Below are 72,089 nucleotides of genomic sequence, written 5' to 3'. Positions count from 1 at the left end.
AAAAAAAAAGGCAAGTAAACAGAGTGTCCCCTAGAATCTCCAGAAGGAAGTAGCTCTGTCAACACTTTGACTTCAGCTTAGTTAAACTAATTTTAGACTTCTGGCCTCCAGAATTGTAAGAGAATAAATTTGCATTGTCTGTACCTACCGAGTACCTAGGAATTCATTACAGGAGTCATAGGAAACTGATACAGGGTCAATTATTATTTTTTTATTCCACATGGTTAGCCAAATGATCTGGATTATTTATTAACAATCCATATTTTATCCCCTGTACTACAGTATCATCTTGTCATAAATCAGGTGGCCATATATTTATAAATCCATTTCTAGATTCTCTTCAATTCCCTGGTAGATTTGTTTGTCCCTGCATCAATACCACACCATTTGAGTTTCTACAGGTAAATAATAAATCATGATTTATGGTAGAATAAATCCACCAGCTTTATTTTTCTATTTAGGTTTGTCTTGGTGATTTTTCATATTTTACATTTCCAAAAAACCTTTAAAATTAGGTTCGCATTTTAGATAAAGTATTTACTAGATTTTGGGGGGGAATTGCTTTACATCTATAGATCAGTTGGGGAAGAACTAACACAACACTGAGCCTTTCAATCTATGAAGATTTTATATCTCTCAATGTATTTAGGGTTTATTTAATTTTTCCTTCTAAATTTTTTCTGTATTGAGGTTGGACACATCTTTCTTTTTTAAAAAAATATATTTCATGCTTTTAAAGCTACCTGGAGTCTGTTTTTAACATTTTAATTTACTGTTTGTTGCTGGCATAGAGTCTAATTTTGTGTGTTATGTGTATGATGATTTGTATCCAGTGGCCTTGATAAATTTTCTTATTAATTGTAATAGTTTGTAGAGTCTTTGTTTTGTCTATGTACATTATATTTTTATTTGGAAATAAGAATGCTTTTATTTCTTTCCAATATTTTTGGTTTTTTTTCAATTATGTTACTTTCTAAGATGTCCAGTTCAATGCTGAATAGAAATGGTGGTGAGAATCTTTGTGTCATTTTTAGTCACCAAGGACAAAGATTTTAATATTTCATCATTAATTATAGTGTTTTATATATTCAGTTCTATGGATAGTATTTTCTTTCTTTTTTTTTTTTTTGCGGTACGCGGGCCTCTCACTATTGTGGCCTCTCCCGTTGTGGAGCACAGGCTTCGGACGCGCAGGCTCAGCGGCCATGGCTCACGGGCCCAGCCGCTCCTCGGCATGTGGGATCTTCCTGGACCGGGGCATGAACCCGTGTCCCCTGCATCGGCAGGTGGACTCTCAACCACTGCACCACCAGGGAAGCCCTATGGATAGTATTTTTAAGATGAAAGGACTTTCCTTCTATTTCTAATTGGCTGAGAGTTGTTTATCAGGAATTATATTGAATATTTTCTGCATAATTTATTGCTGAGGTGTTTTTTGTAAACCTCTTATAAGAATAGGAATTTTCCTTCTATTTCTAATTTCCAGAAATTATTTAACAAGAATGGATGAGCTATTTTTAAATCCTGTTTTTAAAATCTATTATCATGATACTATGGTTTTTAATTCCTGTTTAAAAATTTTTTCCTATTCCATCTTTTCTTTATCCTTTGCTTCTTTTTTCATGACTTTCAGTGGATAATGTATTGTTGTTTTACCAATTTTTACTATAGCACTTAGTATTCTCTTCAGTGTTTACAATTTGCATTCTTAACATTACAATCCATTCTGAGTTACTGTTCTATGACATCAAACAAGCTATAAAACATCACATTATAATTCTATTTAACACCATCTGCATGTAGTCATTATATATTTTATCTTTACATTTAAGACCTATAATACATTATTATTGTTGTTTCAAAAAATCAGTAGTCTTTACATATAAAAATAATTTTCAACATGTGTCTTAGGGATGGGAGATGGGGGTTGGGGATGAAGTTTTAGACGTTTCCCCTTGGCTTTTCCCAACAGAGAAATTTGAGGAAATAATAAAAATCTCATTAAAATAGAACCAGACCGGGCAGGGTAAAAATTGATGCTAGAACGTAATTAAATACTGAGAGTACAGGGAAAACTAGGAGATTAAAGGTCAAATTGGGAGCAAAGAAGGTAGGTAAGGAAATTCTAATTTCACTGGAAGTGAGGATATTCTCTGATTATTTTATTGATTAGTTCATTTATTTAACATAAGTGACGTGTTACTTAGAGGCATAAAATTGTTAACTATACTAAAAACCAGATATAAATAAGCAAATTCCAAACTAAATAAGTACATAAATAAGAATGTGACAGATGCTATCATTGAGTAAGTATAGGGATTCTCCCAGCACATAGCAACAGGACATATGTTTGTCCAGTAAGGTTTAAGAAAAATCCCACAGGTTTTACATTTGAGATGCTACTTGAAATATAAATATAATATTGGCTGGAAAAGGGAGAGGAATAAGAAAAAGCACATAAGAGTTAGTATGGTCGTGGAGGCAAGGCATGGAGACTGGAGCAATTCTGGGCACCCTATGTAACTGATTCTGAAAATTATCCAGGATTTATTTAGTTATAGACACCAGAATTTCTAATTTTCAACACTCAGAATTGGTTTCTTGGAAATATACATTGTAAAAGGTCCACAAGTTTTCTGATTAGTCTCCCAAGCAGTGCATAGAACCATACTCTGGAAGTTCCACCATACAGAGAGTAACAATTTAGGGTCAGTTTACCAAGCATAAACTGAGTCAAGTTGAGATAAACAGGAGGAGATATAAAGACATTCAGTCTAGAACTTTGAGCTGCCAAAGCATAGGAAGGTGAACAGAGCAGAAGTAAGGAAGAAAGGCCTAGAAGAATCTTCAATACTGAGTTTCAGCCTTGGGCAGCTTTGTGTAAAGTGCTTGCTCTCACTGGTTTCAAGAGTATGGCCTGCCTAATAGATTAAATAGATTTTTGGGAAAAGACTTTCAATTATGGCCTGCCTAATAGACTAAATAGATTTTTGGGAAAATACTTTCAATTTGTGTGTCTTAAGTGAATATATCTAGAGACTATTTCAAATAAACAGAGTCATATATGAAGTAAAAATAGAAAAATTCACAATGGGCAAGGATGAAGTTTAGACTTTGAAGTTTTGAGCTGATATGGATAAGATTGGATTTGTTCATGATGAAAACAGTGGAGAGGCAAATGTGACCTACCCAGATGAATGAAGTAAAAGTCTGTTTGAAATTAGTAAGAGGGGATAGGGGAATTGAATTGATTAAATTGATACTGCCACTGGAATGTTGGTGTAAGTGTAGTTTTAACAATCTCACATGTGGTGGAATTAACCTGATGTGATTCTGAAGATGGGTTATGTTGACCCTTGACCCAGATCCACCTCTACTTGGAGTTTTTCAATAGTAGATGGTATAGTACAACACAGGGATATATAATCATGAAAGTGGAAGAACTGCGGATACTGACTATAAATTATACGTGGATTTGCCACTGCGTGGAGGGTTGTCTCCCCCAACCCCTTTGTTGTTGAAGGGTCAACTGTATTTCAGTCTTTTCATTTACACACTAAAAAATTCTTCATCAAAGCAAGTTCATGTTAGGAAAAACCTTCTTAGTCCTCAGCTGCAAGAGTAAATTGCTTTAGGGCTCAGTTTGCAAGTGAAGACTCTTACAGGTATTTTACCATTCGTCTACAGCAACTATTTTTACCAGGAATTTTCTTTTGGGTGGTTTAAATGTGTCTAAATACTGATAGAGCAACTTAAAATATTCTCATATGAAATAACACTAAAATATCAATTCAGAGTTCTATATTTTGTTCTAAAAGTTTTATATTAAATTTATGATCCATTTTGAGTTATTGTATAAGTTATGAGGTTTAAGAAAAATTGTGGGTTTTTTGGCCTAAGGATATTCAGAATTATTTGGTGAAAGAAGTATTGTTTCTCATTTTGATTTGCTTTTGAACCTTTGTCAAATATCAGTTGCCTATATTTATGTGAACCTATTTCTGGGGTCTCTAATCTGTTACTTTGATCTATGTGTCTATCCCTCCAGGATAACCAAATAGTCTTGACTACTGTAGTTATGTAATACATAAGTTATGGAATCAGGTAGACTGATTCTTCCTGTTTTATTCTGCTTTAAAATTGTTTTAGCCATTCTAATTCCTTTGCATTTCCATATAAATTTTACACTAATTTTGGCTATACTTACCAAAATCCGTAATATTTTTTGTAGGAATTGCTTTGTACCTGTATATGAATTTGGAGAAAATTAATATCTTTACTGCCCTGAGTTTCAAATCTATGAGTGCCATATGTCTCCAGTACTTATGTCTTCTTTGAATTCTTTCCTGAACATTCTCTAGTTTTCAGTATAAAAGTCATGTAAAGTTTTTTTTAGATTGCATCTAAGTATTTCATCTTTGGATGATTGTAAATGGTATTTGCTATTATATATAAATAAAATTGATTTTTTGCATATTGATTTGTATCTTGTAAACTCGCTTAATGCATATATAATTTCAGAAGGGTTTCTTGTAGATTTCTTGGACTTTTCTAGAAGTAGGTATAGTTATCTGCAAGTAGGTGTAGTCTTATTTCTTCCTTTCTGATCTCTTTGCCTTTTATTTCCTTTTTTTTTCTTATATTACTGGCACTTATTCTTTCCATTAAGTATGCTGTTAACTGTAGGTTTATTGTAGATCTTTTTAATCAAGTTGAAGAAATTCCTCCTATTCTCATTTTCTAGGTTTTAAAAAATTTATGAATAGATATTGAATATTGTCAAATACTTTATCTGCATCAATTAACATGATCTTTTCCTCTTTACACTGATAATACAGTGTATTACAATAATTATTTTCCAAATATTGAACTATTCTTGCATCTCTGGATCCCTGGAATAAGCCTCACTTGATATTGTATATAATTATTTTTAGAGATTGCTGAAATCTATTTGATAATATTTTGTTGAAGACTTTTGCATCTATATTCAAGAGGAATAGTGGTCGGTAGTTTTCTTTCATAAATGAGTTGGGAAGTGTTCTCCATTTTATTATTTGGAAAAAATTGTATAGAAGTATTAATTCTTGTTTAAATATATTGATAGAATTCTCTAGGGAAACTACCTGGACCTGGAAGTTTACTTTTCAGAAATTTTTAAATTATTAATTCAATTTCTTTAATAGTTATGCAGTAGTTCAAAATATGTTTCATATTGGGTTACTTGATACAGTTTTATTTTTTAGGAGTTAATTTCATCTAATTTGTCAAATATATGTGTGTAGGGTTTTTTGTATTAATTCTGTATTATGTTTCTGATATATGCAAGTTGTATAGTGATATCTGCTATTTCATTCTTGGTATTGTTCATTTCTATCTTCTTTTTTAATTTGTCAGTCTTGCTAGAGGTATATTTTATTGATCTTTACAAAGAACAAACTCTTTTTTTCATTGATTTTATTACTTTTTGGTTTTCAATTTCATTGATTTAGGCTTTTATCATTATTATTCCCTTACTTCCTATTGTTTGAGGTTTATGCTGCTCTTCTTTTATTTGGTTTTTTAGACAAAAGTTCAGATTATGAATTAGAGACTTCTTTTTTTTATAACAAGAACAGTTTACATTTGGTGCTATGTTTCCATTGAAGTACTGTTTTTCTTGTGTTCTGCATATTTTGATAGCTGTATTTTCAATTTCATTCAGTTGAACACATTTAAAAAGTTTCCTTGGAGATTTCCTCTTTGTCCAATGAGTTATTTAGAAGTGTGTTAATTTCCAAGTGTTTGAGGGTTTTCCTGTTACATTTCTTTTATTGATTTCTAGTCTGATTTTGTTGTAATTAAACATACTCTGAATTATTTAATTATTTTGGATATATTAAGATTTGTTTATGATCCAGGATATGATATATTTTGGTATTTGTTGCACAGAAACTAGTAAATAATGTACATTCTGATGTTGTTGGGTGGAGTTTTCTATAATGTTCATTATATCCTGTTGGTTGATGATATTGTTGAGTTCTTCCATATCCTTACTGATTCTTCTAACAGTTCTTGTGAGAGGAGTGTTGAAATCTCCAGCTATAATTGTAGATTTTCTATTTCTCATTTCTGTTTATCAGCTAATGTGTCACATATTTTGCAACACCTTTGTTTGATGCATACATGTTTAGGGTTGCTATATCTTCTTGGTGAATTGATTATTTTTTCATTATGTAATGTCCCTCTCTGTCTCTAGAAATTTTCTTTGCTCTGAAGTGTACTTAATGTGATAATAGAGCCATCCCTCCTTCCTTTTGTTAATATTTTCGTGATCTATCTTTTCCCATATTTTTTACATGCAATCTCCTGTATAATTGTATTTGAAGTGAACGTGTGATATAGACAACATTTAGTTGGGTCATGTTATTAACCACTCTGCATTCTCTCTTTCAGCCTGTGTATTTAAACCATCTACATTTAATGTAATTGCTGATAATTTTAGGAGTGGTCTACTATTTTATTATCTGTTTTGTTTCTTCTCTCTGTTTTTTCTTTCTCTGTTTTCTAATTCCTGCCTTCCTGTGGGTTCCTTGAACAAATTTAGAATTGTATTTTTACTTATCAATGCTGTTTTTGAGTGTATTTCTTTGTATAGCTTTTTTGGCGGTTGGTCTAGGTATTACACATACATATTTTACATATACAGTTATACCTATTTTTCCATTTTTTTTAGTTTTTGAATTTTATTATATTTTTTTATACAGCAAGTCTTTATTAGTCATCAATTTTTTTTTTTTTTTTTTTTTTTTTTTTTTTGTGGTACACAGGCCTCTCACTGTTGTGGCCTCTCCCATTACAGAGCACAGGCTCTGGACGTGCAGGCTTGGCAGCCATGGCTCATGGGCACAGCCGCTCCATGGCATGTGGGGTCTTCCCAGACTGGGGCACGAACCCGGGTCCCCTGCATCGGCAGGTGGACTCTCAACCATTGCGCCACCAGGGAAGCCCCCTGTAATTGATTTCTAATCTCTTAGCGTTGTGGTTGGAAAAGATGCTTGATATGATTTCAATATTCTTAAATTTACTGTGGCTTGATTGGTGACCTAAGATGTGATCTACCCTGGAGAATGTTCCATGCGTACTTGAGAAGAAAGTGTAATCTGCACTTTCTGGATGGAATGTCCTATAAATATTAATTAAATATGTCTGGTCTATGGTGTCATTTAAAGCTTCTGTTTCCTTATTTATTTTCATTATGGATGATCTGTCCATTGGTGTTAGTGAGGTGTTAAAGTCCCCCAGTGTTGTGTTACTGTCGATTTCCTCTTTTATAGATGTTAGCAGTTGCCTTATGTATTGAGGTGCTCCTATGTTGGGTGCATATTTATTTATAATTGTTATACCTTCTTCTTGGGTTGATCCCTTGATCATTATGTAGTGTCCTTCCTTGTCTCTTGGAACATTCTTTATTTTAAAGTCTTTTTTATCTGATATGAGTATTGCTACTCCAGCTTTCTTTTGATTTCCATTTGCATGGAATATCGTTTTCCATCCCCTCACTTTCAGCCTGTATGTGTCCCTAGATCTGATGTGGTTCTCTTGTAGACAGCATATATATGGATCTTGTTTTTGGATCCATTCAGCCAGTCTCTGTCTTTTTGTTGGAGCATTTAATCTATTTACATTTAAGGTAATTATCAATATGTATGTTCCTATGACCATTTTCTTAATTGTTTTGGGTTTGTTTTTGTAGGTCCTTTCCTTCTCTTGTGTTTCCCACTTCGAGAAGTTCCTTTAGCATTTGTTGTAGAGCTGGCTTGGTGGTGTTGAATTCTCTTAGCTTTTGCTTGTCTGTAAAGCTTTTGATTTCTCCATCGAATCTGAATGAGATCCTTGCTGGGTAGAGTAATCTTGGTTGTTGGTTCTTCCCTTTCATCACTTTAATTATATCATGCCACTCCCTTCTGTCTTTTAGTGTTTCTGCCGAGAAGTCAGCTGTTAACCTTATGGGAGTTCCCTTGTATGTTATTTGTCATTTTTCCCTTGCAGCTTTCAATAATTTTTCTTTGTCTTTAATTTTTGCCAGTTTGATTACTGTGTGTCTCGGCGTGTTTCTCCTTGAGTTTATCCTGTATGGGACTCTCTGCACTTCCTGGACTTGGGTGGCTACTTCCTTTCCCATGTTAGGGAAGTTTTCGACTATAATCTCTTCAAGTATTTTCTCAGGTCCTTTCTCTCCCTCTTCTTCTTCTGGGACCCCTATAATGGGAATGTTGTTGTGTTTAATGTTGGCCCAGAAGTCTCTTAGGCTACCTTCATTTCTTTTCATTCTTTTTTTCTTTCCCATTCCACGGCAGTGAATGCCACCATTCTTCTTCCCCGTAACTTATCTGTTCTTCTGCCTCTGTTATTCTGCTATTGATTCCTTCTAGTTTATTTTTCATTTCAGTTATTGTATTATTCATCTCTGTTTGTTTGTTCTTTAATTTTTCAAACTCTTTGTTAAACATTTCTTGCAACTTCTCAATCTTTGCCTCCATTCTTTTTCTGAGGTCCTGGATCATCTTTAGTATCATTATTCTGAATTCTTTTTCTGGAAGATTGCCTATCTCCACTTCATTTAGTTGTTTTTCTGGAGTTTTATCTTGTTCCTTCATCTGGTACATAGGCCTCTGCCTTTTCATCTTGTCTATCTTTCTGTGAATGTGGTTTTGGTTCCACAGGCTGCAGGATTGTAATTCTTCTTGCTTCTGCTGTCTGCCCTCTGGTGGATGAGTCTATCTAAGAGGCTTGTGCAAGTTCCCTGATGGTAGGGACTGGTTGTGGGTAGAGCTGACTGTTGCTCTGGTGGGCAGAGATCAGTAAACCTTTAATTTGCTTGATTGCTGATTGGTGGGGCTGGGTTCTCTTCCTGTTGGTCATTTGGCCTGAGGCAACCCAACACTGGAGACAAACTGGGCTCTTTGGTGGGGCTAATGGTGTACTCTGGCAGGGCTCACGCCAAGGAGTACTTCCCAGAACTTCTGCTGCCAGTGTCCTTGTCCCCATGGTGAGCTACAGCCACCTCCTGCCTCTGCAGGAGACGCTCCAACACTAATAGGTAGGTTTGGTTCAGTCTCCCCTCAGGTCACTGCTCCTTCCCCTGGGTCCCAATATTCACACTACTTTGTGTGTGCCCTCCAAGAGTGGAGTCTCTCTTTCCCCCAGTCCTGTCGAAGTCCTGTACTCAAATCCCACTAGCCTTCAAAGTCTGATTCTCTAGGAATTTCTCCTCCCATTGCCGGACCCCCAGGTTTGGAACCTGATGTGGGGCTCAGTACCTTCACTCCAGTGGGTGGACTTCTATGGTATAAGTGTTCTCCAGTCTGTGAGTCACCCACCCAGCAGTTATGGGATTTGATTTTACTGTGATTGCGCCCTTCCTATCTTCTCATTGTGGCTTCTCCTTTGTCTTTGGATGTGGGGTATCTTTTTTGGTGAGTTCCAGTGTCTTCCTTTCGATGATTGTCCAGCAGCTAGTTGTGATTCTGGTATTCTCGCAAGAGGGAGTGAGAGCACGTCCTTCTACTTCACCATCTTGGTTCCTCTCTTTCCATTTTTATATATAAAAATAATTTAGAAATATCAATAAGAGGTAGAAAGTCTATAGCATTTGTCCATATGTTTCTTTACCTGTTTTTTAATCTTTTTCTTCCTTTTTGATGTTACAAGTTTCCTTTTATTTATCACTTCCTTTCTGTTTAGAGAACTTTTGTTTAGCCACTCAAAGTATATATTAATTTATTAAGTGACACATTCTTCTGGTTTTCCCTCATCTGATAATACCTTGATTTCCCCGTCATTACTCAAAGATATTTTCACTGAATATAGGATTCTGAGTTGATAGCTTTTTTTTCTCGTAATTTAAAAATTATGTTCCTCTTTTGTTTTGTCCTACAATTCTTTCTTCTAATAACTTATTGTCACTAGAATCGATTTTCCCCTCTCTAGGTAACATGTTCTTTAACCTCTGTCTGCTTTCAAGTTTTGTTTTTAATCTTTAATTTTCAGAAGTTTAATTATGATTTGTCTTGACATGGGTACCTTTTTTTGGAGTTTGCTCTGCTTCTTAAATATGTAGATTATGTCCTTTGCCAAATTTAAGAAGTTTTCAGCCCTTATTTTATTGAACTGCTTTTTGAGCTCATTTTCTTTCAGGTCTCCTTCTGGGATTTTAAATCTTTTGTTATAGTTCCGCAGGTCCCTCAGGCCCTGTTGTTTTTTGTTTTTTTTTTCCCAGGGTATTTTCTCTCTGTTGTTCAGATTGGGTCATTTATATTGTTCTTTCTTCTGGTTCAAAGATTCTTTCCTCTGTTCCATTCATTCTTCTGTTCTTAAATTTCCACTTGGTTCTTCTTTATATCTCCTATTTCTTTACTGAGGCTTTCTACTCCTTTTATGAGATATTCTAATTAAAAAAAAAACTTGTTCCAAGAAGGATAAAACTGTGTCTACTAGTTTTAGGTGTGAATGGAAGTTTAGGTTTCCCACTCAGCCTCCATTGATATTCTGGGATGGGGTTCAGAAGGGTCATCATTACTGGGTAGGAGGAATTGTTCAGCCACCCTCCCCACCCCTCTCTGGAGACCACCTTGGCTATGAAGGGGAGATGTCCTTTGTCATTGTTCCTGATATTGCCTCCACTGATGCTGTGTGAGTTGGGATCATTACTGCTGAAGGTGGGGAAAGTCTCAGATGTTCACTCAGCCTCCTTGATTTCACACCAGCTGGGAAGAAGATGATGCCTTGTTTCTGCTGGGTGAGGCTAGGGTTCAGGCTCCTCATGTGACTCAAGTGACAGGATGGGGTTTGTTTTGTCTGTGCTTTTGTGTGTGTTTTTTTTTTCTCCCATGTTTCCAACTTCTCTAATACCCAGTCTGGTTTATATATGTCATAATGAAAGCCCAGGGAAATTATCACATATCATTTTTCAGAAGTCAGGATCCTTACCCTTTCTGCTTTCTCCCCACACTTCAAATTCTTCTTGTGTTTGCTTTATATTTAAAATTCATGTAAACCCAGAAAAGTACAAATAATCTCTAGGATTTTAGCATAGATCATAACTACCTTACTAAAGAGCACCCCGCGGGCAAAATATATAAAGTTTTTAACTTTAGTTAGGATAACTTAAATAATTTGGTGGTGGTCTGGCTAATAAAGTACTGTAAGGATGAGTATAGATAATTGTTTGCATTTAACTATATTTTATAAGGTCTTATTATTTTTCAAAATTTCTTTCCAAAGCTTTCTTTGCCTTCCTTTAATAAGGTTCTGTCTCGATGACAATATTTTGCTGACAATATTGGAGTTTTTAAAGACCAGATGTTGTTAAACCAAAATTGCCACTACTCTCATGCACCGTGGTCTACAACATTTCTAATTCAGATCATCCAAGTAAAGACCAATATAACTCATATCGTATGCCATACTTCACCCTTTGGGAATAATTGGGGAGAAGAAAGCTCTATGATGAATTTGTGGTGCCTTAACTAATCATCAGAGGAGGGCTTCTCCAAAATACGTTTTTAATCATTTATTTAGTGTCATGGAGGTATTTTTATTCGCCGAAAAAATGAGAAATTCACAAAGGATAATATATATTTGTGTGTGTGTGTGTGCGCCCACGTGTGCATGCGTGTGTGTGATTTAATGACAGAGGAGTTGTAGTTAAAGGGGAAATGAGAAAAGAAATTCCGTATAATGCTAGAAAATAATGTATTTGGAAATTCAGGATCTTGAGCTTTATGTAACTTAAATAGTATCTAATTCCTATACCTTAATATCACTCCAATATTACACATCTTGCTGGAAGAACACAATTTAAGCAGGCTACAGTTTTTCACTAGTAGAAATAAAGTTGCAATAGGCACCTTCTTCATTTCTCTATGTGAGCATATGTGAAAAATTTCTCTTGGGAGCAACCTAGAAATAAGATTGTTGACTAACAGGAAACAACATCTTCAATATTGTTATATATTCTCAAATTAGATTCCAACATAATTGTAACAATTTAGTTTCCAAAATATTGTATTAAATTTTCCTTTGTTTGATATCCAGTCTGTTTTATATCAGCAGCCCTCAATTTTGGTGAACATGATAGGCATGAAATAGGATATCACTTTTTTAAAAAGTTACCTTTCTCTATTTATTTTTGAGATTGAGCATTTTTTCATACGTAATTCTCTTTTTAATTAATTTTCTTCTGTTGGATTTACTTTTTCTTACTGATTTGTAAATAGTTCTCTATATTTGTTGTATAGTGATTATTGAATAATCCTTTTAATTAATGTAGATTTAAATTATTTTCTTGAGTGTGTAATTTGTTTTTCCGTGTTGAATATAAAAGTTATTTTTGTGAGATTTTTAATGTAGCCACATTTATTAGTGTTTTTTTTTCTTTGTGTTTTCTAATCTTTCTCTTTAAAATATCCTTTTTTGATCTGAGATCATATTTTCCCATACTGCTTTCTGAGAATTCTGGAGCTTTGTTTTTCACCTTAGGTTTTTAATCTTTTTAGAGTTTTCTTTTTTCATATGTGGTATGAACCTGAGGCCTTAGGAGTGGTGTTAGTTTTCTATTTTTGCATAAGTTACCACAAACTTAGCAGCTTAAAATATCACCCATTTAGTATCTCCCAGTTCTGTAGGTCAGAAGTCTGAGTGGGCGTAGCTGGGCTGTCTCATGTCTCACAAGGTTGAGATCAAGTGTCCCTGGAGTAAAGCTCTTACTTAGAAGCTCCGGGGCAGAATCTTCTTTCAAGCTCCTTCAGGTTATTGGCAGAATCCAGTACACTCAGTTGTAGGGCTAGGTCCTTGGTTTCTTGTTGGATGTCAACCTAGCTTCTAGAAACTAGTCAGGTCCTTTCCATATGACCTGTTCCATCTCTAGACCAGCAATGGAATCTCTCTTTCTCTCTCTCATAATATCCTTCTTGTACTTCAATCTCTCTGGCTTACTCTTTTATTATCAACCAGAGAAGAGAAAGGACAATTAGGTTTGATTAGGCTTAGTCTACCTGGAAAATCTGCTGATTGTATGGTCAACCCTAATCATTGATGCAGCAACAGACAGTGGGGGTCATGGGGTTATCTTAGAATTCTGCTTGCCACAGAGGTATTTGGTATGGGTTTGCTACTCAATTATTTGAGATTTCCTACATGCCTTCTGTTTGAATCTTTTCCTTAGACAGGTGAGAGAGAAAGAGATAGGCTTAAGCCACTTACTTCCTAAAATCATTTAAAACGGAATTAAAATAATCTTTTTAGGGACTTCCCTGGTGGTACAGTAGTAAAGAATCCACCTTCCAATGCAGGGGATGCAGGTTCGATCCCTGGTTGGGGAGCTAAGATCCTACATGCCGCGGTGCAGCAAAGCCCATGAGCCACAACTACTGAGCCCACGTGCTTCAACTAGAGAGCCCATGTGCCACAAACTAGAGAGCCCATGTGCCCTGGAGCCCCGGCACCACAACTAGAGAGAGAAAATCCACACATCACAACTAGAGAGAAACCCGCACACCACAACAAAAAATCCCGCATGACTCAACGAAGATCCCATGTGCTGCAACTGAGACCCAACGCAGCCAATAAATAAATAAATAAATAATAATCTTTATAAAATTCTTATTTTAGATTTTAATATAGTCGAATAAAATGCAATATTTCTGTATTTTTTATACTAATTAAATTAAAAACTCCCATATATACATGTCTATTTTTAATGCATTTAACTTAATAATTAACAAAGAATAAAAGATACATACTACATCCTTAACTTCTGTTGAAAAAACTTTAGATCTCTTTTATTGAATATACATGCCATACTGAATTTAAGGTAGTAACTCAATTATGACCACATTGATAGGACAGGAAAAAGATAGGACAGATACATGTTTGTATTTAACATTCTCAGAATTCAGGTTCTGCAAAAAGCTTTAGGCTTTTCTCATTTTTAATTGGGAACAAATGCAGTCAAGTGGATTGTTGTAATGGACCTGCGTTATCTCCTGGGGATCTTACACTGTTGTTTTGATTTTACATAAAGTGAACATTGCATTGCAAAAGTGACCTTGGGAGAATTGCCCTGACCATGAACCATGTATCCCAAATCCTTGATTTAATAGAAATAATTGAAATAAGTGAGCTGTGGCTTACTTTCCAATTGAATTGTGTGGTTTTTCAATTGAATTATGTATATAATTCAAAAATAAAAAGGAATATACCATATTCTTTTTTATCTGCTTTTTTTCTTTGTTCTCAAGGCCTTTCTTTCTATAGACCTGTGCCCTAGAGGTCAACAAGGTAACATAATCATTTCAAATATGAAATCAGTGAAACCTATGAAGGTAAAATGACTTATCTGATTAAAATTGCATTGAGCTGAGTCCCAAATTCAGGCCATATGGCTCAGCCTGGTCTTCTGTGACATTATGCTAGGTCACCAAGTCATTCAGTTATATAGCACAAATTAGAGGTTATATATAAATATCATGTATTAAATTCTAGGATACTAAATGGGTTAATATTTGGGGCAAAATAATGTCATGTTAGGAAAAACCATCCACTTGTTTTAACCTTATTTCTCTTTCACAAGAATGGGAAACAAATCTGTTTATGTCTAAGTTGTATTCCCTAGTTCATTTCTACTTTTCCTTTGGACATTTAATCCAAGTTCAGTTAAGTTTACATGGAATGAGGTGATGACACAACTCTACCATTTCCATCCTTGACCTTCCTTTTCATAGAACTGACATTTTTATCTCTCTGACATTTCAAGCAATGGGATGTTTTACATATTTTATTCCTAAATTCATTGCAAACAAATGTAATCCAACCTTTGTTGGAAGAATATACTATCTATTACTCTGAACCTGGGCACATTCCTTTTCTTTGGTTTCCCTGGAACATCATCTTATCCCCTTTGGGGCATCTCATCAACCTTCATTCTCTAACTCCATTCACCCTGTAAACTTCCCACACTGAGAGTATCCTCATCTTTACAGTATCATCTCATAAATAAGGTCATAAATCAGGTTTCTCATTCCTTTTGCTGCTGCTTCAGTCAGCACTAAAAGTGGATATTTTGGCTTAATAATATTGAGATAAAATACCATGCTGTTGCATGTTAACATGCAATTAGCCTCACATGGAGCAGAGCTAAATTACTACCTAATTAGTATGGGACAGACAAGGAGGGCCTGATGCATGATGAGATTCAAGAGCAGCTCTAACCCCATCCACCACTTATTGATTTATCTGCTAGAACATTTTAATGGAGTAACTTACATTCACCACAATTAATGTGAAAGTGGCGTAAAATAGATTAGGTACCTTAAACTGGGAGGCTGCATGAAGGCTGTTACAATAAGGTTATATGGGATAAGAACATGAGTCAAAGAATTAGAAATGAGAATTGAAAGACTGTTTTTAGAGGAAAAAATAAGTAAGATTTGATGGTTACATAGATAAGAGGAACTAGTGAGACAGAAGAGCGAAAGAAACTATGCTGTTCTTTTCTTATGGGACCAGGGAGAACTAGAAAGCCATCACCAAAGAGCAAACTCCAAGGCAAACTTGGTTTGGAAGAGTAGAACATAAGTTTAAGGTATATTAATCGGGAGACATGGTGGTATGAAAGAAAATCATAGTAAACCCTAATCATTTAAGGAAAAAATCAAAAATATGTTCTTTTAAAAGAATGGTAGGTGTTTTAAGCTATATGGGCATACAAACTGAATTGAATATCAAATAATTTTAAAGAAAATATATGGCTTTGATTTATTTAAACTAAAATACATTTTCTGCAATATGTATTTTTGCAGAAATGGTTACTAAGGAGCTAAACGACTAAGAAAAAGATAACCGAAGATTAAGAAAGTCAGAGAAGGCCCTACATGATCCTACCTCTCTCACGCAACTCCAGTCACTTGATTATATCATGCTTGCTCTTGCCACAGGGCCTTTGCACTGTCTTCTCCCTATGTTTGGTATATTGTCCTAGACACCCACATGGCTAACACCCTACTACTTACAAGTCTTTGCTCAAATGAACCTTCTCGGAGGTGTCTACATTGACTATCTTTTTAAAAATTGCAGCCTACCCTCTGTCTCAGTACTGAGCCCTCATACCCTACTCTTCTTTTTTTTTTTTTCCGTAGAACTTGGCACCTTTTAACTTTTGACATACAACCTATCTTATTAATTCTGTTTACTGGCCATTGTCTGCCTCATCTGTCAGAATTCAAACTTCATTCTTGAAGATCTTTGAGTTTTGGTCACTGACTCTTAAGCTGCTTTAAGTACATGGTAGATACAATGTATATATGTCGAATAGTGACTGAAGAAATTATTCAGCTCATGATTAACTTGACTGTTGTCCTTTCTTAGTTGAACAAATTTTGTCTTTTGAAACCCTGTTTGTGTCTATAATACAAGCCTATACATAGCTTTGAACTCTCATTAAAATTGTAAAAGCTAACATAAAGCTAACATATATTGAATACTTTTATATGTGCCAGGCATTCATTTAAGAGGTTAGCAAGCAACACTTATTCCTCAAAACAAATATGTGTTAGGTATATCACATAACTTACTTTGCAGTTGAAGGGAGGGCTTCAGTAACTTCCCTGGGGACATTTGGCAGGACAAGACTTTGAACCCTGCTCATAACTCCTGTGCAATATTGGGATACTGCCTAGAGGGTCACTGGTGACTGTACTGAGTTCCTTAAAGGGGAATGGTGTCCAATACTTAAAAAATAAAAAATCTCATGTTTGTTTGATAGCAATATTTGGTTTTACACTGTATAGGCAGAAAATACTTTCTCATTTTTCTTAAGTCATAATCTACAGGCATTATTTGTTTCCTTGTTTTGAGTTATGAGATATTCCAATAGAAATAGCTGTTGAATATCTGGAATTTTACCTCAAAGCTCAGTACTGATCTTATACTAAGTAAAGTTACTTATATTTCTATCAAACCATGACACATTTAAGAACACATCCTTTTATTTCTTTAAACATTCACATTTATTCAGTAGGTATCTATTAAGTGTCTGTCATCTAGGCACTGGGACACACAATGAACTTATAACGACCAACAAAAATGAATATGATCTATCTCATCAAAATTTTATGGATAAAGGGATATTAGGCAAGTAGTCACAAAAAAGTAATTTAAAATTACAGTTGTGAAAAGTGCTATGGAGAGGCACATGTTACTATGAGAAAAATATTAAATATAGCTAATTTCTTATGCATAACTTTAAAGAATATCTATTTTAGATATTATGTTAAGATGATCTTAACAATGCAAATAGCAGATTAGCTTAATACCTAAATCCCAAGATAATATTTTGTGTGTGGATATTGGTGTGTGTTTATGTGTGTAAAATCTTTCAGTGCTTGATTCTTGTGCTTGGAAAGTTTTCTCTCTCCTGTTAAACTATTCCCTTGCTATGAAACATACAAGTAGTACAAAAACTCTTAGTTATTAGTAGCAGAATGAAAAACTGGACATATAATTTGGCTTTATTTTATTTAATTCTAAATCAAATACTTTTTATGTAATACCCAAGGTCATTATTTTTTTCATATAAATTGCCTTGCTTCATAAGTAGTTTATAGAAACATGAACTCAATTGCAGAAAATTATTTTCAGAATGTAACAAAGGGAGCTTTCCTGAGGTTAAGGTAAATTCTCTTTGACTCATTCATTTTATTGGTGCATATAAGTAAACAACACAAGTTTCAAGTAACCATTAAAATTTTTTTTTAATATTTGAATTTCATTTTATTTATTATTTTATACAGCAGGTTCTTATTAGTTATCCACTTTATACATATTAGGGTATATATGTCAATCCCAACCTCCCAATTCATCCCACCACCACCAGCCCACCCACTGCCATTTTCCCCCCTTTGTGTCCATACATTTGTTCTCTACATCTGTGTCTCTATTTCTGCCCTACAAACTGGTTCATCTGTACCATTTTTCTAGGTTCCACATATATGCGTTAATATAGGCTATTTGTTTTACGCTTTCTGACTTACTTCACTCTGTATGACAGTCTCTAGGTCCATCCACGTCTCAACAAATGACCCAATTTCGCTCCTTTTTATGTCTGAGTAGTATTCCATTGTATATATGTATCACATCTTCATCCATTTGTCTGTCGATGGGCATTATGGTTGCTTCCATGACCTGGCTATTGTAAATAGTGCTGCAATGAACATTGGGGTGCATGTGTCTTTTTGAACTATGGATTTCTCTGGGTATATGCTCAGTAGTGGGATTGCTGGGTCATATGGTAATTCTATTTTTAGTTTTTAAGGAAACTCCATACTGTTCTCCATAGTAGCTGTGTCAATTTACATTCTCACCAACAGTGCAAGAGGGTTCCCTTTCCTCCACACCCTCTCCAGCATTTGTTGTTTGTAGATTTTCTGATGTTGCCCATTCTAACTGGTGTGAGGTGGTACCTCATTGTAGTTTTGATTTGCATTTCTCTAATGATTAGTGATGTTGAGCAGCTTTTCATGTGCTTCTTGGCCATCTGTATGTCTTCTTTGGAGAAATGTCTATTTAAGACTTCTGCCCATTTTTGGACTGGGTTGTTTGTTTTTTTAATATTGAGCTGCATGAGCTGTTTATATATTTTGGAAATTAATCCTTTGTTGATTCATTTTCAAATATTTTCTCCCATTCTGAGGGTTGTCTTTTCATCTTGTTTGTAGTTTCCTTTGCTTTGCAAAAGCTTTGAAGTTTCATTAGGTCCCATTTGTTTATTTTTGTTTTTATTTCCATTACTCTAGGAGGTGGATCAAAAAAGGTTTGTTGTGATTAATGTCAAAGAGTGTTCTTCCTATGTTTTCCTCTAAGAGTTTTTTAGTGTCTCATCTTACATTGAGGTCTCTAATCCATTTTGAGTTTATTTTTGTATATGGTGTTAGGGAGTGTTCTAATTTCATTCCTTTACATGTAACTGTCCAGTTTTCCCAGCACTAATTATTGAAGAGGCTGTGTTTTCTCCATTGTATATTCTTGCCTCCTTTATCAAAAATAAGGTGACCATATGTGTGTGGGTTTATCTTTGGGCTTTCTATCCTGTTCCATTGATCTATATATCTGTTTTTGTGTCAGCCCTATATTGTCTTGATTACTGTGGCTTTGTAGTATAGTCTGAAGTCAGGGAGTCTGATTCCTCCAACTCTGTTTTTTTTTCCCTCAGACTGTTTTGGCTATTTGGGGTCTTTTGTGTCTCCATACAAATTTTAAGATTTTTAATTCTAGTTCTGTAAAAAAAATGCCACTGGTAATTTGATAGGGATTGCATTGAATCTGTAGATTGCTTTGGGTAGTATAGTCATTTTCACGATATTGATTCTTCCAATCCAAAAACATGGTATATCTCTCCATCTGTTTGTATCATTTTTGATTTATTTCATCAGTGTCTTATAGTTTTCTGAGTACAGGTCTTTTACCTCCTTAGGTAGGTTTATTCGTAGGTATTTTATTCTTTTTGTTGCAATGGTGAATGGGAGTGTTTCCTTAATTTCTCTTTCTGAGCTTTTGTTGTTAGTGTATAGGAATGCAGGAGATTTCTGTGCGTTAATTTTGTATCCTTGTACTTTACCAAATTCATTGATTAGCTCTAGTAGTTTTCTGCTGGCATCTTTAAGATTCTCTATGTATAGTACTATGTCATCTGCAAACAGTGACAGTTTTACTTCCTCTTTTCTAATTTTTATTTCTTTTTCTTCTCTGATTGCTGTGGCTAGGACTTCCAATCCTATGTTGAATAATAGTGGTGAGAGTGGATATCCTTGTCTTGTTCCTGATCTTAGTGGAAATGGTTTCAGTTTTTCACCATTGAGAATGATGTTTGCTGTGGGTTTGTCATATATGGCCTTTATTATGTTGAGGTAGGTTCCTTCTATATCCACTTTCTGGAGAGTTTTTATCATAAATGGGTGTTGAATTTTGTCAAAAGCTTTTCCTGCATCTATTGAGAAGATCATATGGTTTTTCTTCTTCATTTTGTTAATATGGTGTATCACATTGATTGATTTGCATATATTGAAGAATCCTTGCATCCCTGGGATAAATCCCGCTTGATCATGGTGTATGATCCTTTTAATGTGTTGTTGGATTCTGTTTGCTAGTATTTTGTTGAGGACTTTTGCATCTGTATTCATCAGTGATATTGGTCTGTAATTTTCTTTTTTTGTAGTACCTTTTCTGGTTTTGGTATCAGGGTGATGGTGGCTTCATAGAATGAGTTTAGGAGTGTTCCTTCCTCTGCTACTTTTTGGAAGCATTTGGGAAGGATGGGTCTTAGTTGTTCTCTAAATGTTAGATAGAATTCACCTGTGAAGCCATCTGGTCCTGGACTTCTTTTCTTTGGAATATTTTAAATCACAGTTTCAATTTTATTACTTGTGATTGGTCTCTTTATATTTTCTATTTCTTCCTCATTCAGTCTTGGGAGGTTATACTTTTTTAAGAATTTGTCCATTTCTTCCAGGTTGTCCATTTTATTGGCATAGAGTTGCTTGTAATAGTCTCTTAGGATGCTTTGTATTTCTGTGGTGTCTTTTGTAACTTCTCCTTTTTCATTTCTAATTTTATTGACTTGAGTCCTCTCCCTTTTTTCTTGATGAGTCTGGCTAAAGGTTTATCAGTTTTGTTTATCTTCTCAAAGAACCAGTTTTTAGTTTTATTGATCGCTGCTATTGTTTTCTTTGTTTCTATTTCATTTATTTCTGCTCTGATCCTTATGATTTATTTCCTTCTACTAAGTTTTGCGTTTTGTTTGTTCTTCTTCCTCTACTTCCCTTAGGTGTAATGTTAGATTGTTTATTTGAGATTTTTCTTTTTTCTGGAGGTAGGCTTGTATTGCTATAAACTTTCCTCTTAGAACTGCTTTTGCTGCATCCCATAGGTTTTGCATCATCGTGTTTTTGTTGTCATTTTTCTCTAGGTATTTTTTGATTTCCTCTTTGATTTCTTCAGTGATCTCTTTGTTTTTAGTAACGTATTGTTTAGCCTCCATGTGTTTGTGTTTTTTACGTTTTTTCCCTGTAATTGATTTCTAATCTCATAGCATTGTGGTCGGAAAAAATGCTTGACATGATTTCAATTTTTTAAATTTACTGAGGCTTGATTTGTGACCCAAGATGTGATCTATCCTGGAGAATGTTCCATGTGTGCTTGAGAAGAAAGTGTAATCTGCTGTTTTTGGATGGAATGTCCTATAAATATCAATTAAATCTATGTGTTCTATTGTGTCATTTAAAGCCTGTGTGTCCTTATTAATTTTCTGCCTGGATGGACTGTAACCATTCAAATTTGTTTCTCTATACGTGTTTCTCTATTTCTTTATGTAATATCACTATTATTTATTAATGCTATATTTTTTCATTTGCTATGCAAAATTCATTATTAAAATAGTTAAAATTAGAATAATTTTGCATGGGTAATGAATGCAAAATTAAATCTCCATTATTTTTAGATTAGAAATTTCATAATATTAAATGTATTTATATTCCATTTTTATGAGCCAATAAATCACATTGTAAAATTTGTTTTCAAATGAGATATAAGTCTACATTGATGGTGATAAACATCAAAAGTTGTTTTTGCATTTATTTTCTTCTTTCTTTTGTGATATTAACTTCGTTTTATCAGTAGCAGAATGCTCAGTGCCAATTTAGATTTCATCATTAGCTTCAAGGACAAGATTAGTATATGGTTGGATCACACATTTGAGTGATCTGAAACAATAAAAACTAGGAAGAAAAAAAATAATAAATCCATCATTTAAAAGAATATAAAATATATTCATTAATTACTTTCTTCTAGTTCCCTGAAGAAACGTTTAGGATTTTCTAGCTTTTTTAAAGCTTTTTTTACAGCCTTCCTTTTGTGACTTTTTTTTTAAAAGTTCTAACATATGCCTTATTCACATTATAGAGAAACACTTTTATGTTTTAAAAAGTTGATGAAAATAGTCAGTGTTTGTGGTACCAAAAAATCATTTTTGAAAATCAAGGAATTTATAGGTTTTTTAAATTACATGGAGTTGAATAATAAATTGAAACTCCCCCCTTTCCATCCCAACAGAATTATTAACTGCCATTTCCTCTATGACTTTAAATATATTTGGTTTTATCGTGGAAATACTTGATTATATGAGCAACAAAATATTCTTCTGCTTAAAATTTGTTTGATTTACCCTAAAACTTATCCAATCAAAAAAATCAAATACTGTTCTTAATCCTCTTAAAAAGATTAACATCATATCATAATTTTAGGCAGAATCCAGATGAAAAGTACAGTCATAATTTGGTCAGCTTTTTACTGAGTTGTTATAGTCATACACTATTTTAAATTAAAAATCAGTGGGATATTTTCTGAATCTCAAAACATTTATTCTAAATGAATCTGAGATGGAAATAAAAGTGGTAAACTTGGATAAAGGAGATAATTTACCCACATATCTTTTTGAAGTTTGAAAATTTATTTTTTGTTTGTTTCCCAGTCTTTATTTTTATCTAACTTTAAGAATAGAATACTAAAGCTCAAACAGAATCTATTCCTGGACTTTTCTGATCTACCTCAAGCCAAAATGCGTTTACAGTATCCTGAGAAGTTGTTTTCCCACAAAATGTTACTATATTTTCAAGACCAGAGAACTTCAGATATAGTGTTCAGCTCTGAGCCCCTTGTCTAAAAATATAATGCCAAAACTCAGTTGTACTTACTTGCTCCCCAAATCCAAAGAATTTATAGAAAACATGGTATACATTATTTTCCCAGTGCATAGGCTTTTTCTGTTCTAGCTATTTATATGTGAACTTGGTGGAGGGGGCTGTTTTTAAAGAGTATGCCTTATAGTATAATTAAATCTCTATTTACCCCCCAAAAATCTGTTCTACAAGGTCTTTATATATGTGTGATTTTAAACAAAGGGCAATACAATTGATGATAGAATTTGTAAGAAATAGACAGCTTCAGGAATATAGAGGGCAGAGCAATGTATAAAACAAATTATTTTAGACCAGTGTTGGAAAGATAGCTTATTGAATTATTACTGATATCAAGCCATATCCTTTTCACTGACATTGTTTTAGAAAATGTATTGAATTATTAAGAATATATAGGGTTTGTTTTTTTTTCTTTTGCAGGGGAGAAAGGATAGCTTTCTTTACTTAAATAGTTGAAATAGATTTAGAGATTATGCCCCATAAAAATAAGTATTTTATTTCTATTTTTCTCTTCCTTTCAAAAGAGAGGAGGAGAGAGAAACTTAAATACAACAAAAATATTAGATTTTCTAATGAGTACATTTATTTTCAGGTGCTGTGAATGACGTTATCTTTGTGAAGACAATTACATTTTAAAATGTGGTGATACAGATATGAGTTCTTCTAGATTACAGTATTAAGAAAAAAAAGACTTTAGTGATGGTAGTTTTATTTAGGGGGAGATCCCAGGAAGATGTGAGGTGTAGAGAAAGCAAAAGAAAATAAAACAGGACAGGGAGAAAAACCAGTAAAGTGTTACATTGAGGAGTGGGAAAAATGATGTAAACAGCAGAGGCTGAAGCCTGTTGGAGTCCTCTAAGGAACTATGTCGAAGTAGTCTCAGAATTGTCTTTCTGGATTTTACTTCCACAAAAGATATCGAAAGCTGGTATGGCCAGCCACTAACATCCTAATAACAAGAAAGAGTTGGATAAACTACAAAATCCTATGTTTTCTTTAAACCATCAGGCAGCTGAGGTTGCAGGGCAAGTAAGTAGCCTGAAATCTTTGGAAAGACTAGCTCCTCCAAAGAGAAATGGAAGACAAACACTGGGTCACCTTGTCAGAACGTGAGCTAAAGGACACCAAGTATTATATGAGCGGATGAAAATAATTTAGCTGCAATACTTAAAAATGTACTAAAGGTTGAATGTGTGCTGGGGGAGAGTGTAAGCTTCCGACACCAAGAGAGTTAGGACCTCTTTGCAGGCTTTTCTCCTTGGACCTCTACTGGGTACTTAGAATGGATAGAGGTAAGGCAGGGACTGAAGAAAGCCTCCCTCACTGGTACAGACCTGAAGGATGAAGGATGAAAGTGCTGTCACCGAAGGAAAAGGCAAAATGGGCCAGAAAGACAATTAGTCTCTACTGAACAAAAACCTCAAGCCACTGGAGAAGGGCAGGAATCTCTGTGAGCTCATGTGAAGATCCTGAGTGGCTAGAGGATGGAAACTAAAGGCAAAACAAAACACAAAACATCTTTGCCACAGCCTGAGAGGCAGGAAATGATCCTGAGATGAGGACCTTATACAACTAAACTTAGAGATTCCCTATTTCTGAAGGAAAGATGAGAAACCATTTCCACAGAAGAACTGCCAAAAAGGCAGAGTTTGGCTTCCATGAGAGGAGGAATAGTATCACTGTTACCGACCAGGTTTCTTGGCCTCCTCAATCAATAGAAATTGATCAGAGGCCAGACAAGAAATTCAGGCAAGGCTTTACTGGGGCCCCTCCTGCAGCAGGGGGCAGAGAGAACAAACAACAGGTTCCCTTTCTCGCTCCCTTGCTGATGGTGGTGGGTAGCTGGTTCCTTATATGGGGTGAGTGTAGGGGGTTCTGTTCTGGGGTCAGGCCGGAGGGGTAGCTTAGGTGGTTTGCCCTCCCCTTTGGAGGTGTTGAGTGCAGGCGGCATGCACAGAACCCTGGTTTTGCTCCTGCCCTTGGGAAATGGCAGTGGGCTTTTCAGTCTCTTTGTATCTTTTTGTCCAGAATTTACCCCAACTGCTCATGCACACAGTTATTTTTAGTCCCTTATAGTTTCTTTGTATTTGGTTGCTGAGGAGATGTTTGTCCCATGCACGCATTGCAACACTGCAGCAAAGGGTCCCAGGTCCCAGCCTGTCTCATCACCAGGAAAGCCATATCCCTGAGGCCCAGGGCATATAAGGCATGCCAAAGATCCAAACTAGACTAGGAAAACAGAAAACCCCCCTAACTCCACTGGCATGGTAACAAACACTGACATAAGCAGTAGCAATCTGCCATTGCAGGAGGGGTATGTACATGGAGGCAACCAAGCCTCCATCCTAACCACAGGTAATGCTGGAAAAATTTGAACTGGAGGCATAGAAGTTAACCATATCAACAACAAACATCTAAACTAGCACATCTCTGGAAGAGATTGATTCAAAAACACACTCTAAAAATCTAGTACAGGAAGAGGTATATTCAGGTATACCATTTTCAGGTACAAACGCTTTATAACCCAGTCTCTATGGTTTTTCACATAATGATGAGAATTTAATAAAAAATAATGAGGCAAACACAAAAAGCGAGAAAATGAGCACAACACACTGTCAAGCGGCAGACAGTATACATATACTCAAAGAAAGAGCCAGATGCTGAATCTATCAGATAAGGATGTTAAAATAACAATGCTTAATACGTAAAGGAGTCTAGTGTAAAAGATGGGTGGGCAGGCTCTATTAATTTCAGGAATAAGATGGAAAGTACCAGAAAGAGTTAACGGAAATGCTAACACAACAACAACTACAACTACAGGTTGAAGTCCAAAGAGAATGACCTTGACAGGCTCATGAGTAGACTTGAAAAATCCTAGGAAAGAATCAATGTCCTAAGAGATAGCTTAATACAAATTATCCAGACTGAAACACAAAATGAGAAAAGAATTACCGGCAACAACAGCAGCAAATTTCCCAAGACATCCAAAAGCTGTTACTATCAAACTGGTCAACTCTTTTGGAGGGGAATTTGGAAATATCTAACAAAGCTACATATGCATTTATCTTTTGATAGTCCAGGACTGAACAAATAAATGATATTTTAAATACTGAGAGCCACTGTCAGAGAAGTGTTACAGATAAGGAAAGGAGGGAAACTAAAATGGAACTTGAGGTGTTGAATTGGAATCGGAGTTGTCACTAAGAACTCATGAGGTGTGGGTATGTGTTTGTGTATGTAGATAGAGCACATCTAGTTCCCAGATATTTGTTTCTACCTACTAGTTCTTGATAAAATTAACCAGAGCTCTGTAGCAAAATCACTTTCATTAGAAATTCCACTGGTTTTAGAAAGCGCATTTGATTTTTGTCCACAGTTGCTAGAAAGACAGGTGTTTTGGTGTTTAGATGGACATAAACAGGAAGTATTGACAATGAAGAAAGAAATATTATGGAACATTGTCTCCATTTATTTATTTTTTAAATTTATATGCCCAAGCTAGATGTAGCATTTTACAATACATTTAATGCATTGAATTTTTGTCACAAACCTCAGCACATACTCTTCAAGCAATTTGAAGTTAACATAAGTTGTAAAATTCATCTTGTAAAAAATATGGAAATATGAGATGAAACTGATCATTTGAAAATAATAAGAAATGAACCCTCCAGAGTAAAAATATGTATATATATATACTTGGTCACATTATTTTCTAGACTAAGTAATCAATCAGTTCCACAATAAAATCCAACACACACAAAATGCTTCTTTTCATAACCACCAAATCTAATAAAACCTTACTTTTTGAGAGTTGATTTCCATCCTCTATTTGTACGAGATTGTATTGGCGTCAGCAATTGTCATTGATGTAGTCATTGTCAAATTGTCATTGTCATTGTCATTGATGTAGCCACCAAAGTGCTAACCTCTATTCAGACTCTTTCAAAAACATTAGTTTCAGAGATCTGATTTTTTTGTGGAAGCTTGGACATAAATTTAACTATAATATTGTTTAAATTTTATTTATTTATTTGGTTGCACCAGATCTTTAGTTGCGGCACGTGGGCTCCTTAGTTGTGGCATGTGGGTTTCCCAGTTGTGGCATACAAGCACCCAGTTGCGGCATGCAAACACCCAGTTGTGGCATGCATGTGGGATCTAGTTCCCCAGCCAGGGATCAAACCCTGGCCCCCTGCCTTGGGAGCGCAGAGCCCTAACCACTGCACCACCAGGGAAGTCCCAAACTATAATATTTTAAAGACATTCTTTCAAACCTAAAATTCATGACTGATACTGAGTGGAAATTAAAAATAGTATTTCTAATTCTTGCTTGGTTTTGCATAGCAAATGAATTTTTTAAAAAACATATTTTAACATACTTTTCATGTCATATCTCTGCAAGCCAGATCATCACTCATTTCCATCAAAAAGGTAGTCAGTGATGCTGGTGTTAGACCTAAAACAAATGTCTTTATTTTTTCCTGGATTTACATCAAATTTATAAACACACGCTTGATGACAATCATATGGTGATTGAGCCAGGGCATAATTTGACATGGCATTCAAAGTATGTTTATACTTATTTAGTCTGGCTACCTCGTACATAGTACGCAATTCTATTTCCTTGAGTCCCAGGGATTCTAGACTCTTGAATATTAAAGAGGGATCCTTCTACTTTCTAGATATTGCTACCATGAAAGAATATCACATGTGGTATGAAAATCTTTATTCTGCCAATGTCACCTGGGAGTTACAAGGCTTTAAAGTACCCAACTAGATGAACGGGGAAATTTGGATATACAGGAAGGTTCGCATCAGAGGAAAGTGTATCATTATATACCAGGAACTGCAGAGGAGGTCCATATAGTAGGAGGGATGAATTCTTGTGGATAATATACTATCTGTGACTGAAACCACAGGTCCTCTCAACCTAAACAGTATTTTACTACTCCCAGTTGTGATAATGGCCATCCTTCCTAAACCTTTTCTGACAGTTGTGTCTCAGCAGTGTTCCCAAAGAGCAGTCCTTTTGTACAGTGCCAGCCTAGCCTCGGTTGACCAGTATGCAAATGGACAAATACTAATGTTGGCTCTCTCTTGGGCACAGTCTTTCCACCAGGTGGAGGGAGAGAGAATAGTGAAGACATATACAGAAAAAATCCCAACATCTGATCCCTGGTTCTAGTAGTTCCTAAGGGACAAGTATCACTGACATTCCTGCAGCTTTCCTGATGTATCTCAGTAAGATTCCAGTAATTTCTCCCTTTTACTTGCATTTTCACCTGAATCAGTCAGTTAACAAGCATAGCAAAACATTTTGGCTTAAAATAACAATTTATTAGTGCTTGGGAGTTCATGAGTCAACTGGGCACGTCTGCTGGTCTGAAGTTAAGTGAGCACAACTGATGTTGGCTGCACTCCCACAGATGGTGGATGGCTTGTTTCTGCTCCATGTGGTCTCTTTTCCTCCAGAGAGCCAGTCCAGGCTTAATCAAATGGCAGCTGGGTAGGGTTCCAAGAGAAAGAAAGGAAGGGAACAAGGCCTTCTAAAGTCTAGGCTTGGAACTTATACACTGTTCTATTTGCCACCGTTTTGGCAAAGAAGTCCCAAGACCAACCAGATTCAAAGGGTGAAGAAATAAACTCCATTTCTTGATGAAAAGAACTGCAAAATCACAATGTAAAAGAGCATTATCTGGGGAGTGGTGGACAATTATGGTCATTTTTACAATCTGCCACCCTATAAATCACAATCTAACCTATCCTAACTAACAGAGTCCTCATTATGAAGAGAATTCTGTTGCTAAAACAGAAGAATCTTGCAATGTGACTCAGGCTTGCTTCAGAACGCTTTTTATACAGCAGTGGGAATTTACTTAGCCTTTGTTTAATTAAATTACTGAATGACAATTTAAACTCTTGATAGCACTGCTCTACCATAGTAATGTCAGAAATTTCATTAAGATAAATGATTAAAAATGACTAATATGAATCAGAAACGAGGCTTAATGGTTATTACTGGCTAACGGAACTTTACCAAATTGTTTGGACTGTGAGAAAGGCAATTTTTGTCCCTCCTGTAGATGTAAGGAATAAAATTATTATCAGTATTGAGAGAACAATGTGAAACTTCTATTTAACAGGTTGCTTAAACTAAAATACACAGGGAAAGCAAGAACTGTTCAACTTTAAGGTATTAAATGCATGAGGCACAGATGGACTGAGTAGATGAGGGAATTGTAGAATTATTACATGATTAGTCAACTGGAGAGATAACAGTGAAGACATCTTCCACTTTATAATGTCCTATTACCATAAAGAGAAGATAATGTAGTAGATTTGAATCCTGTTTAGATCGACTGTAGTACTGATTTTCATTTTGATGATAGTGATGGAAGTAGGGGACCAAAGTGAGTTGATCTTTTAAAAAATCTAAAATTATCTTACATAGAATCTTTATTCTGTTTATAACAATGTGAAATGTAATTTTTGATATAAAATTTGACTGCAAAAATCATAACAATCATTAATAAGAAACATTAATACGTTCTTACAGTGGACAGTTTGCTGGGTGTACCAATCAAAAGGTCTTTAGACCTAATCAAGACCTAAGTGTTTCTGGAGGTTATACACTTACCTTCCTCCCTTTGCCAACATTTCTGAAAGTTAGTTTATCTCTTTTGCCTCCTTCTGCTCTCCTGAGTCGTGGTGTAAGTTTTAATTAATTGGTTGATGCAAACTAATTGTTTCATCTCAGTTTCTGGGTAAGTAATGAATATGAGCAGTGCATCTATATAACAGAATCTATTTGTAGACATCTATTCCTATTGATATATAAAATACAATTTTAAGCAGGTCTTCATGAAAATATTATAGTTCAAAAACAAAATATACAGCTTGGACAAATGGCTGTGACAATATTACTACATAATTTGTGCTATTGTGTTGGAGATGCAAAACATATAGGCTATTATGTCCACTCTAGGAACTTATTAAAGTTATGAATTCTTCTCAAAAGTGGGCTTTCGTGTAAAAATTTATAAAGAAGGAAACAAAACATTTTTTTTTCTCCAATCAATTGTTATTTATTTCAAAGCTATGGGCAGAATGTTATAGAACAAGAGGAAAGTCAGAGGAGAACAATTTGAAGAATCAAGATAACTACTTTTTACTTGCTAGAAATTGATAGATTATATAAATTCTCTTTTATGCTGCAGTTTTGATTTTCAGGCTAAGACAAAATAGGCAATTTTGCCAAAATACAAACTCTATTTGATATCTTTTCCATTTAATGGAAATGGAAATAATATTATTCATTGATGATATAGATTTGCATCATAGTAAGGTTTTGGGCTCTTTTATTTTCCCTATACTATTATGTCCAACAGTGAAGTCGTCACTTATCCTCACCATTTTTATTCTAATTTCCACTGTCTTAATTCAAGCTCCCATCTTATCTCACTGAGATATTGCCATATGCTTCTAACCTAGAGTCTTGAACTCTTCCAGTCTATCTTCCATACCAATTCTAGAAAAAAAAACTTTACTGACTGCTACAATAGACAGAATGGTTGCCCCAAACGCCCACATCCTAATCCCCAGAACCTATAAATATGTTGTATGGAAAGAGGGGACTGAGGTTGCAGATGGAATTCAGGTTGCTAATCAGCTGACCTTGAGATGGGGAGGTTACCGTGGATCATCCAGGCAGACCCAATGTAATCATAAGGGTCCTTGTAAGTGTGGGAAGAGTCAGGAAACGGTGTCAGAATGATGTGATATAAGAAATACTCTCGGGCTTCCCTGGTGGCACAGTGGTTGAGAGTCCGCCTGCCGATGCAGGGGACGCAGGTTCGCCCCGCGGTCTGGGAAGATCCCACATGCCGCGGAGTGGCTGGGCCCATGAGCCATGGCCGCTGAGCCTGCACGTCCGGAGCCTGTGCTCCGCAACGGGAGAGGCCACAACAGTGAAAGGCCCGTGTACCGCGAAAAAAAAAAAAAAAAAAGAAAGAAATACTCTCTAATCCTTGCTGCTTTTGAATAAGAAAGGGGACGAGAGCCAAGAAATGTGGGCAGCTGAAAAAGGAAAGGAAACCAATTCTCTCTAGAGCTTCCAGAAGGAAAGCCCCACAGATACCTTGATTTTGGCCAACTGAAATCCATCTTGGACTTCTGACTTTGAGAACGGTATGATGACAATTGTGTTGTTTCAAGCCACTAAGTTTGTGGTAATTTGTTGCAGCAGCAATAGGAAACTCAAAGTCATGCCCTGATTTAAAATCTTTTAATGATTCCTCATTACGTGTGTGGTAAAGTCGGTAGTACGTCAGTAGATGCTTATCAACTAGATCTCTGGGATAAAAAGCCATAGTTTGTAGTGTTTGTCAATTTCCATGGTATAGTTACTCAAATTATGGCAAATTATGGCCTATTTCAAGCTACCAACCTGCCCTAACTGAAGGCCGAGTTGAAAGGACATACCCAAGCATCATGTCGTACAAGCTGGTGTAAGCTTGGTGATGGATAAATTCTATCTCCCTGGTGACAGGACTTTTAAGATCATCCTTAATCTAACCCCTAAGTCTCTAGTTGTACTTCGTACATCTTTGCTTGGTCTCTTTCATGTTTTTTGCTTATACTGGCCTTTTCCCTGGGCTACCTCCCCTGTATCTGTCTGTTGGAATTCCACTAACTATTTACAAATAAGCAAAGCCAATGCCTCTGTGAAGCCTTCCTCTACCCATGTACTCCAATGCAATTAAGTTCCCACACAGCACAGAGATCACGGATGCCCTGTTTCTCTGGTGGCAAAAGTACCTTGTAGCTTCTTTTATCGCAGAATGAATCCCAAATGGTTGTGATTTATTTATTTTCATTTTCTTCCCTTAGGCTGAGACTCTAGGAAGGGCAGACATTTCTGTTTTTTTAAGTTCAATATGTAAAATACCTAACATAACATAGGCCCATAATAAAAATGTGAAAATGTTTGTTTGATAAAAAAAATAAGTTAATGTGTGTCAAGCTCATACTCAAATAAGAGAAATGCAGAAAAGATTAGTTTCATTTGAAAGAGAACCATTCACCATACAGAAGCCGTATTTCAGTTTTGTAAAGAAGATGAGAAGATGAAGCCATGTTGGGTATGAATGGAATAATTGTGGTAAATGAGCAAAGCTTAAGCTCACAATTGCTTGATCCTCTCCTTGATCCCTGACACTGTGCTGGCCAAGCAGAGGTAATATCACCTGCCCTAGGCAGTCTGGAATGTTAACTATAAATCAGCTCTGTGAAAATGAGAAATTCTCAGATCAGATTTCAAAAGAAGAAAATAATTGTATGGTGTTTTCAAAGGCCAAATGAAAAAAAATAGATTAAAAGAATTAAGAGCAAAATTTTGGAATTTTCATAATGAGCAAATTAAAAAACCAGTATAGTAATATTGGTATCATAATATGAAATCTACAGTGAAGAACTGTAATAAAGTAAAAGGATCACAACAGAAAATATTCAGGTAATCCACAAAAAAATGATAAATCAGTCATGTACTTATAAGCAGTTCAACTAACAAAATAGAATCAACCTATACAAAGCAAAAAGTTCTGATTTTATTAGAATAGGATCATGACTAATTTGGAAAGGTTCAAAGCATCTATTTGACAATCGTATGTATCAAGAAGAAAAAGAAGGCAGAAAGAAAAATAAATTATTCCAATTCCAATTAATACTTGAGATAGGTAGATGGATGTATCTTCCACTGAAAACAACCAAAACTCCTTTAACTGTTAAAACAGTTAAAATGTAGTTTAAAAAACTTTTATAACTAATAAAGATGTAAGGTCTCAGTCTTAATTGTACAATGTACTGAACACGCACATGGGTATTGAATCAAGTACACAATAATATATACAATAATTAATTGTTCATAATTTTATCATACTGTACACTGCTCATTTTTATCATTAATCAGTGCATGCTTAAGGGTCTACAGAGGTCACTATTATCCAGTTAGAACCTAGAGCTTCATGAAAATTAACATTAGAAAAAAAAATCTATTATGGGACTCACCTGTCCACAAAATCTATTTTGCTATCTCTTACATCTTTTAAGTACCCAGATTTCTAGCGTCGAGATCAATTTTGTTGTTTAGATAACATGTATAACAACTGGTAATCCATGTATGTAGATTAAAGGAAGAAAACTTACTGGCCAAGATCTCTTTCAGTGGCCTATTTCTTTTCTTTTTTTTTTTCCCTGTTCTATGTGGCTGCTTCCCACTAGCTATCTACCTTACGTTTGTTAGTGTATATATGTCCATGCCTCTCTCTTGCTTTGTCACAGCTTACCCTTCCCCCTCCCCATATCCTCAAGTCCATTCTCTAGTAGGTCTGTGCCTTTACTACTGTCTTACCCCTAGGTTCTTCATGACATTTTTTTTTCTTAAATTCGATATGTATGTGTTAGCATACGACATTTTTCTTTCTCTTTCTGACTTACTTCACTCTGTATGACAGACTCTAGGTCTATCCACCTCATTACAAATAGCTCAATTTCATTTCTTTTTATGGCTGAGTAATATTCCATTGTATATATGTGCCACATCTTCTTTATCCATTCATCTGATGATGGACACTTAGGTTGTTTCCATCTCCAGGCTATTGTAAATAGAGCTGCAATGAACATTTTGGTACATGACTCTTTTTGAATTATGGTTTTCTCAGGGTATATGCCCAGTAGTGGGATTGCTGGATCATATGGTAGTTCTATTTGTAGTTTTTTAAGGAACCTCCATACTGTTCTCCATAGTGGCTGTACCAATTCACATTCCCACCAGCAGTGCAAGAGAGTTCCATTTTCTCCACACCCTCTCCAGCATTTATTGTTTCTAGATTTTTTGATGATGGCCATTCTGACTGGTGTGAGGTGATACCTCATTGTAGTTTTGGCTTCCATTTCTCTAATGATTAATGATGTTGAGCATTCTTTCATGTGTTTATTGGCAGTCTGCATATCTTCTTCGGAGAAATGTCTATTTAGGTCTTCTGCCCATTTTTGGATTGGGTTGTTTGTTTTTTTGTTATTGAGCTGCATGAGCTGCTTATAAATTTTGGGGATTAATCCTTTGTCCGTTGCTTCATTTGCAAATAGTTTCTCCCATTCTGAGGGCTGTCTTTTTGTCTTGTTTATGGTTTCCTTTGCTGTGCAAAAGCTTTTAAGTTTTATTAGGTCCCATTTGTTTATTTTTGTTTTTATTTCCATTTCTCTAGGAGGTGGGTCAAAAAGGATCTTGCTGTGATTTATGTCATAGAGTGTTCTGCCTATGTTTTCCTCTAAGAGTTTGATAGTTTCTGGCCTTACATTTAGGTCTTTAATCCATTTTGAGCTTATTTTTGTATATGGTGTTAGGGAGTGATCTAATCTCATACTTTTACATGTACCTGTCCAGTTTTCTCAGCACCACTTATTGAAGAGGCTGTCCTTTCTCCACTGTACATTCCTGCCTCCTTTGTCAAAGATAAGGTGACCATATGTGCGTGGGTTTATCTCTGGGCTTTCTATCCTGTTCCACTGATCTATCTTTATGTTTTTATGCCAGTACCATAGTGTCTTGATTACTGTAGCTTTGTAGTATAGTCTGAACTCAGGGTGTCTGATTCCTTCAGCTCTGTTTTTCGTTCTCAAGATTGCTTTGGCTATTCGGGGGTCTTTTGTGAAATTTTTTGTTCTAGTTCTGTGAAAAATGGCAGTGGTGGTTTGATAGGGATTGCATTGAATCTGTAGATTGCTTTGGGTAGTAGAGTCATTTTCACAATGTTGATTCTTCCAATCCAAGAACATGGTATATCTCTCCATCTATTTGTATCATCTTTAATTTCTTTCATCAGTGTCTTATAATTTTCTGCATACAGGTCTTTTGTCTCCTTAGGTAGGTTTATTCCTAGATATTTTATTCTTTTTGTTGCAATGGTATATGGGAGTGTTTTCTTGATTTCACTTTCAGATTTTTCATCATTAGTGTATAGGAATGCCAGAGATTTCTGTGCATTAATTTGGTATCCTGCTACTTTACCAAATTCATTGATTAGCTCTAGTAGCTTTCTGGTAGCATCTTTAGGATTCTCTATGTATAGTATCTTGTCATCTGCAAACAATGACAGCTTTACTTCTTCTTTTCTGATTTGTATTCCTTTTATTTCCTTTTCGTCTCTGACTGCTGTGGCTAAAACTTGCAAAACTATGTTTAATAAGAGTGGTGAGAGTTGGCAACCTTGTCTTGTTCCTGATCTTAGTGGAAATGCTTTCAGTTTTTCACCATTGAGGACAATGTTGGCTGTGGGTTTGTCATATATTGCCTTTATTATGTTGAGGAAAGTTCTCTCTATGCCTACTTTCTGCAGGGATTTTATCATAAATGGGTGTTGAATTTTGTTGAAAGCTTTCTCTACATGTATTGAGATGATCATATGGTTTTTCTTCTTCAGTTTGTTAATATGGTTTATCACATTGATTGATTTGTGTATATTGAAGAATCCTTGCATTCCTGGAATAAACCCCTCAGTGACATATTGCTAAATGATTGATGTATCAGATTTGAAAGAAGCATCAGTGTGGCAAAGGAAACTTACAAGGTAGTGGCTGTGAGGTCTTCCACTATCTATCTATCTATCTATTTGTCTATCTATCTATTTATTGATTTATTTATAACTTCTGGAATCCTGGTCTCTGGTATATTCAGAGATAGAATTTTTTGAAAAATCGTTTTATGGTCCATCTCTGAATCTGTGGTTACTAGCTCAAACAACATTCACACATACTTACAACTTACCAGGAACTCTTCTAAAAACTATACAAATGGGGAATCATTTGATACTCTTAATACCTTCCAATAATAGTACCTTCAATTGACAAATGAGAAACTGAGGTACAGATATCCCTGGGTCACACCACTAATAAATGCTAGAATGTGAATCCGTATATTCTGTCTCTACAGTCTGTGCATTTACTTTCTATGCTGATTTATCAGTTCATTTTTCAGAGAACAGTGATGTTGATTGACTGCATGATAGAAAAGTTATATATTGTAGCTGGGACCTTTCCTTGGCCTATGTACCTTTTGTTGTGAGTACCAGAAGTCCACATTTACCACATAAAACAAGGAGAAAAATGTGTCACAGGGTCTAACAAAGTCTATCAGGTCCTGACTCATAATATCCAGTCAAGTCTAATGAGATACTGATTCCCACCTTTTCCTTTTCTCTCTAGGATAACCTGGTTTCTCATGTCTGCTTCTGTTGATTTCTGCTTCATTTAATTCTTTCTGTAAAAAATTTAAAAAACTCCCCAGGGTGACATTCCCCACCCCTCCCCACAAAGGCCTCACTTTTTTCTTGGATACTTAGATCATTGTCTTTTTTCTTTTTTTTAAATTGGGGTATAGTTGCTTTACGATGTTGTATTAGTTTCTGCTGTACAATGAAATGAATTAGGTATATGTATACATATATCCCCGCCATCTTGGACCTCCCTCCCACCCACACCCTCATCCCACACACCTAGGTCACCACAGAGCACTGAGCTGAGCTCCCTGAACTATACAGCAGGCTCCCACTAGCTATCTGTTTTACACATGGTAGTGTATATGTGTCAATCCCAATCTCCCAATTCATCCCACACCCCCCCTCGCCCTGTGTCCACATGTCCATTCTGTACTTCTGTGTCTCTATCTCTGCCCTGCAAATAGGTTCATCTGTACCATTTTTGTAGATTCTGATTTCCCAATTAGTTTTACTCCCAAGCCTTTCTGGTGTGTAATTATCCAGTTTCATATTTGTGTCAGACATTTCCTAACTCTGGTGCTCCTAGAGTTATTACAACATACCAAAAAGAGAGCTAGACTCTTTGTAGTGGGCTGTGGTCAAGTTGGCACTGTGACCACCACTTCCATTTATGCCTGGGCATGCTCCTTTGTGTTGTTCTTGGTTAAGGATTTCCTATGGTGGTGATTTGTTCAAGATTCAGAAGACAGAAGTGAAACCACATAACCACTGGGAGGTCATGAGCGTTATACCTAGAGGCTTCATCAGTTTGTCGACTTTGATATTTACATATGGCAAAAGCAGCAGCTTCTGGGACCCATGCCCTAGCTTCCAGTCTTCTTTTGTGGAGAGATTGAAGATTTCCTTGCAAATTCTTCTTTTCCAAAATGCACTCCTATCCTTCAGACCAAGGTCAACATGTGTGTGTATCCAACCTTGGGCAGCAACTACCCAGATCTTCAGAGGCATCTTTCTTGTCTTTCTTTCTTGAGCCCTTCTAAGAGTCATGTAAGATCATAATTTCTTTTAAACCCTTTTTAATAAGAATGAATAGATAAACTTGTTTTCCTGAATAATCCCATACTGGTATATACCCTTGTTATAACTTAAGAAATTTTTGTTTTTTATATGCAATGTTGATTCAAAATCATGGCCCAATAATTTAGTTTAAAATATATTGACTATTCTTAGGAGAGTGGCAACATATCTAAGCTGTGTTTTTTCCTACTTTAATCTACATTAGAAATTTAACAGCTTAAAATACCTACATTACCGTGTATGGATATAAGAGCACCTCTGTTTGAATGAGTTTTTGAGTAGCTCAATTACGGAAAATAGATAAGACCAATCCCCATGAAAGCACTAATGCCAGTATCCCCTGAAGTTAATACACACTGAATAGATTCACATTATTAAGAAAGACTCTAATTTTTTTTCTTTCTAAATTTAAAATCTCCCTTCAGTCAGTAACAGAAAAAAAATGAGGGCATGACATTTTGGAACACTACTTGTTAAGGGAAACTCCACTCATTTAAGCTTATCTTTTCCATCCTAGATCTTTTTTTCTGAAATAAAACTTTCAACTTTTATGAAAATGCTCTTTATATAGAGGAAAAAGATAAGCCAGAAAGTAAAGTATACCTCATAGAGATGACAATAACAAGACCAAAAGAAGAAGGATGAGGGGACAGACAAAAATCTGGAGCCCAATACATTGGTTGCTGAAAATTGCTTCCCTTTCTCATCACTCTTCTTTTGTCTTTTCTTTTTTTTGACAGTGAGATATCCATCTAGAATTATCTTGTACATAGTTGGAAAAATGGCACTGGAGTTTGTGGGAAGATAGGAAACTGAAAATATCTGTCGTTATCAATACTGACATGATAATGTCATCACTCTTCTAAAGAATCACATGCAGAGGAAATAAATATGAGGAAAAAATTAAGTCATTCAAATGAACCTGTATCAAAGAAAATAGATTTTACAATTAAAGTATTTTTCTTAGTGTAATCACTATTTCCTATATTTAACAAGACGATTTTTCTAGCCTTGTAAAATAATTATAGTGGTAAAATTCAATTCCATGTTTCTATATTTTATTTACAGAATTTCTAAGCAAATATTTGATAATATTGTTAAGACAGCTTCATGATGTACTTCTTTAACTCTAGAAGTGGTGGAAAAGGTAATATTTACTGAATGATAGTTTGATCATACACGTGTGCAAGAAATGTTTTCAGGTTGTATCAGGGTTTTCCAAAGAGAGAGAGAGAGATTGATTTTCAGGAAATAGGTTACACGATTGTGGGAGGTGTAAGTCCAAAATTTGTGGGGCAGACCAGCAGGTAGGAAACTAAGAAAGGCTTTCTGTGTTACACTCTTGAGGCAGAATTCCTTTTTCTCCAGGAAATGTCCATTTTTTGCTTCAAGGGCCTTCAGTGGATTGGATGAGGCCCACTCACATTATGAAAGGTGATCCAATTACTTAAAGTCAACTGGATTGTAACTATTAATCGTATCTACAAAATACCTTCACAGCAACATCTAGACTAATGTTTGACCAAACAACGGGGCGCCAGAGTCTAGTTGAGTTGACACATAAAATCATCACATAAGCTTATCTGTCATAGATAGACAAAGATAGATCCAGAGGAGAAATAGAAGGTGACTGTAAAATTAAGGTGACCCATAAAACATAACTTGGGAAAATTTTTGAATACTAGAAGAAAACTCTCAGTGTGGCTGTCAACCTTTCCTATCTTATATTTCAATAAGTGGATAGATTGTGGCTGCAGTTGGGTGATCTACACAAGTATTGATAATTTAACTTCTCTGTGCCTCAGTTTCCTCTTAGGTCAAATGGAGCTGAAAATAGTTTCATTTTCTATGAAGACTAAGTTATGAAAAACATATAAAGTACTTAGAAGAGTGCCTACTCATAGTTTGTGTTATTATTATTATTGTCATTATTAGAAATAAAAACCTTTTTATAAGAAAGTTATTTATATAATGGGAGGTGTTGTATTATTAATCATTTAAAATCATTTCTAAGTGAAAACAAGTTGCTATTGTATTTTTGAAATTACCACTACCACTGGAAATGAGTTTTATTTTAATTTTTTTATTGAATATAGTTGATTTACAGTGTTGTGCCAGTCTCTGCTGTACAGCAAACTGACTCAGTTACACATATTCTTTTTTTTATATGTATTCTTTCCATTATGGTTTATCACAGGATACCAAACATAGTTCCCTGTGCTATACAGTAGGACCTTGTTGTTTATCCATCCTGTATATAATAGTTTGCATCCACTAATCCCAAACTCCTAATTCTTCCCTCCCCCACCCCCCTCCCCCTTGGCAACCACAAGTCTGTTCTCTATGTCTGTGAGTCTGTTTCTGATTTGTAGATAGGTTCCTTTGTGCAGATGAGTTTTGAAATAATGAAAGAAAAGCACTTAACTAAACATGACAAAAGAGTTGTATTTAGTATGATTTTAATCAAAAATTTCAACATTTAAAATAGGCTTGTACAATTTAAATTGAGAAAGGGCTAGAAAATACAAAGCAAAAGCCTGGAATATTACAGTATTGGACCCACTGTCCTATTTTCCAAAGAGTCACAATGTCTCTGAAAGGACTCCTTAAACAACTGTGTTAATATTTAGGTATGAAAAAAGCAAACAGGAAAAATGAAGAAGAATAAAAAACACAACCTTTTGTTACTCCAAGGGAAGGTTTCTGTTGAATTAAGTCACTGAATAGCCGTAATTTACCAGATTAGTATATGGCAACATGATAGATTCTACCTTATCCTTCTACATCAGTTTTAACCTCCAGCACTCACTCAAACACTCATATAAGTATAAAAAGTTGTCTCTGAACATTTGCTATTTCTTTTATGAACGTAAATGTGGTAATGCATGCATATTGTTTGAGGCACAGGTAAGATACATGACGCTGGTAGTTAAAAAGATAATATGTTAAATTTTATAATGTAAAACTTGAAGCAAGGGAACTGTAACATATTATTTAAGTAATCTCATGGATTTTAAATGTTATATAATAGTGGGTGAGAGTCATATCTTGGTAATTCCCATAATGTGAAATATAATGCTTTCTAATATGTTATAAAATGATATCATTAACTTTAAACATTAGTTTTACTCTATCTACAGAAATATTATTATTTAAAATAGCACTATGATTATTTTACTCATAAAGCTAGACATCTTCACAGATGTAGGTAAAAGTAACAAGTCATTTTATAGCTAGCACTGTCTTCTGGGTAAAAGAGAAAAGCTTATTGAATGGAATAAAATTCAATTTAATTTTAACATAAAACAGGATTTGTTATAAATATTAAAATGCCAAGTATTTTTATTATGTATGTATTGATTTTATATATTTATATTGTAATTCAGAAAATCATTTCATTTTTTAAAAAAAAATTTGTGAGTTAAATTTACCAGGTGCATATCTAAATATGTGTACAGAGGGAAAACATGCACAATTTTAGCGCTCTAAAGATCATAAATGCCAAATCCTTAATTTTGCAAAAATGTAATTGAGGCCTTTGGTACTTGCCTCCTACTTCAAGATCCTGTATTTTCTTGTGTCACAGCGCCTCTGTTTCCAAGCAATAGTCCCCCTTATTCATTTGACTACATGTACTGTATATGCATTCAACAGATACTAGTTAAGTTCTTACTATATCCTGGATATTGTTCTAGAACCAGGAAATACACAAATCAAGGAATCCTAGACTCTAAAGAGCTTAAATTTGAAAAGGGACAGATTTTGACACATTCATAAACAAGTGTCAAAATTGTCCTGTGTTCCAGCAGAAGCATACAGCCACTGAGTACTGTGTTTTTAATGATCTGAATGGGAATGGGGGTGGGAGGGGCAGGTAGGGAGTGTGAAACTTAAGCTGAGCATTGAAAAGTGAATAGGTATTTGCTAAGCAATATATAAAGATATTATGAATAATCAGAAGGGTTTGAGTAGACCAGAGAGAAGAATGGGAGAATGAAGTGTATGAAGAGAGAGGCAGACGTGAAACCACAGGTGGCTTTTGTTGTTGTTGTTTTTTTTAAAGCAACGACGATTAAATGCTGATTTAACTTTGTTTCTTATCTTACAAACTCATAACACTATTTCCCCACTTCCAGTTACAGCCAGCTCAGAAGGATCTGTGATAGGGAAGACCATTCTGCATTATTCCCCTTAAAAGCTCAATATTTATGCGGTAATTTCCATCCCTCATAGCTAGGCCATGCCAATGCAGGCATGCTCACCTCTCATTCAAATTAATAGAAACTTTCATAGTAGATTTGGACAATCACATTTTTTAGTCATCTGCCTGGCTTTCATTGCCTTAATTGACTGCCTTGTACTTTTTCTTGACACATGGAACTTGCAGGCCCCTCTAGTCTCAGTCAGACCATGATAAAATCCATCCTATTGTCAACCTACTATCCAGGTTAACAATAGATTTGGGCTTTATGAACTCTCCTCTTCTCTACCCAGTCTACTTCTGCTTTCAGAAGTAAACTTTTCTACTTACATATGAAAGAGATCTCTAAAATATCCTTAGGTCTTTCTTTTCTTTAAATTTGGTTGGACAAGATTTTCTTTAAAATTTTTTGGTTACAAATAAGTTTAGAGAGACCTGTTACCTTTATCCATCACTTTGTTTCAAAGCAGAAAAATCCTGTTGTCAGAGTAAAAGTACTCTGTTGGTAGTTTGTTTCCAAAAGGCAAAACCAAGCAAACAAAAAACAAACAAAATCCTTAAAATAAAAAGCCATCAGGGAAGTGTTTAAATACAAACAGCTTAATCAAATATTTTGCTTCTGCTCATCATGGTAGATATAGTTAAAAATAAAATGTTCTTTTCTTGCAGGACATACTATAATATTACATGTGTCTTATGTAGACACATTGCTAATGTCAACAGAGCAGATTAAAGTGACTTGGAATATAAACAACTCCTTCAATTTTAATGTTAGTGTAGTTTCTGTGACATTTTCTTCAGATCCCAACTGTTCCATGAGAAAGTCTTAGTAACATTTTCACAGGCATTAATCTTCTTATGATGATTTGATGAAATAGATTAAAAGAAACGCGCTTTTTCTTTTCAAATTAAAGCGTTGTTCACTAGTGATTGCTCACTGATGTATCTGTCAGTTGTTTCCCCATAGCTGATATGAGTAGTCTTGTCACCCCCAGATACACAGGTGGGACTTTTCAATTTTATATGATTCTTAAAGATTACACCTATTCCTCTAATAAGTAAGAACAGGCTCATGTAATATATAAACATTACATAGAGATGAGATATTGGAAATGTAGAAATTGAGGCTGATGTAAAATTTTATGTCTGAGTAAATTAGAGTAGAAAATCTTCATTGGCTGAAATATCTTTCATATACATATTTTATCAATTACTGAAAGAGAGGTATCGACGTCTCATACTATAATTATAGATATGTCTATTTCTCCTTTCCCTTCTCTCAGATTTTGCTGCATATATTTTGAAGATTTGTGAGTGGTCCATACACATTTAGAATATTTATGTTTCTTGGAGAGCTGACTCCTTTATCATTGTACACTATCTTTTTTTAGTCCTGGTAAGTTCCTTGTACTGAAGTCTACTTTATCTGAAATTAATAGACCAGTTTTAGTTCTTTTTTTAAAATTAGAGTTTGCGTGTTATATCTTTTAAATTAGTATTTTTTGACCAATTTATTCCTTTATTTTCAAAGTGAATTTCTTGTAGATATTTTAAAGTTGGGTCTTACTTTTTCATCCCATTTGACAATCTCTGTATTTTAATTGGTACAAATAGATTTATTATATTTAATGTCATTATTGATAAGGCTGGATTAAAACACCATCTTGACAGCTGTTTCCTATTTTTTTCCTCTTTTTTCTGCCATTTTTGATTAATAAGATTTTAAAATCAATTTTATCTATACTATTGACAAATTTATAGCTTGTAAATATTTAAATATTGTTCTAGGCCTTATAATGTACATCTTGACATAACAGGAATCTATCTTCAAATAATACTGTTCCACTTCACATGTAGAGTTAAGGACCTTACTGTAGTGTGTTCCCAATGCTTCTTCCCGTTCCTTATACTGTTTTCGTCAAGTATTTTCCTTTTACTTCTACTATAAACACAGTTCATTGCAACTCTTTTGCTCTAAGTAGTTTCCTTTTAGAGCAATTAACATTAATGGAATATGTTTTATTTTTATTTATTTCGTTTCCATGATTTTGTATAGATCCTTTTTTCTATCAAGTATTATAATACATCTGCATGAAGATCTTCCTTAACATTTCTTTCATTGCAAATCTACTGGCAATTAATTCTCTCTTTTTTCATCTGTCAGAAAGAGTCTTTATTCCCACTACAATTCAGGAGGGTATTTCACTGAGTTGCCAAGGAACAGTCTGGTACAGGAGTGAGAAAAGGCACAAGAGCAAATGTCAGTTTTTGGCTATGTCACAAAAATTCTGTTTAACAAACAATAATCATGCCGTATTGAGCATTACTAATCCAATGATTAGTAACTATTGTCTCAACAGATTAAAATAGTTGAGTTAATGAGAATTAGGAAGCTACTTTTTTTTCTTTTAACATCTTTATTGGGGTATAATTGTTTTACAGTGGTGTGTTAGTTTCTGCTTTATAACAAAGTAAATCAGTTATACATATACATATGTTCCCATATCTCTTCCCTCTTGCGTCTCCCTCCCTCCCACCCTCCCTATCCCACCCCTCCAGGCGGTCACAAAGCACCGAGCCAATATCCCTGTGCCATGCGGCTGCTTCCCACTAGCTATCTACCTTACGTTTGTTAGTGTATATATGTCCATGCCTCTCTCTCGCCCTGTCACAGCTCACCCTTCCCCCTCCCCATATCCTCAAGTCCGTTCTCCAGTAGGTCTGTCTTTATTCCTGTCTTACCCCTAGGTTCTTCATGACATTTTTTTTTCTTAAATTCCATATATATGTGTTAGCATACAGTATTTGTCTTTCTCTTTCTGACTTACTTCACTCTGTATGACAGACTCTAGGTCTATCCACCTCATTACAAATAGCTCAATTTCATTTCTTTTTATGGCTGAGTAATATTCCATTGTATATATGTGCCACATCTTCTTTATCCATTCATCCGATGATGGACACTTAGGTTGTTTCCATCTCCGGGCTATTGTAAATAGAGCTGCAATGAACATTTTGGTACATGACTCTTTTTGAATTTTGGTTTTCTCAGGGTATATGCCCAGTAGTGGGATTGCTGGGTCATATGGTAGTTCTATTTGTAGTTTTTTAAGGAACCTCCATACTGTTCTCCATAGTGGATGTACCAATTCACATTCCCACCAGCAGTGCAAGAGTGTTCCCTTTTCTCCACACCCTCTCCAGCATTTATTGTTTCTAGATTTTTTGATGATGGCCATTGTGACTGGTGTGAGATGATATCTCATTGTAGTTTTGATTTGCATTTCTCTAATGATTAGTGATGTTGAGCATTCTTTCATGTGTTTGTTGGCAGTCTGCATATCTTCTTTGGAGAAATGTCTATTTAGGTCTTCTGCCCATTTTTGGATTGGGTTGTTTGTTTTTTTGTTATTGAGCTGCATGAGCTGCTTGTAAATTTTGGAAATTAATCCTTTGTCAGTTGCTTCATTGACAAATATTTTCTCCCATTCTGAGGGTTGTCTTTTTGTCTTGTTTATGGTTTCCTTTGCTGTGCAAAAGCTTTGAAGTTTCATTAGTTCCCATTTGTTTATTTTTGTTTTTATTTCCATTTCTCTAGGAGGAGGTCAAAAAGGATCTTGCTGTGATTTACATCATAGAGTGTTCTGCCTATGTTTTCCTCTAAGAGTTTGATAGTTTCTGGCCTTACATTTAGGTCTTTAATCCATTTTGAGCTTGTTTTTGTGTATGGTGTTAGGGAGTGATCTAATCTCATACTTTTACATGTACCAGTCCAGTTTTCCCAGCACCACTTATTGAAGAGGCTGTCCTTTCTCCACTGTACATTCCTGCCACCTTTATCAAAGATAAGGTGTCCATATATGCGTGGGTTTATCTCTGGGTTTTCTATCCTCTTCCATTGATCTATCTTTCTTTTTTTGTGCCAGTACTTTTAATGACTTTGAACAAGGGTGTAAGTAAGCCCATATAAACGTAAAAGCACATCCCTTATGTTAAAAATCTTGGAGCAAAGGGATCAGTGAAGGGCAGGAGAAATGTTGAACAAGAATTGATTCCTGGTCTTGGAAGACTGCTGTTGTATCCTAGCCTGTGTGAATGCATTTACTGAGCCACAACTAAACTCCTTGGCTTCTGCCTCTGCCTAAGCAACTGAATATGGAATCCCAGTGATTAAGCCATGATCCAAAATGTGCCAATATCCACTGCCAACGACAATCATTAGAAAATTAAATGATTGCCCTGTTTTTTTTTTGTTGTTTTTTTTTTTCTGGTACACAGGCCTCTCACTGCTGTGGCCTCTCCCGTTGTGGAGCACAGGCTCCGGACACGCAGGCTCAGTGGCCCTGGCTCATGGGCCCAGCTGCTCCGCGGCATGTGGGATCCTCCTGGACCGGGGCACGAACCCGTGTCCCCTGCATCGGCAGGCGGACTCTCAACCACTGCGCCACTAGGGAAGCCCTGCCCTGGTTTTAAGAGTGGGAAACTAGGAGGAACAGAGAGTTGTTGCCACTATTTATTATTCTACTAATTCATCTAAAAATACGCATTTTGTTTCATTTGGAGAGACAGGTGTTCATTTATCATTTTCCATATGTGAAGTTTAAGGAACAGTGGAATAAGGTCCATTACCCTGTCTTAAATTAACCTACTCGATTTAGGGGACAAACGGGAAAAAAAATTAAGGAATTCTAAAACTCATATTTACCTACTTATCAAGTTCAAATACAAAGACATAACTTTCTACACCTCCATGAGCAATGCAAATTAGATCATGTTTTATACTCTTCCATGTTTTTAGCAGATTTCCTGTATCTATGATGGTTAGTTTACTCATAAGTAATATACTCCAAGAATTTTTAAAGTTCCAAAATTTCTATTTTGCTACTGAAAGGACAGCAACTTACAGTGATACATAAAATGCAACTAAATAGATGAGTTTAAAAAAAGGGAAAAGAAAAACAAGGGCAGAGCAGCATGTGTGTGTGTGTGTCTGTATGTATGGGTGTGTTTGTGTGTGTATGGATGTATGTAGGGGGGTGTGATTTGGAGGATTTTAAAGAAAACTAAAAAGGTGTAATTCCACTAATCTCTCAATCCTAAAGTCTCTTAGAATATATATTCAAAGTACTGTAGAATCCTACCTGAGTCATATTTTTTCATGTTACTACAGTCATCTTTTCTCCCTAGGTTCTTATTTTCTGGTTTTATTTCTCTGGTGATTGACAGTCTTTGCTGAGAATCTCCTCTCTTCCCTCACAACTTGTGTTCCTCTCCCTGCCTTTGGCTCCCACTGACTCTAGGCAAACAGCCCTCTGGGTGGTTGAATCCTCTTGCTTAGCTCAAAGAAATACAAAGCCAGATGTTGTTACTGTGAACTTTCCATTTCGACACAGTTTGTCAGTTTTTGTGAAAGCACTTTCTGTCAAAAGTCTGTCCTCTGATTTTATAAGGAAAAACAAAAGAAAACAAAATCTTTAAAAATGCCGAACACACACTTGAATAATTGAAGTCAGAATCAAAGAGATGAAATGAAATGACAATACTAATGAAACAACTACAATGATAATGTAATGGATTCGGTTGTCCAGTTACTATCTGAGGAAACTGCAGCTTAAAACAATTAACTGCCCTTGTTTGTGCCTTTATAAAAAAGCAGAACCAAAATTTGATTCCATCAATAACATCAATCTTATGTCCTTTCATCTACAAAACATTATTTGTCAATGCTAGAGCATGGTGACAGTTTTCCCATATTGTGAAAGATCTGGCATATTGTGGCCATCCATGGAACAGATATTTGAGGAAAGAAATTTGTATGAAAACTTATAAATATATCTTAGTGTATAGAATATGTATCACCAATTTAAATATTATGGAAAATACTTTCAAAAATATTTTCAGAAAAGAAAAATAAGTTATTACATTTTAATGTATTAACATTTGATGATGGAAATATAATGGATTTTGTCCATAGTTAGTCTCTCCCATAAAATGCAACAATGATTTCTAAGGAAAACAAAAATCCCATAACTACACCCATAGATGCTTAAGAAGATTTGAAAGAAATTCAGTGTCTATTTTTGATTTAAAAAATCAGTCAAATAGACATAGGTATTTACTTAATACCTATCTATCTCAGACATTATTCTTAATGTGGAAAAATTCACTTTAAAGTTCAGTGGTAAGAAAAATAGCCTCAGTCTCTCTGCCAAAACTGCTAAACATTGAACTGGAGATATTTGTCATTTAGTTAAACATAAGTAAAATGAAATTAAAAATGTGAAGAAATAAAGCATAACCTTTGCCAAAGATATGATTATTTTTATAGAAAACCCTAGAGAGTGAGAGATTAATCTTAAAAATACTACAAAGAGTAATTTAGTGGAATACAAATAGTGACATAAAAATATATATACAGATAGCAATTGATTTCATGTTTACTGCTAACGTGATAGGAAACATCATGGATGATAAAAAAATTTTTACAGGGCTTCCCTGGTGGCGCAGTGGTTGAGAGTCCACCTGCCGATGCAGGGGACACAGGTTCATGCCCCGGTCCAGGAAGATCCCACATGTCGCGGAGCGGCTGGGCCCGTGAGCCATAGCTGCTGAGCCTGCGCGTCCAGAGCCTGTGCTCTGCAACAGGAGAGGCCACAGCAGTGAGAGGCCCGCGTACCACAAAAAAAAAAAAAAAAAAAAAAAAAAAAAAAAAAAATTTACAATGGCAAGTCAAAGTCACATTATGTGGAAGTAAATTAACAAATAATGTGCATGTCCTATGTAAGAAAATTTAAAACATAAAATTGGACTTAAAGGGAAAGACAAACCAAGATTATGTATAAGAAGACTCAACATCGTTAAGACATCAGTTCTCCCTGATTAATTTAGAAATTTACATAACATCTGTAAAATTTTCAAGTGTCTTACTTTACATATTGTATCTCAGAAAATAGATTCTAATATGCATTTGGAAAATCAAACAGAATAGGTAAACACTGGAGGGAAAAATGATCAAGAATGGTGAAACTGTTCTACCAGGTATTAAAATATATTATTAAGCTTCAACAATTAGGGCAATGTGAGACTAGAATCTGAATAGGCAAGATAGAAAAATCAGTGGGGGGGAAATTCAGTCATCAACATATATACAATAATATAGTATATGATAATGGCAGGCCTCTAATCAGTGGGGGGAAAAAGTCTATTCACTAATAGTTTTTGAGACTCCAGGATAATATATGTATTTCTTTCTCTCTTTCACTTCACATTTTACACCATGTAACATGTTTTTCTTCTTTTTAAAAATTATTTATTTATTTATTTTTGGCTGTGTTGGGTCTTAGTTGCAGTGTGTGGGCTTCTTGCAGTGGCTTCTCTTGTTGCAGAGCACGGGCTCTAGGTGCACGGGCTTCAGTAGTTGTGGCATGTGGGCTCTAGAGTGCAGACTCAGTAGTTGCAGTGCATGGGCTCAGTTGCCCCGCGGCATGTGGGATCTTCCCAGACCAGGGATCAAACCCATGTCTCCCACATTGGCAGGCAGATTCTTAACCACTCTGCCACCAGGGAAGTCCCTCTCCTTTTTTTTGGTAGCGATATATTTGATATATAGCATTGTGCAAATTTAAAAAGTACGTGTCAACTTGATTCATTTATAGTAATATTGTCACTGTAGCAATAAAATTAGCACTTCTATAATGTTTCAAAATTTCTTTTCTTTTTGGTGTTCCAAATCATTAAGTTCTAATCTCTTAGTAAATTTGAGATTATAATAAAATATTGTTGTCTATATTCACTATACTGTGCATTGGATCTCCAGGGCTTATTTACTACTTGTTTCAAGTTTGTACCCTTAAACATCTTTACTATCCCCCATAATCCCCCCATCACCTAGTAACCACCATTTTACTTTGTTTTCATAAATTTGTTTTTTTTTATATTCTACATATAGTTATATCATACAGTATTTGTCTTTCTCTGACTGACTTATCTCACTTAAATAATAAGCTCAAGGTTCATCCATGTTGTTGCAAATGGCAGGATGCCCATCTTTCTCATGGGTGAATAATATTCCAATGTGTGTATCACATTCTCTTTAGCTATTTATCAATGGACACTTAGGTGTTTTCCTGTTTTGGCTATTGCAAATAATACTGCAAAACCATGGTGATGCATATATCTCTTCAGTATCCTGTTTTCATTTCTTTTCGGTATATACCCAGAAGTGGAATTGCTGGTGGATCATATGATAGATCTATTTTCAGTTTTTTGAGAAACCTCCCTATTGTTTTCCATAGTGGTTAAACCAATTTGTATTCCCACCAAACAGGTTTCCTATTTCTCCATGTCGTCACCAACACTTATCTTGTCTTCTTGATGATAGCCATAATGGGCGGGAGGTGATATCTCATTGTGATTTTGATTTTCATTACCCTGGTATTAGTGATGTTGAGCATCTTTTCATGTACCTATTGGTCATGTGTATGTCTTCTTTTGAAAAATGTGTATTCAGTTTCTCTGCCCATGTTTAAATGACTTTTTTTTTTTGCTTTTGAGTTATATAAATTATTTATATATTTGGATATTAATCTTTTATCCATTATATGGTTTGTAAACATTTTCACCATTCAGCAGGTTGCCTTTTCAGTTGTTTCTTTTGCTATGCAGAAACTTTTAAGTTTGATGTAGTCCCATTTGCTGATTTTTGCTCTTGTTTGTGCTTTTGAGGTCATAATCAGAAAGTCATTGCCAAGACAATGTTGAGGAGCTTTTTTCTTATGTTTCGTTCTAGGAGTTTTATGGTATTGGGTCATATATTTAAATTTTTGATTCATTTTGAGTTAATTTTTGTAAATGGTGTAAGATAGGGATCCAATTTCATTGTTTTGCATGTGTTTATCCAGTTTTCCCAGCACCATATGTTGAAGAGACTATTTCTTCCCCATTGGGTGTTCTTGGCTCCCTTGTATAATATTAATTGATTGTAAATGTGGGGTTTTAATTATGGGATTTCTATTCTATTCCCTTGGTCTATGTATTTATTTTTATGCTAGTAGTTTACTGTTTTTATTACTGTAACTATATGAAGATTGGTATACTGTTGGGGATTACATTGAGTCTATAGATGGCTTTGGGTAGTATGGATATTTTAACAATATCAATTCTTCCCATCCATGAACACAGATGTCTTTCATTTGTTTGTGTCTTTGATTTCTTTCAGCAAAGTCTTGTAGTTTTTGTTGTACAGATCTTTCGCTTCCTTGGTTAAATTCATTCCTAGGTATTTTATTGTTTTGATGCTGTTGTGAGTGGAATAGTTTCCTTTTTAGTTTTTCAGATATTTTATTATTAGTGTATAGAATTGCAACTGATTTCTCTATGTTGATTTTATATCCTGTATCTTTACTGAAATCTTTGATTAATTCCAAGTTTGTTGGTTGAGTCTGAGATTTTCTGTATACAAAATCATGTCATTCATGTGGCAACAATTTAAAAAATCTAACTGGATTAAATATTTAAATACAAAAATGAAATCACAAAAGTCGTTCAAAGAGTGTGAAATTTTAAACCTTGGAGTGAGGAAGGCCATCCCAACTGAATCAAGATCCACAAACCATAAATTAAAAAATAACAAATACCACCTAAATATAAAAGAAATACTTTTGTTAATTAAAAAACCCACAAATCTCAAATATAAATGACATACTTGGAAACAAATATTTGCAACTCATGGCTATAATCTCCCTGATATATAAAGAGAAAATAATCCAAACCCCAGTCAAAAATGATCAAAGGTTACCAACAAGATGAATACAAAATGGAAACTGTAAGTGGTTCTTCACCATGTACAGATGGTACAAATGTCTAAATGCCCAATTTCACTCATAATGAGAGAAGTGAAAACTAAAACTATGCTGATGTTAAAATGAATAAAACTATGCTGAGGCAAGGAGATGTATTTTAACCCTATTATATTGACAATAATCTAAAAGTTTAATCACACTGAGGTGCTAGTCCATGAATAATATGTACTCTCATAAACTGTGATGTAAATTGTGTGCAAACTGGTACTAAGCCCTTTAGGATGAAAACTTGGTAATTTGGCAAAATTATGAATGCAAAGATTCTATGAATTTAGCCTAGATACCCTTATGTGTGTATAAAACAACAAGAGCTATTTTATTCATTGCATCATTGCTTATAAAAGCATAAGACTGGAAACTAAAGGCAGTCAATAGGTGTGTTTAAATTAACTGGTACATTCATGCAATGGAATATGATATTGCCAAAAAAAGAATGGGTAAACTCTCACCATGATATAGAAAAATATCTCAATATACATTTTTATAAGCAAGAACTAATGGACAGAGGAGTATCTATGCAATGACATTTGTGTCTAAAAGAGAAAATACAAGTTATGTACCTATATTTATTTGGATATTCATAAAATTTGGAATGGTTCAGGAAAAATAATAAAAGTGCCTGATTTTGTAATGGATAAAAGAAATAAATCTTTAACTTTTAAAATACGAATGTTGTGATCTATATATCCAGAAAATTAAATCAATTAAATTAATTTAGTTATTTTATCATCCAGGACAGTGTTTGAATACTAATAAAAGCTTCTGAGGTTAAAACCTCAATAAAAGGATAAACACTTTTCTCCCACTAGAATGTGAGTTCTGTGAGAAAAGGGATTGTGTTTTGTTCACTAACATATTCCAAGCATTTAGAAAAATTCTTGGCACATAGTAGGTATTCAATACACATTGAATGAATGAATGAACAAATGAATGAAGCATATGTTAAGAATCATAGGGACTATAGGTATATACCCTCTGGTACAAGTTGAGTGAAAGAATTTGATTCAATAAGTATATGTTCTGACATGAACACACTTATAGCTTTTCCAGTGCCCTCCAAGGTCAATAATAAAAATATATTGTTGCTTTTTCAAGCTGATAAAATTTAGAAAAACACTATGTCAGAGCAAAAATGAAGTACTATGTAAGGAAAAATGAAATACCCATATGACTAATTCCATTATCAATCATAACAAACCCGTAAATTTCTCTGCAGGAAAGAGAATAACAGAAACTAAGAGGAAGGACATTACAATCTGCTTAGTTTCAACCTTCCTAGGGTGGCAGTGAATCACTGCTAGTTATGCAGAGTCTATTTTATCTGAGTTTAAACTCAACTAGGAGAACTCAGACACCAGTAGTAATTCAGCTACATCAGAATTTTTCAAACCTTAAAGAAATTCAAAAAAATTTTTAATCCACTCTACTCGTCAGATCACTAGGGGCTTCAGACCAGATATCCTAGTTTTCCAGGGCAGTCTGGTTTATACATGTTGTTCCAAGTAATTATGAATAGTTCCCTCATTTCCTGTTCAGGATTGCTCCAGTTTGGAATGATAACGTATTTGGTTACCCTTTCTGAGTCTGTGCCTTCAAAAGCCATGACCAATAAGAGGCAAAGGGTTCTTCTGGAATGCTGCTCCACACAATTTTCAGTTCTCAGGTTTACATTTGGTAACATTGCAATATTCAAATAACTATACTGAAAAAAAATTTTTTTCATTTCTCTCTTTCCTACAGACCAGAATTTTAATAAGCCAATATAAATATACTAAACCTGCCACCATAGCTGAGGGCAGGAATAACTTTAGAGCCACTTGGTAGCAGAAGGTCTCTGCAGAGAGCATATGTATAAAAGCTCTATCTGTTTTTCAGATTTTTTCTTAACAGCAAGATGTTACTCTTGCCATCAGGGACAGTGTTTCTAATAAATAACATGGTCTTTTGGTCTCAGGTTACCAATGGAGACTACCCTCATCCCAGGAAAACAATCTCAGGCCAGGGCAAAGGAAAGATCCCTGCTAATGCAAGTAGAGATCCTGAATAAGCCTGTCCGAAACCAAAGAGAACTTCTTTGCTGTGTATGCTGGGGTGGGCAGCGCTTGCTGAGGCAGTTGTGGTCAGAGAATCAGAATTTCCATGTGGTTGTCAATCTAAGGGTTAGTTCCTGTGCATCTGCCCTTTTGAACTGCACTGGGCTTCAGTATGTCAGCAGGTATTTGAAGAAGTTTGGATGCTGGTAAGATGGGCTTGCTTCTGCTAACTAGAAAAATAGAAAATGCTCAAATCCCAAAGATACACAAAAAGAAGAAAAACAAAGTAGGATTTTGCTAATAGCTACACAAATTCCCTAGGGATTTTCTCTCCAGGGAGAGGCTCAGTTGGAGTACAATGCTTAGGTTTCAGGCATAAATATTATTTCCCCATTCCCATATATTTTCATATACCTGTGGAAAAGTTTATATAAAATAGTAAACACTTGCAGCTTTAGGTCCACATATTTTCACTGGTGAATTGTGTCAAACATGAAATTAAAAAATCAATACCATTCCTACCACAACTCTTAAGAAAGTTAAAGAGGTGGAAAAAATTGCCAAACCATTTTCAGAAGCCAGAATAACTCTGATACCAAAATCTGACAGATATTTCAAGAAAATTGTAGGCTATGGATGTGAAACTCAACAAAATATTAACAAAACAAATTCAGCAATGTATAGAAAGGATAATATGTCATGACCAATTAGGATTATGATGCCAGGAATACTAGAGTGGATTAATATTTCAAAATAAATCAATTCACCCAATTGATAGAATAAAAGTGAAAAATTATATGGACATATAATGGAAAAAAATTTTTTTACTCTACCTCACACCAAATGCACAATTTCATAATGTGTTTTTTTATACTTTTATTTATTTTTAAAAATTTTTATTGAAATATAGTTGATTTACAATGTTGTGTTAGTTTCAGTTGTACAGCAAAGTAATTCAGTTTTATATATATATTCATATGCATACTCTTTTTTAGATTATTTTCCATTATAGGTTATTATAAGATACTGAGTATAGTTCCCTGTGCTATACAGTAGTTCCTTGTTTGTTATGGGTTGTTGGTTATCTATTTTATATATAGTAGTATGTATATTTTAATCCCAAACTCTTAAATTATCCCTCACCCCACCCTTTCCCCTTTGGTAATCATAAATTTATTTTCTATGTCCGTGAGTCTACTTCTGTTTTGTAAATAAGTTCATCTGTATTCATTTTTTTTAGATTCTGCATATAAGTGATAGCATTTGATATTTGTCTTTCTCTGTCTGACTTCATTTAGTATGATAATCTCTAGGTCCATCCATGTTGCTACACATGGGATTATTTTATTCTTTCATGGCTGAATAATATTTCATTATGTATATAGACCACATCTTCCTTATCCATTTTATTTCTATATATGTTGTAGAATACACATTATATTCTTATGATATTTGCTTATATAGCCATTTAAAATAAATATAAAATATAAGAAACATATAATTTAACCATATAGGTGCCATTTCCAGTGATTTCTGTTCTTTTGTGAAGACTCATATTTCCATGTCGTATCATTTTTCTTCTCACTGAAGGACTTCTTTTTAAAATTTCTTGTAATGCAGATCTGCTAGTGATGAATTTTTTCAGCTTTCATATGTCTGAAAAACTTTCTGCTTTCATTTTCAACGTGTGCTTTTTCTGGATGTAGAATTTTATGTTGAGATTTGTTTTTTCTTTCAGCACTTTAAAGATTTTTACTGCACCACCTTCTCACTTGCATCGTTTCCAATGAGAAATCTGATGTTATTCTTATATTTGTTCTAGAGAAGTAGCATTCCTTTTTTCTCTGTCTGCTTTCAAGATCTTCTCTTTATCATGTGTTTTGAGAAATGCAATTACAATGTGTCTTGGTGTAGTTTTCTTCATACTATGTTTAGAGTTAAGATTTTTGGATCTGTGAGATTGTATAGTTTGCATCACTTTCAAAATGTTTTGATGAATGACCTTCAAAATAATATTTTGCCTTTCCCGTTTTTTCTACCTGCATTCAGGAAATACTCTAAAAAACAGTGAGCTGGAGCAACAATAGAACTCACCTCATTTGTTTCCTATTTCTTAAGGATTAGTATTGTTATTCATTGCCTGATGTCCACTGTCTTAAAAAGTACTATTTCACATATTTTTGACTGGTTTTGTTGTTTTTAGACAGGAAGGTAAATTTGGTTTCTCTTATTATATCTTTGCTGGAAGCAGAATCCCAAAGTTCCAAGACACTCTTGAGAAGAAATTTTAAAGGATTAACTTAGCATGTGTGTATTTCAAAGCATTTTTTGAAATGCAGTTTATTTTACATGTGACCTATGTAGAAAACTAATATGTATTTTTTATGTTTCTCTTTAAAAATCAGAAGTACATTAATGGCAATCATTTTATTTTCCTAATTAGGTTAAAATATATTTTCAAAGAGAAATTATATTGATTTAACATGTGTTATATATATATATATAGTTGATATTATATGAAGAAAATTGAAATATGAATATTTGCTACCCTAAAAAGTTTTTTATGCACTTTAACCAAATGGATGCTTGTTCCAATTTCAAATATTGCTGGCAAATTTAAGAAGTACAGCTAATATGTAGAAGTGGATATTTTACAAACAAAATACATATATATTTCAAAAATTAAGCCAGAACAAAAGGAACACAAAATAAATCTCCATATCTGTATATGTACTATTATAATTCTCAGCTCTTGCCCATTCAAATTAATTTTGTAGAACTCTTCATTTTTCCAATTAGAATTGTTCCTGATGTGCTGATGAAATACATCTGGAGATTATTTTGTTTTTGTGCTCACTTGAAGATACAAATATCATTATGACTGCTCAGAACAAAAGTGAAGTAGTTTTTCTATCAATCCCTTTAGCAGAAGTCTACTGAGATAGCTGAAAAATTTTTTGATAATACCATGTACTTGCTCGTTTTCAATATAAGCAAACAAAACCTACTGTATATATTTCTGTACAAAGAAATAACAGTTGACTTGATTTCTGTAAAGAGCTTCAGCTAAATAGACATAAAATATAACCAATTTAATTTTACAAAAGGTTGTGATATTGTTTTACCATAAAGTATATTTTTAAATTGATTCACTAATTTCAAGAGGATTGTTAGGATAATTATAAGAACAATTACAGTAAAGTCAACACTGAGAGCTTACACTGTGCCAGTTATAGAACCTAAATGTTTTGCATGTATTAACTAGTTTAATCCATTCAAAAACGCAAACTATTTATTGTTATCCCATTTTACTGATATAAAAACTGAGGCACCGACTGGCTATGTAAATTTTCATAGATCATACATTTAGTAAATAGTGAAGCTGGGATTCAAAACCAGGAACATGACTCGGATCTGGAACTCTTTAACTAGTTCTGCCTTACTTTTTATATATGCCTACCTTAGAAAATCAATAAATTAATGTGTTTTTGATAAGTCACAGTTATCAAAATTAATCTCATCCACTCTATACTGCTTTTTTAAAAATGATGATTACTAATACAAAGATGAAATACAAAAATAGTGTAGGAGATATAAAGAGCAAAACAGTTCTTGCTGATACTCTCTGAGTTGACATCAGATATTCCTGGGCTTAGTAGGTGTTTATAAGTGACACTCTCATGGACTATTTTAGTCATTTTTTCAGGAGTCATCTTCTCTCATTTGGCATATTCTTTGAGATTCATCCATGTTGTAGCATGCTTTAGTATACATTTCTTTCTACCGCTGAGTAGTAATACATTGTAGGGATATACCACATGTTGTTTATTAGCCAGTTGACAGACATTTGGATTGTTTCCGTTTTTGGCTATTATGATTAATGGTGCTATGAACATTCAAGTACACATCTTTGTGAGAACATGTTTTCATCATTTTGGAAAGATTACAAAGAGTGGAATTTACCAAACCATATGTTAAATTTACATTTAATTGTTTGAGAAACTAACAAACTCTTTTCCAAAGTTCGGTGTCATTTTACATTCCCACCAGCAATATACGAGTGCTTCCATTCCTCCACATCATTGTCAACACTTGTTATTGTCTATCTTTTTGATTATAGCCTTGCTACTGGGTGTGAAGTGGAATCTCACTGTGGTTTTAATTTTCACTTTCCTAATATCAGTCACTCCATACTTCTAGTTGCTATATTTTTCATAACTTCAAAATTCATCTTTCAGTCCAGAAATCTCTCCTGAGATCCCTCAAGCATCTCTACCTAATCTTCAACATCATCATGAATGAATGTCTTATCATCCCCCAAATATGATTGTCCTAATTTTTATATGCTGGTTGAAACTCCTTGAATGGGTATCTATACTCAATATTTCTAAATCCTTCCTATCACTTTAAAATTTTTATTTTGCATGAAAAAATCTTAACCACAAAGTTGCAGGTATGATACAAAGAACTGTTTTCCTGACCTATTTGATAGTAAGTTACTGATACAATGCACTATCCCCTTCAAATGTTACTTCAGTGCGCACTTCCTAAAAACAAGGACATTCTCATGTGTAACCACAGTACAACCATGAAAATCAAGACATTTGCTGTAGTGCGCTACTAATTTCTAATCCTCAGGTCTCATTCAAGTTCCACCAGTGGTCCCACAATGCCCATCATAGCAAATCATCTAATTCAGAATTGCAAGTACTGCTGAGTGTTCACGTCTCTGGTTATCTTCAATCTGGATCACTTATTCAGTCTTTCTTTGGCTTTCACTATCTGGACACTTGTGACTCTATAGACCAGTTATCTTACAGAATGTTCCTCAACCTGTGCTTGTCTGATGTTTCTCATGATTAGTTTCAAGTTGTGCTTCTTTGATTATGAAAGTAATCCTCTTGTTTTTATCGTTGCATCCTATCAGGCGGCACATGACTTTGATTTGTTCCTTTACGGGTTATGTTAACTAATCACTTGTCAGACTTCTCAGCTGTCAGACTTCTTACAGACTTGTCAGTCAATAAATATTTCACAGGGAACTACACTGAGACTGTAAATACCCTGTAACTTGCAAACTTTCAATCTACTCAATTCAATAGAGTATTCAAACTGACTGTGGTTTCCTATTTTTTTTAAATTGTTACTATAATTACTTGTTACCATCATTATTAATTTTTAACCTAAAATTGTCCAAGTTTAATCAGTGAGAGTCCATTCAAGTTGGCTTCTGTGACCTTTTAACATGCTCCCTTTTTTCTTTGAGCACGTCTTTTCTAGCACCTATTCCAGGCTCATTTTGTTTTTCACCTGCCCCTGCCCTGAAATCAACCATTTCTTCAAGGAGTCTTATTTTCCTTTTAGTAGAAAATAACACTTAGAAACCAATATCCAGGTGCTAGGTTTGCTAAAGGCTACAGAGGTGTCACTGCCGAGCCTTCTCAGCAGACAGAACTGAAGAAATGTTTGTATCTATCTATCTACCTATCTACCTACCTATCTACCTACCTACCTATCTATCTGTACCTTTTAATGCCTGTTTACTTCTATGTAGCTATATGTTGAAAACCATGTGTTCACACTAATACCTCCAATTTCAGTCTAGTACCACAGAATTTAATCTACTGTTATTTCTTTTTCAAAACAAAATTCAATTTGTTTAAACAAAAACAAAAACAGTTCACCAACTCCTCCTACCTCCCCACCTCCCCTTCCCCCCACCTCCCTTGCCTCTGGCAACCAAATCCATTCCCTGTATCTATGAGCATGCACTGATTGATTGTTCTTCCTTCCTTCCTCTCTTTCTTCCTTCCTTCCTGACCTCCTCCCTCCCTCCCTCCCTCCCTTTCCTTCCTTTCATCCCTCCCTTCCTTCTTTTCTTCCTTCCTTTCCTCCTTCGCTCCCTCCCTCCTTTCCTTCCTTCCTTCCTTCTTTTCTTTTTGCCGTATTTGTTACCCCTTTTTCTCATAGTGCAAAACCTGGTCCTCATAAACATCAAAATATCTTTTTCTTAATCCCCTTGTATGTATCTGATCATTGTCTCTTCTCCCGCCTACATGCTCTCCTCAGGCCACTTGGCTTTAACACCCTGCCTGGGCTATTTCCACTGTCACATACATGAAGGTTGTCCTCATCCTACCCAAGGCTAACACTCTATGCTGGCTACCTCTTCCAAAGCCTAACCACTCATGTGCTCCAATACCCTGAACCACAGAGCATCCCCATGTAACATCTTCTCCACCCTGGTTAGGATACCAACCTACTCTGGCCCATTGTGGCTCTCCTCCCACCAGTGCAGATTCTAACCTTGTCAAAACCCACTTAATGACTTTACATTTGAATTGTCCATGAAGGGAAAAGGAAACCTCTCATTCTCTCTTAAATCAGTAAGATTTTTCTCACACCACTGCACCAAATATGCACTGCCAAGGGGACAAGTGGCTTTCACCCTGCTACATCCAATTGTCAAGGTTCAGTCCTTTCCTAGTTTGATCTGTTCCCAGCATTTGACACAGCAGATCCCTCTTTCCCCCTTCACATACATTCCCTAGTTGACTTCCAGGATACCACACTCTTGGTTCTCCTCCTGTCGCTGCACTTCACACTTATTTACTGGGTCTTTCTCTGATCCCTGACATCTCTGTTTTGGAGTGCCCATTGTCAGAACTTGGTTCTCTTCACATTTTGTGCACTTCTCTGGTAATGTCGTCCAGCCTCATCATCCAAATGCAAATGACCCTGAAATTTCTATCTGCAGTCCAGATTTCTATGGAACTCCCTGCACATATATTCAACTGACCATTAAGCATCTCTATTTACATGCCTAATGGATCTTTGAAACTTAACATGCCTCACACTGATGTTCTAACTCAAAGGGTACCATACTTGCAGCTTCATTGTGTTCAACTGAGGCAATTCCATGCATCCATTTGGACAGGACAAAAACCTGGTACACATATTAGACTCTTCTTACTCCCGTACTCTCCATATCCAATCTTTAAGAAAATATTTCTGGTTTTATTTTTTTTTTTAAAGTTTGTACTTTCATAACTACATATGTGTTACAGATATGGACATGGATCCAGATGTAGACATGAATAACCCTATAAGTGAATGTACTTTGAGGGTTGTATTCTTGCTCTGCCAGGTAGTTATGAGTACTTTCATGACCTGATAACTGAGTTTTGTCTTTTTGATAGCAAAAGTAATAAAATGCTAGAAAATTTAGCCTAACATATTAAATTAAAAGTGATATTCCTATGATGTGTACTAAAAATTTAGGAAATTCATCTTTAAGTTTCCTCAAGCAAAGATAAAATTCACTCATTCACTTATCACATGATTATTTAGCACCCTCTGTGCCCAGATGCAATTCCAGAATCTGGTAATACATCAGAAAATAAAACAAGTAAGTCTGGCATGCATGTTACTTACAGTCTATTCTATAGAATATTGTGAATAAAGCCATTATATCTCTATGAGCTAAAAAATTTACCTATGTAATACAGAGGCACTTCAAAAGTATCAGAGCAGATTATTTGAAAGGGGTATGAACAAATGTTTAAAGATAGTTTCACCCATGACTTTGATACTCTGTCAGTATAAGTTGGTTTTAGTTTTCCTTCTATAAAATGATGCATGTAATTGGGCATAAGGATAGATATACGTTTCTACTTTTGTATTCATCCTTACAATGTACTTGTCATGCTTAGTTTGTCTAGAAGAAATAGGGAGTAATTTTTCATTTATTTTCCGTTATCCTCACCCCAAGAGGACCCACTTAGTTTATGAAAATAAAACTGCACTCTTTTTCACATCTGTTTGCATGGGCATTTCATATTGCCACCACGAATCATTCCAGAATCAGATACAGTTTCCATTACTTCACATCTTTTGCTTATAATTTATGAAGCAGACAGGATTTTGTTTGATTTTCCTAAGCTTCACTGAATCCGTAGGTTTGAGAACAACATTTATTTTGACTGGAAAGCTGAATAAACACAATTTTACAGTTTAACGGGGAGCATTTATCAAATACGTTGAGTTAAAATAGTGGCATAATTCAACAGAATATTTATGTGTTTTCTTCTTTCTTTTAATATTCATTGTGTCAATAACATTTCAGGGTATGGATTAGGCTACAGACACTAGACTACACAGAACAAAATGTGATTATCCATTGATTCTAAGGTGTTCACATTTGTTTTAATCTGTGCTACTTATAAAGTATGTTTATGTTTCTAACCTCCATTCAATTTATTTGGATAATTTGATTTTGCCATGTATTCTTGAGTATTGTAGTCTGTATTTTGACCAAGTAAGTCAAAGAAGTAACTTGGGAGATTAGAATTTCAAAAAAAAAATTTGTAAACACCTGACTGTTCTTGAGTTAAGGTAAAAATTTTAGTGTTTTTTCAGAGAATTTTTTTATGACTGCAAGACTGTTTTAAACTTCTTAATTTACAGCTCTCAAAACTTGTACCATTCAAAAAAACAGTATGCCCTGTCCGGTAGTACGATGTAAAAAGGTTACAAGTCAATTTGAACCAACTCTTTAAAATATAGATAGTCCATAAAAGGTTGATCATAATTCTTATTCCTATTTCCCTAGAACATTAGTTCCTTTGAGATGAATGAAATGTAATGACTGTTCTTTTAGATAAGACAGAAGCCCATGGTAAAATATGAAAAATTTTAGAGTATTTGCTTTTTGGTTTTCTTTTTAATCTTTGTGTCCTGTTCAAAGTGAGTTAATTTAGACACAGGATAAGTGTTAATTTAGGTAGAGGGTAAAGTTTGTTTTGGGTGAAATGATTAACATTCAGAAACTCCTAAAAGTTTATCTTAGGTAGATTTATACTTGCATTTAATATCAGTAAAAGCAAGTTTTAAGAACCACGATATGATATTAGTTTGGGACACTATTTGGATCCAGTAGCATTGGAAAACAAGAAAAACAAGGATTATGTATGTTTAGGGTAAGCTGAAGAAACAGGAGACGGACATGAAATTAGCTGGGCCTAAGGTAGACACCAAAATATTGGTGAAGACATGGTCAAGAGTATGAAGGATATCAACACATGACATGAATCATAGATTCATATTTTCACTAATCACAGTGTACCTCCTATATGTTAAGTCCTCTTCTAGAAACTGGCACACTGAGGTGACATACATGAGCAAGACTGGCTATCAAGAAACTGACATTTTATCAGCTAGAGAGATCTCCACCAGAAGAGGATAATAACCACGGGGCATAGCAAAATCTGACCATATCAAATATCACGATAAATATAGACACTAGTAAACAAATGCTCATTTAATATCACACATTTTAAAATAAAAATAACATGGAATAGGGCTTCCCTGGTGGTGCAGTGGTTGAGAGTCCGCCTGCTGATGCAGGGGACACGGGTTCATGCCCCAGTCCGGGAAGATCCTACATGCCGCGGAGCGGCTGGGCCCATGAGCCATGGCCGCTGAGCCTGCATGTCTGGAGCCGGTGCTCCGCAACGGGAGAGACCACAACAGTGAGGGGCCTGCGTGCCGCAAAAACAAAACAAAAAAACAAAAAACATGGAATAGACATGAAAAAAGTTCTTCTTTCTCAAAATATAAGTTTATTGTGTTAATATTAATAAATTTTCTTCCCATTTGCTTTGGGAAGAATTCTAGTTCATAGTTTATTCCTTCCGTATCTCCCCCAAAGTCCAAATTAACAGTGTCTCTTGATTTTTTTCTCTTTAATATCATTATATTCTGTTCAGTTGCTTTAATTAAATGCAACTAGATACTCTTCCTGTCTCTAGTCTTGTCCATTCTAGTTGATTCTAAAAATTGAAGCCAGACTTATCTTTTAAATGCACGTATCTGACCTAAAAAGACTGGAAGAAAATTTTGGCTAGAGACACACGTGAAAAAGAATTTGCATCCAGAATATATAAGGTTCTCCAAAAACCCAATGACAAGAAAAGCAAACAGCCAAATAAAATATGTGGAAGATGTGGAGACACTTCACCAAAAAGATATATGGATAGTATATAACAGCATCTGTATTAATAATGTTGCTATCCAAACTATATATGGAAAATAATAAAAATATGGATGTTCAGTATCATTAGTCATGAGGAAAATGCAAATTAAAATCACAATAAAGTACCTCTACATACCTATTAGAATATCTAAAATCATAAACATATAAGATAGCATGGATGCAGGGAAACTAGAACTCTCATATATATTGCTGGTGTGAATACAAAATTGAACAGCCACTTCAGAAAATATTTTGGCAATTGCTAGTAAAGTTAAACCTATAATTGACATATGACCCAGCAGTCCCAATCTTAGATATCTTATCAAGAGATATGAAAACTTATGTTCACACACATGTTTATAGTTATATCCATTGTATCACAGAAACAGGAAGCAAGCTAGTGCTTTTCAACTGGAATGGATTAACAATCTGTGGTAAATTGATAAAATTAAATATTACTTAGCAAGAAAAGGTGATAGACATAACATCAGGGATGAATCTCAAGTGTGTCATCCTGAGTAAAACAACCAATTATAAAGGCTACATAGTATATGAGTCCATTAATATGATATTTTGGAAAAGCCAAGATAATAGTGATAGAAAATGAGTCAATATTAAGACCTGGAGATGGGGAAGTGAACAGGGGATTTCTTGGGTGATGAAACTCTTCTATAATTTGACTATGGTGGTTTCTGACTCTATCCTTTTGTCAAAACTTATAAAACTCTACACTGAAAAGGGTGAATTGCTGTAAGTAAATTACATCTCAGTAAACCTGACTTAAATAATGTGCTTGATCCACTATTTAAAACCTTCAGTGATTCTACATTATCCGAAGAATGAAATCCACACTCTACCACATAAAAGACGTCTTTTATTTCATGATTTTCTCTGAACTTAGCCATGAGTTTCAAATTTGTATGTTACTATTCTGATGTGTAGCACTACAATTTTCTTATTTTTTTTCTATAATTGCAATCAACTTGCTCCTGAACTCTCATTTCCACTCAATAGAGGAAAATATATAATCTGGTCTCTTTAAGGAAATTCTGGGCCTTTCAAGGTAAAAGAGTCTCTTAAGGTTAATTTCTCCATCAGTGTTGCATATAAACTTAGTCAATTTAAAATTCAAACTTACTGTCAGGGATCTTGTCCCCTTGTCCTCTTCACAATCTTTCCTTCTGTCCCTCTCTGTGAACTGCAGTGGAAACGTTCATAACCTTGTGGCATTAGAAGGGGATGCAGAGTCCTGAATTGTCACCAAGGCCAGTTGTGGCCTCTAATGTATCTCCATCTGTCCAGTGTCTGGTTCATCTTCTCCCGCAGCTTCTGCTGCTGCTGTGGTTTGCTGTGTCTGTCCACTGAGAATGGGCCTATATCATTGTTGTCCTGTCCATGGTATTAGCAAGGACCTCTAGTTATAAGGTCCCAAATTTTGTATCCTCTTTGTCTAGACTGCAGGCATCTTTTGTATAATTCAGTGATGTATCTGTCTTCCACTGAGTCATGACTTACAGAAGATAACAAATTCAATCCTCTGAGCAGTGAATTTTACATTTAAGTTTTTAATAAAGAACCCACTTTAACTTTCAAGTGCCTGGGTCTTGTAATCTAAAAACCTACTTTTAAAAACAGTTTCTTTTGAATTGGGCTTCACTTTTTTAGAACCTCTTTTAGAATTTCGAAGCTGAAATAAAAGCTACTTTCATTCCAAGAGTCTAATCTTCCCCAATAAAATAATTGCCTCTAGATAAACAAAAAGCAGGAAGCACAAAGAAATAAGAAAAAAGTAATCAATTATCTTCCTATATATTCTGCACTGTTTGTCTTATATGTACTCCACTTCTTTCCCGAATAATTTCCACTCATCCTTGGGGCAGGTCTTGAAGTAATACTTGTCAGAAAATTCTGATCTCCAAAATGTTGATTACTGCTCCTATGTTTTCCCTTTGCAAATATTTTCCCCACTGTCAGTAATTATCACATTTTTTTGAAGACTCTCTTTAATTAAACATTTAGTTCTGATTTATTTTTCCATTTATGAGGTATTTAGAAGTATGTTTTTACAGTTATCATTCAATATTCTTTTTTTCAAATTTATTTCTAATTTGATTGCATTTTATTGAGATGGTCTGACAACACTGATGAGTTGATATTGCGAAATGTATTGAGATTTGCTTGATGGGCTAATATACATGATAATTTTTTAGATATTCCATATATTCATTAAATTAATATTTAATATTTTCATATTGGGTACAGGGTTTTATATATTGCTCAGAAGAAATATGCAAAATATTTGATAACAATGTTGTGTTGGTCAAACCAGTCGGAAGGTATGTTCAATCACTCAGAACAGCTGGGGCCACATACGCCTTACCCAGAGATGGCAGCTGAAATTAGCTCTGAATATAGCGACTAGATAAAGCTTGTTAATTGTGTTGTTCATGTCTTATACATCTTCGGTATCTTTTTGTATGGTTAGCATATAATTATGACTGAGGGGATAGGTGTTGAAATTTCTGTGTAATGGTGAATTTGACAATTTCTCAAAGTCTTTGTATTCATTTTGTTTTAAATATTGTAAAGATTTTTTAAAACTTTGTATACGTTTCAAATGATTATATTGTCCTCGTAAATGAGATCTTTTGTCATCATTTGGCAATCTCCTTATCCTGAAGAAGTTGGGTCTTTAAGTGTATTTTTTTCTGAAATTTATTGCCTGTATATGCTTTCTATCTTTTTGCAGCGTATTTTTTTGGCATTACTCATTTGTTATTCTTATAGATCAAAATTTTGTCAGAATTGTAATTAAATTATAGACAGCTAATATTTTACCACAATATCTGTCCAATTTTTCAAGTCTTTTTTAATTCATATTCTTGCTCATCGCTTTTTAATTTTTCTCAGTTATTACTTTTATAATGTGGTAGAAATCTTAAAAGATGCAATCTTTTGTTTTCTAACTGATATTGATGTAGAGAGAATATATAGATTTTTATGCCTATTTTATCAATTTTACTATATTTCTAACATAATAGTACCACTAGATGATATTTTTATAAATCACTTTTTTCTTTTGTAAAATTTTCCTTTAAGTGATGACCATGATAAAGGGAATCCTTTTTCTTTTTACTGTGTCTTTTTTTTTTTAATCTTTAACACTCTTTAAAAAATTTATATTTAGCATGGCACAGATAATATACAAATGATTTAAACATAAAATGTATCAATTTAAGCAAATGTTTAAAGACATTTTATAGCTGTACATCCCTCAAGTGAATTTAATGCTAATAAATTAGCATTAGATAGTTATTTTCTTCTGTGGTTAAATTGTTAAAGTATTTGAGGCCAAGAGGTATTGACTAAAAGTCAGTGCACAGTTATTTAAAAGACATTTGTTTGTGTGTGTTGACCTGTAAACATAAGGCAAAATAGGACCCAACTAAGTCAAATACACTTGTTTCTCAGGGCAAGTTAGCTGGGTCCCCTCAAGAAAAAGATAAAACAAATTGAGTGCTTCAATGTGAACAGGGTCTATCAACCGGGGTTGCAGGCATGTATGTCTAAGACAACTCAAGGTTACAAAACAAATTCCTAAAAGGTCAGGTTTATGGCTTCACAGTGAGTCACTGTAAAACCTTCTGAATCCCATAGGGAACCTTTTATCTCAAAGTCAATGTTGGAGTTGTTTGAAGAGACGAGAACCATCTCTGAACCAAAGTTCAGAAAGGATTACAGGTGTTTGAAGTAAACTTCTAAGGGGCTTTTCAAAAGTTGAAGAATGGATATCACAGCTACCTTTTACATAACATCTTCCAGAAACACCATTGAGTTTATCTGTACATAACTAGTACATATTGTCATTAAGGATTTTTATGGACTTTGTGGGAAATGATTGCTGTTTGTTCAAAATAGAGATTTAAATTTGTGATCTTTCAAGTAGACGCCCAAGAACACCATATATTCAGCAATTCTGATGCAGGCTTAGAAAAAAAAGAGCCAGTTTGCATTTAGAATTTACAAAGTGTTTACAGATATTTATAGTGGGTGTATTTATACCTAGTTTGAAAAATAGTAATACATATAATCAAAATATTGACTCCAATTATATGCACAAGTTTGTGGTTTAATGTGGCACATAGAGATAATAAGATGTGATGTTTGTTCTCCAGAGACCACCCCCCAGTAAAGATGTTTAAGTTAGTTCTTATTTTGGATAACTTCTTAAATGATAGGTAAAGAGGTTGAACCCAGGCTAGAAGAATATTTATCTTAATTTTATTTTCTCCTCTCTTATACAATTGATTTAAAATATTCAATGAAATATTAAATATTTTAAAGTAATATGTGTAACATAGAGATGCTAGAAAGATTAACAATAATATAAACACTCAGGTATACATCACAAAGGGTCTCTTTTGTTTGTTTTTAATTTTTTGGCTTACACAACAGAAATTTATTGTTTCACATTTCTGGAGGCCAGAAGTCCTAGATCAAGGTGTTGGCAGGGTTGTTTTTTTCTGAGAGCTGTGAGGGAAGGATCTGCTGCAGGCTCCTCTCCTTGGCTTGTAGACGGCCTCCTTCTCCATGTGTCTCTTCACAGTGTCTTCCTTCTGTGGGTTTCTCTTGCCAAATTTTCTCTTCTAATGTGCTCCTTCTTCATCTCTGTGGTGAGGGGGCTGCTTCAGTTTAACCTAGTGTTCTAGGATTTTCACTCTGGTATTTTGTCAGTGGATAGTTACTAGTTGATCCCCTTGTGAGGGGTACTGAAATGAGGAACTACCTATGTCACCATCTTGATGTTACTCAACACAAAATTTTAAAAATAGAACATAACCCATGCTCTTTCTCCTTGACATGTCTCCTTGCTTTTCATTATGGTATAAACAGATATGAATTTAAGACTAAAGAATACATTGTTCATAATTCCCTGATTTTGAACTTTATATAAGTGGAATATTTGTAGATAGCTATATTTGCTTTCTTCCTTCAAAATTAAAAATCATAGGGTTAATTATGTTCATACGTTATTATGTAGTTTATTCATTTATTGCTGCTGGGTTTTCTTAGCTTATTTAAGGTATAATTGATACATAGGAATAGCATATATTTAAGGTGTACAATTTCATGTTTTGATATATGTTGATATTGTGAAATGATCACCAACATTAAGTTAATTAACACATTCATCACCTCTCATAGTTACCTTTTTCTTTCTTCCTTCCTTCCTCCTTCCTTTCTTTCCTTTCCTTCCCTCCTTCCTTCCCGCCCTCCTCCTTTCCCTCCCTCCTTCTTCCCTTCCTCCCTTCCTTCTTTCCTTCTTTCTTTTTCTCTCTCCCTCTCCCCTTTCCTCCCTCTCTCTTCCTTTTCCTCTCTTTCTCTCCCCCTCCCTCCCCCTCCCTCCCTTTCTCTGTCCCTCCCTTTCTTTTATAGTCAAAACACTTAAGATTTATAAGTGTTTCTCGGGCCTCATGTTTACCCACATTTTTTTGTTGTTCTCCTGTATGTTGGTTGGTCTTTGCTGTATCCCAGGGCCCCAAGGAAGGTAGAAAAGGCTTGAAGTCACAGTGATCGATTGACATAAGTTAGGTGGATGACCAAAGAACCATGTGGTGGGATTGGAAACACAAAAGCAGAAGTTCAAATAAATATTTAGCAAAACACTAAAAATAAAGTTAAAAAAAAAGGGGGGCTTCCCTGGTGGCACAGTGGTTAAGAATCCGCCTGCCAATGCAGGGGACACAGGTTTGAGCCCTAGTCCAGGAAGATCCCACATGCCGTGGAGCAACTGGGCCTGTGTGCCACAACTACTGAGCCTACACTCTAGAGTCCATGAGCCACAACTACTGAAGCCTGCGTGCCTAGAGCCTGTGCTCCACAAAAAGAGAAGCCACCACAATGAGAAGCCTGCACACCACAACAAAGAGTAGTCCCCGCTTGCTGCAACTAGAGAAAGCCCATATGCAGCAACGAAGACCCAACACAGCCAAAAAAATAAAGAAATAATACATTTTTAAAAAATAGGAAATTGCAGCTTATAATTCCATTACTTGAATACTTGAACGTACAGTTGGCCTTTGAACACTGAGAGCTTTAGGGGCACCCACCCCCCCCTTCCCCCAGGCAAAGTAAAAATCCATGCATTAACTTTACAGTCAGCCCTCCACATCCCCAGTTTCACATCCTCAGGCAGATTCAACCAACCACAAATCGTGTGGTACTATAGTGTGTATTTATTGAAAAAAAAACAGCCTATAAGTGAGTCTGCACAGTTCAAACTCATGTTGTGCAAGGGTTAATTGTACTATAATTTATTTTTCTGTTAATGGACCTTAGTTTGTTTTCAGTATTGCTTTTCTTAAATGAATATTCTTATACATGTTTTTTGCTCCCTTGCTGCCTATATACCAGGTATCTTTAGAGTGGATTGCTAAGTTGTAAGACACAAGAAAAGCTGAAATATTTTTCAAAGTAATTAAAAACATGTACATGTGAGTCACCATTGTTTCTAACCTTCATTACCACTTGTTTTTCTCAATTTTTAATTTTTGCCAATATCATGACTGAAATAGTTTTTATTGTGCTTTTAATTTTCATATTCTGATTAAAGTTAGCTTAGGCAAATTGTCAAATATTTATTAGCAACTTGTGTGTCCTCAACTATGTCACTCCTAATTTGCTGAAATTTTATAATTGATTTTTTTATAAGTTTGTTATATGTTCTGAGTATGTTTTCCTTTGTTGGTTATATATAAATTGCATTTATTTTTCCCTAACTTGTGGTTTGTCATTTTCATTTGACTAGAAATTCATAAGTTTTTGTTTTCAAATGGCCAGTGTTTTCCTTAATTGACCTTTTTGTGCTTATATAAAACATTTTTTCCTTTCCTTAAGTTATAAAGATATTCTGCTGCTTTTGTTTCTAAAAGATTATACATTGCTTTTTATATTTAATTCCTTGATTTGTGTGAGTTTCTTTTTCTAAATGGTCATGGTCTTAAATTTTAAGACCTTATAGGTTCCATAGCTTAAAAAGCTATGTACTGCTTTGGGTGTTTAAATTTGATATATGTAATATTTCAGCAAATGTAAACAGTTGCAAAAAATAAAATTTTTGGTAATTTGTAAATTTAGTCTTTCCAGCAGAGAACTTGTGTCACTTTTTAAAAAGTAGCCAGTGAATCAAAATACTGTGGCAATTTGAAATCCATAATCATCCAGTTAAAAAAAATCAGTAGTAAGAGCTTATTTAACATTCAGAGTTTTTGCCTTGGTTTATGTGTTCAATATTGATATGCTTTATGATTACATTTTAATCACATTATATGTAACTGCAACAAAAATATAAATATGATCTGAAATAGTATTTTGAGAATTTTGGCATTTCCAAAGCTATCCACAAGTTAAATTTTGTCAGGAATTTTTTCATTACATTTGAGTTAGCATGAAGTGTGAGCACAAAAATGAACAAAGTGACATAGATATTTATCTGAATAATTATTAAAGATAAGAAGTAAAAATGAGATGAAAGAGGCTTTTTTGTTTTTCCCAATTAGTTCGTATATGCCCAGATGATTATTATTTATTGTTAGAATGAGAATTTTTCCTGGTTTTCTTCATTATAGATGTAAATGATGAGACAATTTATCTACTTAATGGAGAGATACAAATGAAAGGAGTTCTGTAATAGCATTGTTACTCAATTTTTAAATTCTTTTCAAATTATATTCCAAATAACCTAGTGGTTTCTCATAAAACCTATTTTTAATATTATATCAGCTGACAACTTGATTACTTCCTCCTTCAGTTTTATTGATTGCAAGGAATGGAATGACCCAACTTTCAAAAACATTTGTTACCTAGTCATGAAGATCAATCACAAACTCAGTTTCTAGGAATTATACCTAAAAGGCTTTATGAAGACTTTTCAAAAGACTATTAATTATTCCTTTTTATTCTTTTTCAACATAGAGGAAACCTGTTTACCCTGATATACAAAACATTTATTAGAAGAAAATAGAAATAGAATTGATTTCAATATACCCTTGCCAGTGCAATACATATTTTAATGAATGCCCCTATCTTATCTCATGTTGTAAATATATTTGAGTGAGAATTCCGGAGCCACAGTTAACTTGTTTAGTTTATGGGAAATAATAGTCATATAACCTAATTGGCAAAGTCAATCCTTGTCAAGCAAATCAACCAAATGAGCTTTACTTTCTATTAGAAAGTAACAAAAATATGTTAATAAGCTCCTCCTTGACAATCATTGAAATTCTAAATTTCAACTCTACAATAGATAGATTCCTAGCATGATTTGTGAGTCTGGTTAAAATAAAGAGCTACACCATCAGCGTTTCTTAAATTCTCATTCAGTCTCATTCATCTCTCTCTCTTTCTCTCCCTCTCTCTCCCCACCCCCAGCTCTTTCTCTTTCTCATTTGTATCATTGGATTTCCCTCCAATAGTGATGCAATAAGTACTTGACAATTATTTGGGAATAATTTAGGACTTGATCACTCCTGTACTCCATTTGGAATAAATCTGGTGAATAACAGTTTGATATGCAATGAAATGTCACAGTCCTCATGCTAAGCTTTTTCCATGTAAGAGAGGGGAAATAAGACTAGTCTAGGGCAAGAATATGGCGTATAGGTCTATTGATGGAAGCATGTTGATTTCTCCCTTTATCAGGTACTTTGCCAGTTTTATACCACAGGATAATTCTGGATGAGTGAGAAGTATGGCCATCTTATGCAAATGCAGAGAAAGGCAAAAGTGAAAAGGGTCATAAAAAGAGGAGACCATAAATGATGCCTCC

Source organism: Phocoena phocoena, chromosome 9 (assembly GCF_963924675.1).
Source record: "Phocoena phocoena chromosome 9, mPhoPho1.1, whole genome shotgun sequence".
Classification (NCBI taxonomy): Eukaryota; Metazoa; Chordata; class Mammalia; order Artiodactyla; family Phocoenidae; genus Phocoena; species Phocoena phocoena.
The sequence above is the reverse complement of the archived record's forward strand: the minus strand, read 5'-3'. Positions refer to the sequence as shown.